Consider the following 72,089-nt stretch of genomic DNA (forward strand, 5'->3'; position numbering starts at 1 on the left):
GAATATTCCTCTATTAAAAAAATGGAATTCATAATTTAAAATCACCCAACATAGAAAACTCCAGACTGATTGTTTTGCTGGTAAGTTTTCCTAAACATTTAAGAAAAAAAATTCCATGCAATCTCTTCCAGAAAATAAAAGAGGAGAGAACACTTCCTAATTCATTTAATGAGGCCACCATTACCCTAATATCAAAACCAGACAAAGACAATAGAAGAAAACTACAGATCAAAATTTCTCATCAACATAAATTGCAAAAATCCTCAATAGAATATTATCAAATTGAATCCAGTATACAGAAAAAGGCTAATACATCAGGATTTATCCCGAGAATATATAGCTGGTTCCACATTTAAAAAGCAATCAATGTAATTCACTATACTAATAGACTGAAAAAGAAAAATAATACAATCTTATTAATAATGCAGAAAAAGAATTTGAACAAAATTCAACATTCATTTTAAAAATTCACAGCAAGCTAGGAATAGAAGGGAACTTTCTTAACCTGATAAAGGCACCTATATAATAACCCACAGCTAACATCATACTGAATGCATTCCACCTAAGATCAGGTACAAAGTGAAAATATCTTCTCTCCCCACCCCTATTCAAAATCCTACTGGAAGTCCTAGCCAATGAAATAATGTAAGAAAAAGAAATAAAAGTTATATATATTGAAAAGGAAGGGTAGAAACTGTCTCTATTTATAGACAACATTATTGCTTATATAGAATGTCCCCAGGAATCTACAAAAAAGCTACTAGACCTACTAAGTGAGTTTAGCATGATCACAAGATATAAGGTTAATAAACAAAAATCAACTGTATTTCTACATGCCAGCAATAAACAATTGGCAATAAAAATAAAAAATAGGAAAACAATACTAATAGTATCAAAAAACAGAAAAAGAAGAAAGGAAAAATAAGCATAAATCCAACAAACTATGTGCAGAATCTGTATTAGGCAAACTATAAAATACTAATGAAAGAAATCAAAGATGATGTAGGTAAATAGTGAGATATACCACATTCATGGATTGGAAGGTATTGAATCTATAGGTCTAATGCAATCCCAATTAAAATCCCACAGAGATTTTTTAAAATATCAACTATTCTAAAATATATATGATCCTAAAATATATATGAAAGGCAAAAGAACTAGAAGAGATAAAATAATTTTTTGTTGGTGAGGAATATTCACCCTGAGCTAACATCCATGCCAATCTTCCTCTATTTTTTAGTATGTGGGTCACCAGTACAGCATGGCCACTAACAGAGTGGTGCAGGTCTGCACCCAGTAACTGAACCTGGGCCGCCAAAGTGGAGCACACCAAACTTAACCACTAGCCCACTGGGGCTGGCCCTAAAATAATTTTTTAAAAGAAACAAAGTTGGAGGACTTGCACCACCCAACTTCAAGATTCATTATAAACCTACTGTAAGCAAGACAATGTGGTATTGGTGAAAGGATAGACACAGAAATCAATGGAAAAGAAGAGACAGCCCAGAAGTAGACCTACACAAACATGGTCACCTGATTATTGCCAAGGGCACAAACACACTTCAATGGAGAAAGGGCAATCTTTTCAACAAACGGTGCAAAAAAAATATATCTTGATACATGCCTCCCACCTTCTACAAAACCTAACTTAAAATGGATCATAGGGGTCGGCCCAGTGGTGCAGTGGTTAAGTGAACACATTCTGCTTCAGTGGCCCGGGGTTTGCCAGTTCAGATCCCGGGTGCAGATGTGGCACTGCTTGGCAAGCCATGCTGTGGCAGGCGTCCCACATATAAAGTGGAGGAAGATGGGCATGGATGTTCGCTCAAGGCCAGCCTTCCTCAGCAAAAAGAGGAGGATTGGCGGCAGATGTTAGTTCAGGGCTAATCATCCTCAAAAAAAAGGGATTACAGATCTAAATGTAAATGCAAAACTCTAAAACTTTTAAAAGAAACCATAGGAGAAAAATTTATGACCTTGGCTTGGCAAAGAGCTTTTAGATATGACACTAAAAGCACAGTCTAATGATAGATTGGACTTTATCAAATCTAAAACTTATGCAATGTACAACATGATGACTATTGCTAACACTGCTGTAAGATATATAGGAAAGCTATTAAGAGAGAGAACTTCTAAGAGTTCTCATCACAAGGAGAACATTTTTTTCCCTTTTTTTTCTTTTTATAGTATCTATATGAGAAGATAAATGTTAACTGAACTTATTGTGGTAATCATTTCACAACATATGTAAATCAAACCATCATGCTGTGTATACCTTAAACTTATACAGTGATATATGTCAATTATTTTTTCAATAAAACTGGAAAAAAAATAAAAACTTTTTTCTGTTAAAGGTGCTGTTAAGTAAATAAAAAGATAAGCCACAGACAAGAAGAAAATATTTGTAAATCACACACATCCCTAATAAAAGACTTGTATCCAAAATACATAAAGAACTTGCATAATTCAACAATAAGAAAACAAACAACCCAATTTTTAAAATAAGCACAGATATTCAGATGGCAAAGAAGCATATGAAAAGATGCTCAACATCATTAGACATTAGAGAAACACAGATTAGAACTACAATGGTATACCACTTCATACACATTAGAATGGACGACATCTTAAAAGCTGGCGTGTACTGACAAGGATGTAAAGCAACTGGAACATAAGGAATGACAAGGACGTGAAGCAACTGAACTCTGATACATTGCTGGTGGGAATGCCAAATGGTACAGTCACTTTGGAAAACAGCTTGGCAGTCTCTTATAAAGTTAAATACATACTAATTATACAATTCAAGAATTCCACTTCTGGGTATTTACTCAAGTGAAATAAAAATTTACATTCACATAAAATCCTTTACATGATTGTTTATAGCAGCTTTATTCACAATCACCAAAACCCACTCAGACGCCTGTCAACAGGTAAATGAATAAGCAAACTGCACTACATCCATACAGTAGAGTACTTAGCAATAAAAGGGAACAAAAGATTCGTGCAACAACATGGATGAAGTATAATACATTTTGCTAAGTGAAAGAAGCCAGACCCCAAAGGCTATACACAGTATGTTTCCATTTATATGACATTCTGGAAAAGACAAAACTATGAGGGCAGAAAACAGATAGATGGTTTCCAAGCTTTGGAAGCACGGAGAGCGGTTGACTCCAAAGGGTCAACACTAGGAATTTTGGGGGTGATGGAGCTGTTCTGCATGGTAGTACAGTGGTGGATACATGACTATTTGTCAAAACTGATAGAGCTGCACATCACAAAGAGGGAATTTTACTACAGACAAATTTTTAAAAACTACCCAGGAGTTCAGATAAACACAAGATGGAATGCAGATGGCTTCAAATGAATCTAACTGTACTATAAATGAGCGACACAATCATGATTAAGGAGGTGCAGAAGACAGGAGCTTCACTAAGTAACTTTGGAAACAGTGTTTTGACTGGATACTCTAAGGCTAGAGGCTATAAGAAAGTACACAAATACTATACCCTATGTCATAAGCTGGAAAATGATCCCCCAAAAGATATCCATGTCCTACTCCCTGGAACTTGTAAATGTTCCCTTACATGGCAAGAAAAGGGTCTTTGCAGATGTGGTTAAGTCAAGGATCTGGAGATGGGGAGATTATCTGTCTTATCCTTCCAGGTGGACCCTAAATACAATCACGTGCCCTTATGAAAGGGAGGAAGATGGAGATTTCACACACACAGAGAAGGCCAATTGAAGGTAGAGCAGAGAGAGATTTAAAGATGCTGGCTGTGATGGTTAAATTTATGTGTCAACTTGGCTAGGCTGTGGTGTCCAGTTGTTTGGTCAAACACCATTCTAGATGTTCCTGTGAAGGTGGGTTTTTAAAATTTCTTTCTCGCTCTCTTCTTTTCTTTTTCTTTTTTGCTGAGGAAGATTGGCCCTAGGCTAACATCTGTGCCAATATTCCTCTATTTTGTATGTGGGACAAGCGGTGTGTAGGTCCACACCCAGGATCTGAACCTGCGAACCCTGGGCTGCCAAAGTGGAGCACATGAACTTAATCACTACACTACCAGCTGGACCCTGTGAAGGTATTGTTTTTTAATGTCATTAACATTTAAATCAGTAGACTTTGAGTAAGGCAGATTACTCTCCACAATGTGGGTGGGCTTTATCCTATCAGTTGAAGGCCTCAGAGGCAAAGACTGAGGTTTCCTGAAGAAGGAATCTGGCTTCAAGACTGTAACATAGAAACCTTGCCTGAGTTTTCAGCCTGCCTGGTCTGCCCTGCAGATTTCAGACTCAAGATTGCAATATCACCTCTTACCTGAATTTCCAGCCTGCCAACCTGCCCTAGAGATTTCGGATTTGCAACCTCCATAATCATGACACCCAAATTCTTAAAACAAATCAATAGATAGAGATGGATGCTGCTGGTTCTGTTTCTCTGAACCCTGACTAATACAATGACCTTGAAAACTGCAGTGATGTGGACACAAACCAAGGAATGCCAGCAGGCACCAGAAACTGAAAGAGGCAAGCAACAGATTCTACCCCAGAGCCTTGGGAGAAAGCACAGTCCTGCCAACACCTTGATTTTGGCGTTTGGACTTCTGGCTCCAGAACTGTGAGAGAATAAATTCCTGTTGTTTCAATTTACAAGGTTTGTGGTAATTTGCTACAGTGGCCACAGGAAACTAATATACCCAAATTGATAACTGTGTTTCTTACAGGATCTAGGTTCACAATTCTGAAACTACTTTACATGTATCCTACAGTTGAACAATGCAGTAAATAAATTGTACATAACGAAAGCCAGGTTTCTCACTGTCAGAGAAAGAAGTCAGAAAGAAGCAAAAAGAGAATAAATACTAAAATGACCCTCATGTTGCTGGAGTTATAAGTATAAGCTCACGTTTTTTGTTTTGTTTTACATATAGACGATAGATAAGATAGACAGACACATGTATGTACAGATTAGTATACACACACACATTTCCTAGCTCTGTCTACTGAGAGAGCCTACCTCTGTCCACTGAGAAGCAGTAATAGCCCAGCAGCTATTGTGTGCTTAGACTTCCTTCGGGAATAAATCAGAGCCTTGGTTGATTTTGGAATATTCCTCTAGTATTCTTGGAATACCATTCCTAATCATTGAGAGGAAAATTAGTCTAATCACATTAAAATAGCTTTTTTCTTAAACATAATTAGATAGGCAGTATTACTTTTTCTTCTAAATGTAACAGAGGGCTTTGGGACTAGACCCCATTATTTCTGAAATCTTACTGAGTAGAAGTAGAGAGAAATTCCTGCCTTGAAGATAGCAGCATATTTGATTTATCTTTAGGGAAATACGGCTCTTTAAAAAATTATCTTTAGAAGGCTATTTGATTATACAACCTTGTTTTTGTGATCTGTATTACAAACACTGCACATGCACAATACCTATGATATTCAAACACCACCAAATAACTCTGGTTCCTTTCTCCTTTTATCTTATACCCAGATGGTATTCAATCAAATGTAATTCTTTTAGACGAGGTAGACTTTCCCAATATTGACCGTCAGCAGTATCAAACCACAAGACAATTAGTTGTTATCACCTGGAGCTTATCACGGCATACCTGGACCAGAGCAATTGCCTCCTAATTGGTTTATCTAAGTCTAATTTCTCCCACCTCTGACTGTATTGGCAGTTTAATCTTTCTTAGCCATTCCTTTTCTCTTGCAACTCTGGCATTTAAGACACAAGATCCTTACTGGGCTCAGAAATTAAATCAAAACACTTATAGATCCTCTATAAATCAGTCCTACCATATATATTAAATTCAAATGCCTACTATTACTCTCCACTCCAATTAGGCCTATTCTTGAATTTCCTCCACACATACTAAATTTATGATTGCATTTTTCTTTTGCCCATACTGTTCTCCTTACCTAGAAAGCCCTCCTTGCCTCCTTTACCAATTGTTTAATTCAATTAATTCAATAAGTGTTCAATGAAATACTACAAAACACTAGCCACTACAGTTAGGCAATAAAAAATGCAAAGCCAAAAAAGGCATCAGGATTATACTCAAGAATTTTACAATCTAAACAACTTTAAAGTCCTAATTGAAATCCTCCCTCTTCAGTGACTCTTTCCCATGCTTTCCAGTCCATGATGACTTATCTTCTTCTAATTCTTAGAGCACTCAATCTCTTCTCTACCACAAATCAAGTTATAAGCGATAGAATTTGATTAGAAACCATTTTAGTTTTTGCTGTTTCATAAGTTATAAAAAATGTAATTGGTTTATTAACAACTAAATTATAAGCTCCTTGAATATAACACTATGTCTTTTAGCTCTTCTATATGCCCTCAAAATGCCATGTACACTGTAAATATTTTTAAAATACTTTATTTTACCTTTTATTGATATACGATAAATCTAACCATACTGGTATGCTAGGCATGTCTCTATTTAAAGTAAAAATAAACTAAGTAATCACTGGATCTCTTAAGGCTAAAATCAGTTAACTTCTAATAACAAATAAACCAATTACAACATTTTTCTCCTTTCTCATATATAGTCAATGACTTTATTATAGTCATGCATCACTTCAGACAGGTACACGCCCTGAGAAATGTGTTATTAGGCAATTCTGTCACTGTGTGAACACCATAAAGTGTACCTACACAAACCTGGATGCTATAGCCTACTATACCCTTAGGTGATATGGTACTAATCTTATGGGACCACTGTCATATATGTTGTCCATCGTTGACTAAAATGTTATGTTGTGCATGACTGTATACCAAAACTACCAATTAATTCAATCACAGTGTCAATAAAACACTCGATATAAAAACAAAAACTCCAGCTTTTTAACTGAAATTTTCATCTTTTGACTAGTTGTTGAAGGTTTTTTTTAAAAAACACAGTCCAAAGTTTTCTTAAATTCTATCATTAGCTAGTTCATCCTTCTGATTTCTACAAAGTATTTGGGAAGGCTTAATTTAATACAATTGTGATATGTTGTGGACACCCTGAAGAGGACAGACTCTCACCTCAAATTTGTTTTGGACATTGAAACTGATTGACACCATATACCCCTCAAAAAGAATATTAAAAGGTTTATTACTCATATAATAATGTTTTCTGGGGAGAGCAGGATAGCCTTCCCAAGCTGGGCTGAAGATGGCTTGAGAGAGCAGAGAAAGGAGACTGGCTTTGGGTTTTTATGGTGGTGAGGAGTGGAGCCAGGGCAAGAGTTCCTATACATGGTTTGAATGTCCCACTGGTGCCAAAGAAGGGAGCATGTGGGCTTTCTTATCAGCTTGACCAGACATGGGGCAGAACGGGGGAAAAAAGAAAGTAAGGCTTAAAATCTGTCAGAAATCACAAACCAAAATACAGAGTCAGACTCTTTATTACTTGATAACTGACTACAACTAATTTAAAAAGCACAAAATACAAAGATATTGAGCAATATGTTTATATAATTTCATCAAATTTTAAATATCTTCATTTAAGCTATATAATTGATTGACAGGAAAATACTGCATACAAAATAAAAATGTGAATATTTTTGTTGAAGACAGGAAACAAAATTTCAAATGTTCTTCAAAAAAGTTTAAGCAAAAACACATATTTAACAGTTATCATCTTTAATACAACAATCCAATTTTAAGAAATTACAGTAGTCCTTCATGTTTAATTTCCTTCCATCAAAGATATTAGAATAACTAATAAAATTAGAATTTTACCATTTGTTGTATTAGAATAAAATAACACATTTTATTCACTATCAGTAACATAAATCCTTTGAGATTATTATTAAAGTAACACTCTGCATACTGCAAAAATGAAGCACAAGTGAAACACAATAATTTTAAAAGCATTTTTTAGCAGCTAAAGTACAAAGTACACCTCATTAAAGTACATAGTAATTCTGCACAGTTACTGCTAAAAGGTCTTCTCAGGGCCAGAAGGAGTTCTTGTTCTTATCAAAGCACCTAAATTACTACCAGAATTAAACTTACGTTCTGGGAAGAGGCAGGCTTGACATTTACAATAAAGATTAATAGGAAAAGCATCAAATTCTATTAAGATTAATAAAAGTTCTGATTGAATATGGCTTGCAAAATCAAAACCAAAATGAATAATGATAGCTAATGCCACACACAGAAACTAAATTAGATGATATAAGCTTAATTTCTTTCAATATTTAAATAAATATAATCAAATAATGCAACTATGGAAGGCCATTATGCTTTAATCAACAAAAGAAAGTAGCCTTCATATCTTAAGTAACATAAATTCATACCCTAGATAATTACAGAGCAGTAAAATAATTCAAGAAATTAGTAACTAGTTCAAAAAAAAGTAAATTGGGTTGTATTTTGTGAGGAAGATGAAAAACCTTTGACAGAAGAAGGTGTTGAGTTTTGATCTCGTTCAAATGAAAATGGAAAACTAAAATCATCTTTTCCAGCTCCAAATGTATGAGTTGAAGAATCTGATGGAAAAGAAAATGTAAAGCCATCTTCTCCTTCTGGTTTCCCAAATAAGTTTCCTGAGGAAGATAAATATTACAATATCATGCTATTCATGTTACATAATTTACATAACCTACTGATTTACAGTATACTACATACAATAAATAGGGGAACACTGAATCATTTATCTATTAAGAAGATATTTAACTATATTCCTCTTATGTGTAAAGTATTGTCCTTGGTACTATGGAAGGTTAAAAAATTCAAACCTAAACTGTACTTACAAGTAATTTGAACTCAAGTATAAAAAGAACCAGTATACAAGGTAGAAAGAGGGGTAAAACACCTCAACTGAAGAGAACAGCACAGAAGCAAGAAACAGGTGTGCACAGAAGGTATAAGGGCAACAGAAACCAACTGAGCTCGTCAAGAGTACTGAGAAATAATAGAGTTACTAAAAGGGAAGTAATGAAGATGAGCTTGGAAAGATTGATGACTGTCCAACTACAGAATCTAGACTTTATTTGGTAGCTAACAGGAAGCCATTAAAAGTTTTCAAGCAGAGATATGGCAGGATTTGAACTGCTTTATCAGGATTATTCAGGAGAGAATGTGTAGAAAGTCTGGAACAGGAGAGTATCCAGAAGTGGGGATAACAGAAAAGGGATGATGAAAGTTTGGCCTTACCTACAGTCGTAGCAAAGGAAATGGAGAAAGAAATGCTGGATCTGAGAGATACAGCATAAGTCAAACTTATTCAACTATTATTTACTGAGTAACTACAATATACTGTTCATGGCACTGTTCAAGGAACAGTGAAAAGAGTTCTATAGTTTTAAAAGGAATTTTTGAAATCCACTTTACATAAAGAATTACTTAGCTTATGATTCTCAGAATTTCCATTAAGAAAAAATATTATTTTTCATTCATTAAGACTCTAAATATAAAAATATATTTAACATCTTAATTATAATTTTTAATTATTATTAAACAATTAAAAATATACAGTAACCCAAAGACTTACTTGAAACAAATCTTTTAACACATCTATATTTTTTCCATAGAAAGCTAATTCAAGTAGTACATTAAGCAAAAGAATTTACTTTGTGCCATTTTGAAATTTCATATATTTTTAAACATCTCAGTTATGTCACCCTAAATAAAGCTGAGCCAACCAGCAGTAGGGTAGGTGGGTGGGTGGATGAATGGACGGATGGACAGATGGATGGACTGAATGATTACCAGAGACTTAAGTTCTTCTCGCTCTTTCTCACTTTATTTTTCCATTGATTTAAGCACACGTCCATAAGACTTAAACAAAGGAAAATAGCTATAATATAGCTTCTAGATCCAGAGAAAACTAAAATCTTGAATCTCCTTTTGAATAAATGAATTTGATGGGACTTTTTATTTCAGAAGAAAAGAAGGTTCATAACAAGTCTTCATAAAACTCCTATGCTCATTTTAAATAAAATAATAAATTACTGTGCAAGCCAGTAGTCTAGGTGCTGTGGAGAATTCCAACATGAATAAAACAGAGTCCCTTCCCGAAAAGACCCTGTAACTAGAAGAGATTTTATATATATTCATAAATGACAGATGGTAGAATGTAAAAAAGAACAAAAAAGAAGAGATTCAGAAAAGTGAGGAAGCAATCATTTTGGAATGGAAGGTTGAAGGGGGAAATAAAAGATTTATGGAAGAGAACTTGGTCTTGAAAAGATGGTTAGAAAGAGATGGAAGTTGAGAATTTCAGGAAGAAAAAAGCAGGTAAGAAAGTGTAGGCATATTTGGGATCCAATGAGTTCTTCAGTCTGGACAAGCATAGGATATTCTTATAAGAGAAAAGGTTTAAAACGTATATTGGAAGTAGGTTAGAAAAGTAGGAGCATAATTTGATACTCCATGGGGAGGTACTAAAAGAATTTGACCAGGGGAGTGAAATGGCCAACATTATGCAAAAGGAAGATTAATTGGACTGTGATCTATACGTAAGCTGAAAGGATGAAAAGACCACTTATGATGTTACTGTAATAGCCCAAGTGAATGGTAATAAGAGTTTGAAATATAATGGTTTCAACGAAAATAGAAAAGAAAAAGAAATAAATATTTCAGGGAGAACTGATAAAACTTGATGACTAGCTGAATGTGGTCACAGGCACAGAGAGAAGTTATAATTATCATTGATGTTCTGAGTCTTGGCAGCTAGAATAATGGAAATGCCATTAGGTATATCAGAAGGAGAACAAGTTCGTTTTCAGATATTCTGAGTTTTTAATGTCAAAAGATGTCTTAGATATAAAGAGATATCAATTACATCATCAGAAATAAGGTCCCAGAGTTTAGGAGAAGTCAGGGAGGAAAGATATGAATCTGGTCATTACTTGTATTATAATATTTGAATGCACTGAAGTGAATGAGTGTTAAATGAATGAGAGCATCAAAGGAGAGAATGTAAATAGATTTAACATTTTAGATGATGAATATTTAAAGAATGTCTACAATTGATAGATTTGATTTGATCTCACAGCATTAAACAACAGTTGTGACAATTCCAAAATTTTTCTACCCCACTGAATTCCAGATTCATATATATAATTTCTTACTTTACTTTTTTTTAAGAAAATTCACCCTGAGCTAACATCTGTGCCAATCTTCCTCTATTTTGTATGTGGGTCCCTGCCACAGCATGCCCGCTGATGAGTGGTGCAGGTCAACACCTGGGAACTGAACCAGAGCTGCCAAAGCAGAGCACACAGAACTTAACCACTAGGCAACAAGGCCAGCGCCTTACTTTACTCTAATTTGGATATCTAATACAGGCTTTTCAATGATAACACTTCCAAAACTAACCTCCAGCTCCTGTCAATCTCAAAATAATTTCTATAGCCTTCCATATTCCAATAAATGGCAACTCCATTCTTATAGTTATTCATGTCAAAAATCTTGGCATCACCCTTGTTTCTTTGTCTTAATCCTTACATTCAGTCCAAATCCTTAAAACGCTATCTTCAGAAAACTTAGTGATCAACATCTGGCCTCTTCTCGCCACTTCCAATTCCACCATCCTCACCGTCATCAATTCTCACCTGTATTATTTTAATAGCTTCCTGATCAATCTCCCTGATTTCATCCTTGTTTCCACGCAGTCTGTTCTCCATATAGCAGCCAAGTAATTCTTTTAAAATCTGTGAGATCACTTCAGTCCTTTGCTCAAAACTCCAATGGCTTCCCATCTCACTCAGAAAAAACCCCAAAGTCCTTAATGGTCTAAGGGCCCCCTATGGTTTGCTTCCCCTCCAACCTTTCTGATTTAATCTCCTACCAGTTTCTCCTCCCTTATTTGATCCCAATCATACCAATTTACCAACTGTTCAATGAAACATGCTGAGCACACTCCCATCTCAAGGCCTTTGCACTCTCTGCCCAGAACACTTATCCCAGTAGTTTGGACCCACACCTTCTCAGGTCTCTGCTCAAATGTTGCCTTTTACCTTCCCTGACTTCCTTATAACGCAGCAACCACCCTCCCAACCCAAGTACTCCCTATTTCCCTTACTCTGCTTTAGTTTTCTTCATAATACTTACCACCAGTGAATAAAGAGTTAACATCAAGCCTGCGCTGATCCAGGCCCACCTGGAACAATGACTTTGAGGGCTGACTTCTCATCACACTGCTTTCTTAGAAAATACAGAATTTAGGTAAATGTAGAATATGTCTGCCTAATCTACTGTGTGGGACTGCACCTGAATTAGAGGAGCTACAAGTTAGTACACAGGCCTTGGGCCTCATGATTAGAATGATATAAAACACTGGTGGAAACTGACGTTGCAGCTTTTGCGTGTCAAGGTAACCCACATGCACAATGACTTTTGTGCCTATCAGTCTTACATGTCCCACATAGGTGAGGTGGCAAAAGAAAGCTTATTATTTGGGTAGCTAGTGGGCCTCTCAATGAGACAAAGATAACATGCCGTTATCTCCTATCTTGCATCTTTCTATAAAGCTAAGTAAGCCTAATATTAGATTAAAAATTCAAACCCTATCAACTGTTGTTTAGTGCACTAATATATTATATAATCATTTGTCTATTTTCAGTCTCTCCCACTAGAACACAAACTTTATTAAGAACTTTGCATTCTTGTTCACTATTCTATAGCCAGAGCCAAAAGCAGTAACTGATATAAAATATACTATATATACACACATATATATTTATACATTGAATGAATTAATTCACCAAGGGATAAAAGAAGAAAGAAGATTCAATAAAAAATAAGCACAAGAGAGAGAGGAGGAAACCCAAAAACTCCAGAAAGAAGACGGGAATAGTCAACTATATCAAATGCTGCAAAAAGACTGAATATGCTAAGTACAAAATACCCATAACATTTGATAATTGGGAGGTCATTAGTAATATTAGAGAAAGCAAGTTTCAGTTAAACAGTGAGAAAAGAAGCTAATTGCTAAAAAAATAGTAACAATCAATGAGTAGTGCAGAAGTAACAATAATTTTTAAAGAATAAACTGAATGCCTAAGGAAATCAATTAGTGAGAAACTAAATACAAAGGGGCATGTTTTTATATGCAGGAAACTTCAAATCACTTACCAATTTCTTGTTGTGATGAGAGAGGATTTAAATTTCCTGCAGAATGTTCATTAAACTGAAAAATAATTTCCATTAAATATTACTCATGAAATCAGTAGACTCAATATATATCATTTATATTTGAATCTAAAGTTTAGTTCTAATAAGCATAATTAGAGCAGACAAAATGGCAACACTCTACATAGTACACTATTGTATTTAAAAAGAGATCTATCTTCAAAACCTATCATTTACTTATATTAAAATAAGGCTTACTGATTTGATTCTGTTAACAGGTAAGATTAATAGGCAATATATATTGTATTAAGGATGGTTCCTACTTTGGAATATTAATACAATTAAAATTCTAATAACCTTTGCTTTATTCTGAAGCTCTTTTACAAGTCAGGTCCTTGGTACTGTTTTCTTGACTATAAGAGTAATAGGAAGTACGATAGCCTCATGTCAGTTCAGACCAAGTTTTGCTACCAAAAGAGTCTGTGTTCTCTGTAAACAGGCTTTAAGAAAAATAGGATCATGACAACATAGTTTTCTGTCTTCTTTTTTGTCTCTTAATATTGCATTATGAACATTTTTCTCTCACTACTCTAAAATCTAATTCTTTTTATAGCACTATAACAGTCCTCCATATGAACATACCATGGAGTTTCAATCATTCTTTTATTTTGGATATTTACGTTGTTTCCTTTTTTTTTTGAGGAACATTAGCCCTGAGCTAACATCTGCTGCCAATCCTCCTCTTTTTGCTGAGGAAGACTGGCCCTGAGCTAACAATCTTCCTCTTTTTCATATGTGGGTTGCCGCCACATCGTGGCTGCCAATGAGTGGTGTAAGTCCATGCCTGGGAACCAAATCCAGGCTGCCAAAGTGGAGCATGCTGAACTTAATCACTAGGCCACAGGGCCAGCCCTCTCCCCATTATTTTTTTTGTTTTCAACTTCAGGTGCCCTAAATTGACATCTATTCATAAAAAAAGAATCTCACTATAGGGATGAGTTAAATTGCAGTTAAAGGCACTTAAAAAATTTATTTGGCTTCATAGTTCACATGTCTAACTTCTAAACAAACTTCTACATATTCTCAGTGTGAAAAATGCTCCAGGTTATTAGTTGGTCTTTTCATCTGCATGTGTGTACATAGCAGCATTATCATTGGTTAGTTTCAAAAGCCCTAAAGAATTTCCTTCTACTAGTGATTTCCCCTGTTCAGTGATAGAAATCATGATGAAGTGCTTATTTCTGTATTTAGCAATTGAAACTGAAAATTAAGACATGCTGTATTTGATCAGTAGAGACAACATAGTGTAGTGATTAAGACGGGGCTCTGAAGCCAGACTACTTGGGTGCGTACTAGATGTGGAATTTGGGGTATGTAACTCTGTTTCTTATGGTAAAATGGAAAAATAATTTTTACCCTAGGGTTTGTGAATATTAGATGAGTGTATGTAGAGCACTTAGAAAAGTTCTAACCACTTAACACTGTAATAAGTAGAAATGTGATGTAATATCATAGGTATTATATTGTTATTGCTTATTGAAGTTAGTCACATTTAGTCAATGTTATGTGAACTGGAATATTTTATTCCTGCATCCCACAGCTTGTGTTAAATTTTTGAAATTAGAAATTTGTTGACGGATAGTGTAGTGCCATATACATTTCATAGTGTTTCATGTCTTCAGCTTTTGTCAATTTTTGTTTAAATGTTTATTTCAAAGACAGATAATTCTTGGAAGGTGTATCCTGGGCATGAAAAAATAGACTAAGGTTACTTAATTCTTATTTACAATAGTAATATAAATGCAGAATACGTATATGTAATCTTAACAGGAAATGTACATTTGGATAAAGAAAATTACAAAAATTACTTTAAAAAATTATTGCATAGAAAGAAAGGTATATGAAGGAACTGTATAGGAAGAAAATATTGTAAATATGTATTTCTTTTCTAAATAACTTATAAATGTAATCCAATTCAAATCTAGTTGGAATCCTGACAACACTGTTTATCTTTAATTTTTCGTTTTGTTTTTGTAGTGGTGGGGTTGGGGAAGGAGACTGGCAAATAATTACTAAGTTTCTTGATCAAGAATAATCGACAAATGTTCAACAATAATATTGGTAATAAATTAAAATGGAATTCTAAAAAATACTTAACCCAGAAGAAGGCAGAAAAGAAGAAACAGTAACAAAACACAAAGGGAACAAACAGAAAACAAATAGTAAACCATTATTAAAATATGAACTTTTAAGAGTTACATCAATCATGAATGGGCTAAACACTCCATTAAAAGGCAGTAATTGTAAGAATGGATAAAAAGCCTGACTCAACTACAAGAGACACATTTTAAATATAAAGACAAAGACAGGTTGAAAGTAAATGGATAAAACATATGTCATGAAAACTGAAAGCATAAGAAGGTCACAGTGGCTATATTGGTATTGCTATAGGTAGTCTTCAAGACAAAGAATGTTGCTAGGGATAAAGAGGGACACTGCATAAGGATAAAAGGGTCAATTCATAAGGAAGATCTAACAATGACAAATGTGTATGCACCTAATAATAGCTTCAATATACAGAAACAAAAATTGACAGAATTAAAGGGAGAAATAGACAAAAACACAAGCATAGTTGGAATTTTTAATACCCCTCTCTCAGCAGCTGATAGAATTAGACAACACAATCAATAAAGATCTTTTATAAGATCTTTACCACCACCAACTGTCTTCACCTGATTGACATTTATAGTACACCATATCCAGCAACTGCAGCATATATATTCTTTTCAACTGCTGATGGTACATTCACCAAGAACGACCATGTTCTGGGTCATAAAAGGAGACTTACTAAATTTAAAAGGATTAAAATAATACAGAGTATGTTCTCTGAGCACAATAGATTTAAATTAGAGATTAATAACAAGATATTAGGAAAATCCTAAATATTTAGGCCATACAAGATCAAAGGAGAAATCATGAAGAGAAATTAGAAAAGATTTTGAAATGAATGATTATGAAAATTCAGCATATCAAAAATTATGGGATGCTGTCAAAACCAGAACAAAATGACAGCTTTAAGTAATTTAATTAGTAATTTAAATAATAGAAAAGAAGAAAGGCCTAAAATCAGTGACCTAAGGTTCCACCTTGAAAAACAAGAAAAAGAAGAACAAAGTAAACAAAGTAAGTAGAGTGAAACAATAAGAGAAATCAATGAACAGAAAACAAAGAAGAGAGAAAATTAACAAAGCCAAAGTTTGTTCTTTGAAAAAAATTGACAAGATTTATAAATTTCTCATAGACTGACAAAGAAAAAGATAAGTCAATTTACCTATATTAGGAATGAAAGATACCTATATTGGTATCATTATGGATCCTACAGACATTAATAATATGAGAATATTATGAAATAGAAACTGGCGAGGGGGGACTTCACTTTCTAATTATTAAAACATCCTGTAAACCTAGAGCAATCAAAGTAGGGTGATACTGATACACGAATTGATAGACTAACCAGTGGTATGAGCTAGCAGGTCTTGAAACAAAAGAATTTGGAATGTGATAAAAATGGGACCACAAATTAATAGGGATAAATTAGGCACTCAACACTGTACACAAGTAGATGTATTAAATTAAAAATGTTAACCATAAGATATTTCAAAGGAAATACAGGTGAATATTTACTGGTTCTTAAGAGGAGGATTCTCTGAGCATAAAAACAGTGGAAGAAGAGCCAAAAGAAAAAAAAAGAGTTTGGAGTTTGGGTTTGGTTACATACAAAATTTAAACTTCTAAATGTTAAAAAAATTTTAACAGCAAAATGATAGTAATATAAAATATTTGCGGTAATGACAAAGAATTAATATCTTTAATATATAAAGAGCTTATATGTACCAATAAGAAAAACTACTGCCTCAGTAGAGGTATGGAAAAGTCCATTTGGTGAATAGATAATTCACTGAAAAAGAAATTCAACTGACTTACAAAATCTCTGGGAAAAACAGCTTTCCTTATTAATTGTCAAAGAAATGTAAATCTGTGCATAACAGTATTTATTCAAGTATGATTGATTATTATAAAAAGAAATGGAGGGGCAGGCCTGGTTGCACAGCAGTTAAGTGAGCACATTAACTTCAGCGGCCCGGAGTTCACCAGTTTGGATCCCGGGTGCGGGCATGGCACTGCTTGGCAAGCCATGCTGTTGTAGGTATCCCACATACGAAAAAGAGGAAGATTGGCACAGATGTTAGCTCAGGGTGAATCTTCCTCAGCAAAAAAATAAATAAAAACAAAAAAGATAATGGGTATCTTTTAAAAAAATTGCCTGTTTTTCAGCATGGTACTGGTACAAAAACAGGTGCACAGATCAATGGAACAAAATTGAAAGCCCAGAAATAAAACCACACATCTATGGACAGCTTATCTTTGACAAAGGAGCTGAGGGCATACAATAGAGAAAAGAAAGTCTTTTCAACAAATGGTGCTGGGAAAACTGGAAAGCCACATGTAAAAGAATGAAAATTGACCATTCTTTTTCACCATTCACCAAAATAAACTCAAAATGGATTAAAGACCTAAAGGTGAGACCTGAAACCATAAGGCTTCTGGAAGAAAATGTAGGCAGTACACTCTTTGACATCAGTATTAAAAGGATCTTTTCGGACACCATGCCTTCTCAGAGAAGGGAAACAATAGAAAGAATAAACAAATGGGACTTCATCAGATTAAAGAGCTTTTTCAAGGCAAATGAAAACAGGATTGAAACAAAAAAACAACCCACTAACTGGGAAAAAATATTTGCAAGTCATATATCTGACAAAGGCTTAATATCCTTAATATATAAAGAACTCTCGCAACTCAATCACAAAACATCAAACAACCCAAACAAAAAATGGGCTGGAGACATGAACAGACATTTCTCCAAAGAAGATATAGGGATGGCCAATAGGCACATGAAAAGATGCTCATCATCGCTGATCATCAGGGAAATGCAAATCAAAACTACACTAAGATATCACCTTACACCCGTTAGAATGACAAAAATATCTAAAACTAATAGCAACAAATGTTGGAGAGGTTGCGGAGAAAAAGGAACCCTCATACACTGCTGGTGGGAATGCAAACTGGTGCAGCCACTATGGAAAACAGTATGGAGATTCCTCAAAAAACTAAAAATAGAGCTACCATACGATCCAGCCATCCCACTACTGGGTATTTATCCAAAGAGCCTGAAGTCAGCAATCCCAAAAGTCCTGTGCACCCCAATGTTTATTGCAGCACTGTTTACAATAGCCAAGATGTGGAAGCAACCTAAGTGCCCATCAACAGACGAATGGATAAAGAAGATGTGGTACATATATACAATGGAATACTACTCAGCTGCAAAACAGAACAAAATCATTCCATTTGCAATAACATGGATGGACCTTGAGAGAATTATGTTAAGTCAAATAAGCCAGCAAGAGAAAGATAATCTGTGTATGACTCCACTCATATGAGGAATTTAAAACTATGGACCAAGAACAGTTTAGTGGATACCAGGGGAAAGGTGGGGTGGGGGGTGGGCACAAAGGGTGAAGTGGTGCACCTACAACATGACTGACAAACATTAATGTACAAGTGAAATTTCACAAGATTGTAACCTATCAATAACTCAATAAAAAAAAAATTGCCTGTTTTTTACTCTCCCCCAAGACAGTTTGGTACAAAAGAATTAAAATTACTTGAGGTTCCAGTATACAATTTTTTAGAAATAAAACTTTAGCTTCTCATATTACCTGGTCTGATGAGATTTCTGAATCAAATATAGAAGAATCAAATAAATTCAATCCAGGTGATCTAGAAGTATAACTCATAATAAAAGAAAATCCAGGGGATTCCTTTTGTGTTTGACCTTCAGGTATTGTATTTCTATTTCTGTTATAGAGAAATAAGAAATCATCAAGATGTTAAAAATCTATTATTAAATACTACAGACTCGTAAGCACCATAAGCAATGTCATAGAGGTAAGAATTAGGAGAGTAGGGATAAGGAGGATGTAATTACTGAAGTGACAAACCTATGAAGAAAACGATGGTTTTGGGTGGAGAATAACGTTAAGTAAAGTAGAACAATCAATTATAGAATAATAATAATGAATTCCTATTGAGAATAAACTGTCAAGCTCTAGTCCAGGTATTTCCATTGGCATTGACTTACTTATTGATCATAATAACCCTATGAAATAGGTTCTATGATTATCACCTGTTTTACAGAAGAGGATTTTGAAGCACAGAAAGGTTAAATGATTTACTCAAAAGAATTTAAGTGCCAGCATTGGGATTTGAATGCAGCAATCCAGATTCAAAATGTAAGCTGTTAACCCTGACGCTATACTTTTCACAAGATCGTGAAAGCCAGTCACAAGATTTTAGTCTTGATAAGAAGCCAGCCATTACAGATTGTTGCAAAAGAGAGTGAAACTATAAGATGATGTGGGAAAAGTAATTAGACAAGACAGTACAGAACACAGTAGTCAAAAGCATGGATTCTGGAGGCAGAACTGCCTGGGTTTGAATCTCAACTCCATCACTGACGAGTTTTATCACCTGTGATTCTCTTTACTCATCTATAAAATAAGAATAATAATGTACTTGCATCTCATAAAGTTGTGAATATTTAATAAGCAATATTTATAAAATGCTTAGACATAGTGTTACATAAGCATTTGTTAAATATAACGGAAGTCTGAAGATACTTCCATAACTACCTCCATGACCATTAATAAGTCATTTAACTTTACAAATCAGTTTTCTCATCCATAAAGAGAGATTTTAGCATATGACTGCCACATCCTTTTACCGTTCTCAGATTTGATGGTGAGTTCCACTTTGCACATGCTGTGTTTGAGTCAAAAGCATGACATTCATATATATAAAACTCTTACTACTAATTTAAAATGCAGAAGTAGAAGACAGGCGAGAGATCCCTGATAAAGTAAAATCTATTTGATATATGTTTTAGAGGAATCTCAAGGTTTCAGCATTAAGGAACGGATTTAACTAAACAAAAAGGTTAAATAAATGTGGCACTATTTTCTTGGCTGCAAACTACCAACCTGTGGCTTCCAAAGTTAAATTATCATGTTAGAGATATTTATGCCTACTGAGGTTACTTAACAGATGACAATTCTTGCTTTAGACACTACAACATCAGGAAAAGTAACTGCTGAAACATTATTTGATGATGCCCACAATCTACCATAGGTGATAGTAGCTTTTTGGCTTGACATTTTAAATTTTTTCATACTTTTTTTTTATCCTTTTGAAAATCATAAATCTGTACATCATCGCACTGGATAAGCACTCAGAATCTATGTCATCTTCAGCTAAATGCTGCAGGAAAAATGGGAAAGAGGGTATATGAAACAAGATGGCAGAATATTAATAATTGTTCAAAGAGGGTGATAGGCACATGGAGGTTCATTGTACTAGTCTCTCCCTCCTCTGTATATTTGAAATTTTCCATAGTAAAAACTTTTTAAAGTTACCAGTTTTAAGCATTTTACTATTCCTATTGATTATTTATACTATATAACTCAATATGCAGATTCTTTAATTATAATTATTAATTAAAGTCTTACATTTCAAATGTGGGAGTTTTGGGGAACACTAATTTCTCCAAGGATTCAGGTGTTTTCACAGCTTCAGGAGTTCTTAAAAATAAAGGAATTTCAGGAGTTCGTGGAAAATTCTCAGCCCTTTCTTCTACTTCATCACTATTATCTTCTATTGGCTTTCCAAAATGTTCTGCATACAGAACCTGCAAATTCAAAGTAACAGAAGACTATATAAATGAGTGCTAGTGCATTAATAAACTCACATACGTAAAAATGTATGAGGTGGAAAACACCATTTTAACTAATGATGTTATCATTTCATAGACAAACTAGGCAAAATAAGAATAATTGATGAAAGGGATACCAAAACATATCTGCCAAAAAAGGGGAAAAGTAATTAATTTTTAATTATCTAATTTTTCTTTTCTTCCCAGATCCACCTCCCCTATCCATACCTGAAAAAGAAAATGATAACCAGAACATACTAAAATTGATGGAAAATGGTCAGAAATTATTTTTCTTTTAAAATTTCCACATCATGCTCTGGGTCAAGAATTGTATATGATATCTCTTGAAAGAGAAAAGTAATTTATTTCTAAGCAATGTTGCTCTCACTGGTTATGTTCTTTGCCTTTTTTTTTTTTTTGCCCTTATAAATTCATTATACTACTTTCTCTGCAAAGATTGAAAATCTGAATACTAATTTTTCTTTATATCATTTTGTAGGCTAGGAATGTGATTTCTCAAATATGTTTGTTATACCAAATCCCACTACAGAAACAATTTGGGTCCCTCTACCAAAATAATTAAAATGTGCTTTTTACCGGAATTTTTTTACAGCAGAATACGACTATGTTGTTTCTCTTGTTTTAACCCTTAGTAGCTATGGTAAATTCAACATGCATTGTCTATATCTATCATCATTAAAGCTTTCCACTATTAAAAAATATTTCAGAGATATTTTTGTGGCAAACACTGATCTTGAATTTGCTTGGCAAATCACTCAATCTTACCAAACAAAATTGTTTTCTTCAGTGATGATTTAGTTTTGGTGTCAATATATATAGTCAATTATTAAAGACAATTCTTTTTGTATATTTTCATGTAAACTTTTTGTGGCTTCATTTTTTAATCTAAAACTTCTCTAAGGGATAGAATCTGTAACACCATAGCAACCCAACTACCAAACTAATAACATCTAGAACTCAGATAAATAATCTTCATTATACTAAATCTGAAATTAAAATGAAAACATAATATTTTAAATTGGAATATTTTGCTTAGAAATTAGAAAGCAAACATTGACTTACTTGTGAAGCACATTTTGATTCTCTTAATTGTCTTACTGTCCCTTTATCTCCACACTCAGCATCTGTTTGTTATGTGAAAACAAAAAATTGTTTTTCTTTTTGCAATTTCATTGTAAATAAAACATATCAGGTGAACCACATGAAACTGCTAATATTTAAAATTTTTTGACCTAACAAAATGGCAATTTCATATAGGTCAATCCAATACATAACAATAAGAGAATAAAACCTATATGAAAAGTTTAACAAACAAAATTGTAAAGAGAACACCCATGTAACCACCACTCAGGTAAAGAAACAGAACACTATGAGTACTCCAAAAGCCTCATATTCCCCATATCCATGTCCTCAGAGGTAACCACTATCCTGACTTCTGTGATAAGCATTTCCTTGATTGCTTTATATAGTTTTATCACCTACGCAATACAGTTTATTTTTCCTGTTTTAAAATGTTATATGATGAAATAATAATATATATGTGCAGGATCTTGCTTTTTTTGTTTAGTAGATGCTTGTGGGATTTATCTGTATTATTGCATATAGACAGTTTGCTTACTCTTACTGATGTAAGGCAGTTGACTGCACAAACACATATCTATCCACTCTACTACAAATGAGCATTCCGGGTGTTTTTGCTTTGAGGGTATTACAAACAATGACGTTATGAACATTTTTTTACATATATACTTGTCTGTACATATTTGTATTTCTCTAGATATATAGATAGGAGTGAAATTATGAGGTATAGGGTATGTGTATCTTTCATTTTACCAGATGTTAAACTATTTTCCAAGGTTTAGTTTCCAAACTATTTACCAATTTTTGTTGTGGGAACTAGCCATCCTGAGCTACCCTAGGAAATCATTCAATTTCCCCAGACAAAATTACTAGCTCCAATTGTAATTTAGGTATAATCTCATCTGTCATTTATAAACGAAAGTTCCTACCAACAGTTATGAGAGTTTCTATAGTCCTCCATTCTCATCAACACTTAGTAGTGTCAGACTTTCTGAATTTTGCTAATCTGGTGGATGTGTAATGATATCTCATTATGATTTTATTTTTCAGTTTCCTGATCACGCTGAGCACCTTTTCATATGTTTACTTGCTACAAAAGTTTCTGTATTTGAAGTGCCTATTCATGTATTTTGTGCATATTTCTAATTGGGTTGTCTGTCTTCTTCTTGGTTTGTAGAAATTTTCTATAAATTTTAGGAAACTAGTCCTTTAACAGTTTTATGTACTGAAAATACATCCTTTTGCCTTCCATTATTTTTATAGTGTCTCTTGATGAATAGAAATTCTTAATTTTAATACAGCCAATTTTATCAATCTTTCTTTGATGATTGGGTTTTTTAAATTCTTATTTAAGAAATCCTTTCCTATCTTGAATAATGTTTTCCTATGTGATCATCTGAAAGCTTTATAGTTTTGACTCTTGCATTTAAGTCACAGCTATTATTTTCACTGCACATTAACTTCTTCAAAAGATAGTCTTGGAGATTGTTGAAAAGAGTGTTTTTTTTCTTCTAAGATAATTATATGCTTTCTCGGATATGAAGCCTCACCATATATGCTCAATGGCAGCTAGGACTATGCCAGATATATGTATTTCCCCACATAGCTGTATCAGGGGTGTACTGTTCCTAGAAATCAGCCATTTCTCCCTTGCTTAACACTCTGTCAGCTTGGCATCTATAGAGGATTATAAACAGGTGGAACAGATCACTTGTGCAAATAAAATTCTTTCTTCCAGAAGAAATCAGGAAGAAAATCCATCTGTGTGGAATAAGCACATTGTCTTGGCTGAATCCTATACTGAGAGTGGCAGAAACAGACTCACAGTATATTATATGACCATTCTGAATATGCATATTTTTACAGAATTTTTATACTGCAAGAATGAGCCATTTTTAGAACTTCAAAATAAAAGTCAGTAATCCACATGCTACAGACAAGAAGTGAAGACTTTTATGTAGCCTAATGAGTGAAATAATTGTTATTCATTACTGGGTTACCAAAATATGTACATAACGTGTGTATATTATATATTTTATATATACATATACATACATGTACACATATACATACATATATACATAGAGAGAGAATGAATATTTTCAAGGGTGTGTCAAAGTTCCAACAAACTCATACACATATATATCCTGTGATCTTTCTATGATTTTATTCAACAAAAATAATCAAAGATAGTAAGAGAATCATGTAAAAGAATATAGTAGCATTATTTATAATAGCAAAGAACCCTGAAAACAACAAATATTCAATGTGAGAGAATGGCTAAATAAATTATAACAAATTCATACAATGGCATATTATACAGTCATTACAAATAAAATCTATTAAATGGCATGGAAAAATACCCTCAACGGTGTATCAAGTGGGAAGAAAAGGATACAAAATGATATACATAGTATGCTTAAAATTTTGGGGAAAAAATAAAAGAACAAAACATACTTATGCATAGAAAAAAAAGACAAGAATATACACCAGTACATATGATGTCGGTTACATCTGGGTGGTGGTATTTTTGTTTCTTTTCTATTTTTCTCTGTTTTCCAAATTTTCTACAATGAAATGTACTTGTTTTATGTTTAGGGGAAAATGTATTTAAAAACTAGGCATGCACTGTCAGTTTACTAGAGATGCAAACAATCCAAATAACTTATTTGAATAGCATAAAAGCCTGATACCATTTGTTACTCTCACTTCTTAGGAAAATTATAAACAGCAAATACCTGTATCTCCTTTTTCAAACCATTGATTGCAATTTGATTGTTTCTGTGGGGTTAACAATCTAAAATATAATGAAAAATTTTTTAATATAATATTCTGAATTAAATTATTTCAGAAATTAAAGCATTTTCTTATTTTTTAAGTTACCTGAACTGCATAAAATTTTGTGAACTTTTAATAGCTGCAACATGTGAACATTTTGAATGGTTATTCACAGTAGAGTCATTAAATACCTGAACAAAAGAAATTAAGCATTAGAATTGGCTACACAAAACAATAAAAAGTTTTTGCTTGCCAAGGCTACTCAGGGCTCTCCAAGAGCATCGTCATCCTCGTCATCATCATCATCAATATCAACAACAAATACAAACATGAACTGAAACTACTACACACAAAACACTAAGTCAAATACTGGGAAACAAAAAACATTTAAGACTCTCAAGGAATTTGATTTTTTGACAAGTATAATAACTACGCTTGGTAGTATTTCTACAATTAAGATAAACCTTTTAAAATGTTATCCCATATTCATGACTAATCAAATGAATCTCACCATTTTCTCAACTGATTACCTGATTTCTGTATCTATCCTGTATAACCTTTCAAACTAACAAAGGAAAGCAAAACACTGGGTTAAAAGATTAAAGCCTGAAATTTTCTTTTTTATATTTGTATGAAAAAGCTAATATTTCATTTTTAACTTTAATTAAATTTCTAAAAATATTAATATCTAAACCACTGCTTTACTAATGTTTGCATTGTTTCAAGTCTTTCATTCTTCCTGAGTGACTCATTTTGAAGAGTTCCTGATTTTTCTTATTTGACCCAAAATGAAAATATCTTTAATAGGAAAGTTTATCCTATTTATTTCTGTTATAACAGCCATTGGCCTTAATTCTGTCATCTTATTGTGCTTTTAGATCATAAGAAAAAGACCTTGTTCCTTAAAGAACAAGTGTTGTCACTGTTTTGATGTATGTTTTAAACAACATACATTTGAATATGCCTCCTGGTACAAGTATTTGTACAAGTATTTCAAGTATCTGTTTAGAGTAGATGTCAAGAAGAGAAATTGCTGAGTATGTGCACTTTATTTTTAATAAGTACTTGTGAACCAGTCTTCCAAAGCAGTTGTACTAAATAACACTCCACTATCATTGACCTCATTAGATATCATCAAACGTTTTAATGTCTGCAAATCTGATAGGTGAAACCAGGTATCTCATTGGTTTACTCTGCATTCCCCTGCACTCCTGAGGTCAGGTATCTTGTTATGTTAATGACCCCTTGTCTTTCCCTTCCTGCAAACTGCCTTATCTTTTGCCCATTTTTATTGCTCTTTTATTAATATGCAAGAATTATTATATCTTTCTTTATTATACATTCTGAATACCAATCCCCTGCTCATTCTGTCATTGTCTTTTAACTTTGTTAGTGTCTTTTATCACATAGAAATTTTTTATTTTTATGTAGTCCATTGATCAATTTGTCTTTTCTTGCACCACACTGATATAATTATTGCATTTTGGTAATGTTTAAAAATTTGAGGGATGATGAAAATGTCCTGGAATTAGAAGCTGGTGATGGTTACACCACCTAAAAACCACTGAATTGTACACTTTAAAATGGTGAATTTTATGATATGTGAATTATATCTTAATAACAAAAGTAAGAAAATAAACACTTTGACATCTAATAGTATGAATCTCCCTAATATTCTTTTAAAAAACCTTTTATTTTAAATCTCTATTTAAAATCACTTATTAATCTGTTAATGTAGTGAATCATATTGACAGATTTTTCCAAAGCTAAAGCATCACTGCATTCCTTGGGAAAACCAAGGTTAGTCATAATACGTTATTCTTTTAATGTTACGGTGCCAAGTTTGGTTTGCAAATGACTTATTTAGGATTTTTACATCCATGTTCATTCTTGAGACTAACATATAATTTTTCTTTTCTTTCACTATTCTTGTCCTTGCTATCTAATGGATTAGGCATATACACTTTTCTGGCTAGTGTTCAATTTTTTTCTATTCCCTGGAATTGTTTATATAAAAAGATTATTTAGGGGCCGGCCCGGTGGCGCAGCAGTGAAGTTCGCACGTTCTCGGCGGCCGGGGGTTCACCGGTTCAGATCCCGGGTGCGGACATGGCACAGCTTGGCATGCCATGCAGTGGTAGGCGTCCCACACCCAAAGCAGAGGGAGATGGGCGCGGATGTTAGCTCAGGGCCAGGCTTCCTCAGCAAAAAAGCGGAGGACTGACAGTAGTTAGCTCAGGGCTAATCTTCCTCAAAAAAAAAAAGAAAGAAAAAAAGATTATTTAATTCAGTGGTTCTGAACTTGGGGCAATTTTATCTCTTGGGGGACATTTGAAAATGTCTGGGGATAGTTTTGATTGTCATAACTTGGGGGTGAGGAGCTACTGTCCTCTACTGGGTCACAAGATGACCCCACAACAAAGAATTATCTGGTCCAAAATGTCAATAGTGTCACAGTTGAGAAACTCTGATCTAATCCTTAAAAGTTTGGTAGAATTCACTTGAAAAACTGAGTCTGGTGTGTTCTGAAGAGTGTGTGTGTGGCAGAGGAAGAAGGGAAGGAAGTAAGTGAGGAAAGAGGGAAATAGGTGATTACATTTCAGTTTCTTCTAAGTTATTGATCTATTCACGTTTTTCTTTGTCAGTCTATTCAGCAACTTATATTGTCCTAGAAAACTGTCTATCTCACCTAAATTTTCAAATTTATTGGTATAAAGTCTTACATAGTATTCTCTTAGGACTTTGAAAAGATTTCTTCCATATGTGTAGCAAAATGAACTTTTTCCTCTTTTTATTCTTTTCTTTTGGGGGGTGCTTCTCTTTTTTTCTTTATACTTGCTGAAATTTTATTGATATTTAGAAGTTACTATCTTTTGGCTATATTGATTAACCCAACTTTTTATTTCATTAATTTATGCTTTTCTCTCTCTTAATTTCTACTTTGTCTGCATTTATTATTTTGTTCTTTTCATATTTTGAGTTGAGCTTTTCATAAAGTTCAGCTAACTTTAATTTTATTAGAAAATACTATTAGAATATTCACAATATTCTAACCAAATGAATATATATTAAATATATTTATAATATAATATTGATAATATATAGATATGTAGATATAATGTATATAACATATATAATTAGAAAATTATATTTGTCTTCAAATATAAATTTCTCTCTGAGGACCAATTTGGCTACAATCCACAGGTTTTGATTTATAGCATTCTTTTAAATATTTTTTAAATTCTATTTTGATTTCTTCTATAACCCAAAAGTAATTTGAAAGTATGTGAATTTCTTTTTCCTCAGCCATAGTTTTTTGAGGAGAGGCTATCTTATTGTTTAATTTCTATTTTTTTACATTGTGGTAAGTGAAGATAGCAACTTTTTAGAATTGGTTGAGATACTTTTTTTATTCTAGTAAATGATCAATTTTGGGGAATACAGCAAATAAAAATTTAACTGAATTCTGTGTATGTTTGGCAAAAAGTTTACTAATTGTGTTATTCAGATTCTCTACATCCTTACTTATTTTTCATCTACTTGATTTGTTTCTCGGGCAGAAACTGCCAGTTTTCTATCCCATCCAAAATCTACTTTCCCTTTGTTTTCTGACTTTTAAAACAAAAAAACTATATTTCCCTCTATTTCTCAACCTCTCCACAGTTAGAGGCAGCCATGTAACTAAGTTCCAGCTGATGAATCATTATCATAAATTGTTTAAGGAGTTTCCAGGAAAGATCCTCTAAAATGAGGCTGACTCAGCTAGCCTTCCTCCTTTTCTTTTTTCATGCAGGGAAGGCAGATATGATGGAAAAGTTGCAATGGTTAACCTCCAACCATTAGGTGACCTTGAGGTGAAAGTTTAGCATTAAGATAGCAGGAAAAGAAAGCATAGATGGCATCTGAGAAATAATGACACTGTGGAGATGGTGCTGTCAACCCTGATAAGTGAACCTGAGTCACATACTTTAGAGTTTCATGGCAAGTAAGAGAAAAATAAGTGTTTATCTTGTTTAAGATGCTATTATTTCATTGCTTCAGTTTTGTATTGTTTCACTTGTAGCCAAACTCAATCCCCAAACTGAGGGTCAGTACTTTTCTTGAGAGAGCTATCCTGTTTTAACTGTGGATTCAATCGATTCTTTGGAATTCTATCAATTTTTGCTTTATATATTTTGAAACTGTATAATTTGGTGCATCATGGTTCTTATGACTTCTTGGTGAATTATTCTTTTAAAATTATTTTTTTCTTAAAGATTGGCACCCAAGCTAACCTCTGTTGCCAATCTTTTTCTTTTTTTTTTTTCTTCTTCTCCCCAAAACCCCCCCAGTACATAGTTGTATATCCTAGTTGTGAGTGCCTCTGGTTGTGCTATGTGGGACGCCGCCTCAGCATGGCCTGATGAGCGGTGCATGCCCGCGCCCAGGATCCGAATTGGTGAAACCCTGGGCTGCCAAAGCGGAGTGCACGAACTTAACCACTCGGCCACGGGGCCAGCTCTTGAAATTATTCTTTTGAAAAACATAAAATATTTTCCCTATTAATATTATCCTATTAATGTTATCCCTATTAACATTTTTTATATTGAACTCTGTTTTATATGGTATTGTTCTATCTGTTTTGTTTTTGTTTGCATTTGTCTGATACATATTTCCCATCCTTTTATTTTCAGCCTTCATTTGTCCAGTTGTTTCAGCTGTTCTAATAGTATATATCTATATGTTGTTTATATATCCCACAGAAGCATCTCTGTCACATTTTTATGATTACTGACTGATTTGTTCACAATTATTTCTGGTATCTTATTTGTTTTCTATTTATAATGCTTTCTTACTGTTTTATTCCCTGCCCCATCCAATTCCTGCTTTTTCTTGGACTAAGTTTTCTTTGTTTCATCTTTTTTTTCCTACCGTTTTAAAACTTAACATTAAATTCTCTTCCGTTGATTATCCTTAAATGTTCAACATACATGCATAAATTTACATTTTTCCAACAATTTAGAGAGTTAATCAGTATTCATATCTTCTCCCTACCTCCACCCCCAAGTGAAAAAGTACTTGAGTAAACTTTTGTTTCCCTCATTTATCTTCCCACCTTCATCCCACGTTGATACCATCTGGAATTTTAGTATCAGATTTTAAAATTTTTATAATTAATACATATTTAGAATTAATAAGTTTCACTAGTTACTTTGGTCTCCACTACCCCATAGCTGTATTAATTGTGAATTAATAGGAAGCAATTATATTTTTCATTGAGAAATTTTCCCTCTGGACTATTTTCAGGAAGAATGGGGGAAGACAGAGATCTGCCACAGCAGAAGCTAGCTTTCAGGGTGGTATGCTCATTGTTCTTCATGAGCATCATGAACCCCCAGAGTTCCATCTCTCTCTCTAACCCAAGCTCCTATACTCACTGCTTCCACCTGGAGACAGTCATCCAGTTGCTGATGCCTGGCCAAAGGTAGAGTAGACATGAGATGAATAGGTGTTAACTAAACTAACTCCCACTGAAGTAATCCAAACAATTACTCTATTCACAGTCCCTGCAATGAGTATTCTTCTATGCACGTCCTGGACCACAATTTCCCTCTTCAATCCAATCTTGTTTTCCTCCTTTAGAAATGTCTCACAGTTTTTGGTCTACTGGGTACAGGGATTGGTATGTTAAAATATCTTTTCTATCATTTTTAGAAGTAAATGAGAAAGCTACGGTATGCTCAGGCTGCCATACTGAAACTCTTTTAAGTTTTTTTAGGTCCTGTGGTTGTACTGACGGCTGATTTAACATATCTCTCTCTCCCTCTCTCTCTCTCTCTCTCTCTCTCTCTCTCTCTCACACACACACACACACACAAACCCATGTCCTAAATGCGGTACATTCAATACCTCATTTAATGCAAGAAAGTATTTAATTTATACTATTAAAAGAGAAATACCTACCTGTGTATCATTTTCTTTTTGTCTGAAGTCAATATTGGCAAGCTTTGACTGCTTCACAGAACTTTCTTCCTTTTTATCTAGGTTATTAAATTATATAACTTCAAATCAATTCCAGAGACAGAATCAAATGTCATGACCCAATATTTAACTTAACCTTGTAATTTAAAAAATCAAGTCATATGAGTATTTAATTTAAAACACAGAATTATGAAATTGTTACATAACTCTTAATTCCTTACTATACAGTAGTTATTACAATAACTATGATGTAAAATGAAAACCAGCTGACAAAAATACATCTTTATAATGGGAAACCAAAGAAGACAGAGTGGTGCTATTAACGACTAGGGGGAAAAACCAGCCAATGTAGTTACTCTAATACAATGTCGTTAATCTAATCTGCAGATTCACTGAATGAGACATGATTCAAATATCTCAGTGACTAAATCACAAATATCATTAACACAAGTCTCCTACCCACTTTAATCACACTGACAATAAAACTTCTCAAATGAAAAATATATTATTATTCATCCTCCTCTGACAACTGTGTAACCAGACCACAACACTTTTTAATACCATGTGAGTAATTTCTCTCTTAAAGAGAAAGAACTTAAATATAGAAGGCATATCTTGTTTGCTCTCACAAAGAATCACTTTCCCCAATCTATAGTTCTTCAGTATAGTTTGTTCTTGTCTACACCAAATAATAATTAAAATTGCTTCTTTCTATTTCTTCTTCTATGTGTTTGCAAAGAAAACCAAGTTTTTGAATAATAAACAGATACTGTACCTATAACTTTTGGTTCTGAAGAGTGCATTTTTATTGGTCTGACCAATTTCTGAGATTCATATGGAAGAAATAATTGACTTTTTTGAGGGGCTTTATTCAATGTAAGTATATGTTGTTCATCTTTTTCAAAAATTCTAAAGAGAAGAGTGAATTACATTAAATATTAGCTAAGTAAAAAATGTATTTTAAAGCTAGAAGAAATATTTAGTTAATATATAGTTAAAACTCCTCCTTTTGCCGATAATGAAACTGAGTTTGAAAGAATTTAACAGATCTTCCCAATATTATTAAATTACTTAACTAGTGTCACAGCTAAGACACACTTTTCCTGATTAAGCCCAGTGCTCTTCTCAGTATACTGCACTCTCATTTTTAAAATATAATCATTTTAAAAGATGTTCTAAATATGTCAAAAACATTTTAAACCAAAACTTTATCCATAAATAGCATACCTTAGATTTCGGAGTACTTCCAACTTTAAAAAGATTTATTCAACTAGCATGAACATAGAAATCATTAAAGCAATACTACAATCATAAATGGGTCTTTTAAGTTTTTTACTGGAAGAATAATTTCATTAAATTCTTTCTAAATTAAAGGAATAATTTTAATTATTCATAGTTAAATAATTTAAATAATGATATTATTTGATAATAACTATCAAAATACATACTAAGTAAAAATGACTAGTTATATAAATTCCTCTCAATATACAGAATTTTTGTAATGTTAAAAAGTTGTCAACAAAGTGAAATTCTGTACATTTACCTATTTTTCTAATCAATTTCATTGCAAAATTAAAGACATCTTATCATGGATGTGAGAAGTGGGAGTGGGGGAATCAAGAAAATAACAGATCCAAGGAAGTGGGATCAGGGAAATTAACTTGGGAGAGTATGTTGAAAAATGAGGATAAGAGCAATGGAGCCTAAGGAGAGGAATTTAAGAAGAATGAAAAAGGGTATAGGCAGAAGGAAAAAAAGTAGAAAGTTTATCAGAAACAACAGCGATACATCTATTTTTCTGTCACACAGTAACAGTCAAAATCAACCTTTTTAAAAAAAAATGTCTCCACCACTGATGTCTATTTCATCATCATTAGGATGAAAGACAAAGAAACATATGATGCCACAGATTCAGGAGCATTTTGTCTCATTCACTCTCTGAGGCAAAGGAAGAACTGGTCAAGCTGGTGACAGGGTGATCAAAAGGTAAACACATGGCTGTTCTTACCATTGTTCTCTTATTTTACTCCTATTGGTGACCCATCATGGAAAACTGAATGAGATGTACAACCGACAGGTTACAGAACAGCAAGTGTGCTGCTGCTACCCTATTTCTCTCTATACATTACGCTTGGCCTCATTAAATAACAAGCAGATTTGAATATTAGTCCATAATACTTAAAGGTATAAATTAATCTTTTTCTTAAGAAATAAATAGAAAGTAGCCTGCACAAAAAATGTATATTGATGCTGTGTAAATATTAGTGGCTTGGGTTAGAATAGAGAATCAAAGTTTTAGATGCAGAATACCTGTTCACATAAAATCCCATTTTAAAGTTTACCTATACCTTTCTTTCAATTCCTTTTTCTTTTCTATATTTTTATTTTTTTCTTCCAAAGTTTCTGAGAGATTCTTAGTTTCATAAAGTCTTGCAATCTGCTAAAAAGAAAAATGACAAAGCAAAACAAAGTAATTATCTGCAAAGCATTAAGGAATATATGCTTTATCTTAACTAATGAATATGATTTTTTCTATATAATCACTAGGTTTATATTTCTGGTAGTATTAGCTAGCTTTCAGCGAAAGTTGCTAAAATTAACAATAAATTAACAATTAACAGAGTCAAAATTAACAATAAGTCATACTCCTTTAACTTTTCCTTACAACACCACTAGCAAACCTAGATTTCAATGAATTTCCATCCTCTTTTTTAAACACAATAGAAGCCAAGTAGCATTGATTTCCTACATAGAGACCTAGTTACCATATATTTTAAAGGAAGTATAATTTCTTCTCATTACTAAAATGCTATTACTGTTGTTTGGAACCTCACACCAATGATGATGAATATATCATCTTTAACACAATTTTCAAAAAATTTAGAAAATTAGCTATTGTTTTTTCCTCAAAATTCGGAAGTGACTTTGATGGGTTCTCATACCTGTCAATGAAAGCTACATTTCAATAGATGAACTAAAAATATATTCAAGAAAATATCATGTAGTATCAATCTTAAAGGCTATATTAGTTCTAGCCTAGTTGTATAAAGATTAAAGTCATAACGTTTCAAGATTAAGTTCTTGAAACCATTTACAGTCTTGTTCTCTTTCATGACAACACTGTTGTAGCTTTTTAAATGCCTTTAAATTCCTATTATTAAGCAACATGCTGTTCTTTCCTCATCTTCTTTCCTTGGCCCCCAAATAAAGTTAAACTATTCCCCAAAACTCAAGAGTTGAGTATACCCAATAGCTAAGACACATTTTGGCTCCAAAGGTAATCTGACACAAATAAATTATCATAAGCTTTCCTCCATATCCAGGCTGTTTAGAATAGCCCTTCTCAGACAGTCAACTAACATATCATTACACTTACACATTAATACAAATACTAGAAACATGTAACAATATATATACCTGGTTTAAATAATTAATTTCTATTTCCATTTCATCTACTTCTTTCTTCAATTCAGATGAACTTTTGGAAAAATTGTTGGCAAGTTTAAGAATATCTTGTGTTTTATATCTCAAATTAACACTTTTATGTTAAGGAACTTTGTTCCACAAGTAAATTTTACATTTATAGTATATATACTTTATCAGAAATAATATTATGAAACATTATTTATATGTTTTCCACATAAGCAATAAGCAATAATAACAACAGTATCTGAAAACAGAAGTAAAGCTAATATAAACATATGGCAAACTGACAAAGACAATCTGTTGTTTATGTATGTTATATATTGAGCTTAAAAATAACATTTCATCTGAAATATTTGTTTGGATTTTTTCTTTCAGTTAAATATTTTCATAGGGTAGTTTTTTGCTATTATTAGTCATTTGGTATGACTAATAATACATAATCAATTCAGGTCCAAATTTAACTCCTTGTGTTTCCATCATTTATTTGTTCCAAAATCAACATAAAAAGTCCACCCAATTTCCCTTTTCTTGCTGTGTAAGATTATTCAGGGCACCCTGCAGAACTCAGAAGACAGCTAGATCTTCCATCTGGACTTTCTGCTTAAAGTGGATTTATACTGAACTTCAAGTAGAGAATTTCTCAGCTGTTAACAGACATCCTGCATGGTTATTAGCTACTACAATTTCCCAGGTTACTCTACAATCCATTTAGGAGAACTTGAAAATGAATAGGTTACTGAACTATTTCTAGTGATACTGGTAGTGATCTTCTAGTGGAAAATCTCCAGACAAAACCTATCAGACCTTTCCTATTCTGCCTCACAAAGTGATTTATATGCTAGGACATAAAATTTCAGATGAACATTATTTATAATGCTATGTTGTTATCAAAAGTATCAATTTAAATTTTTATACATAGACATTTAAATTCTAATCTTCGATTCTATCTCCCTCACTTCCTCTTGTTTGTCATACAATCCTACATCTCATCCCATCCTACATCCAACTCCCTAAACCCCTGCTGTACCTTCAGCATCTACCAGCCTCTACCCCTTTTCACTGAGAAGTTAAAATACAGGTGGGCAGCAAATGAACAACTAAGAACAGAATAAGCTAAAACCCAAACATCGAGAGAGCAAGCAGCAAAGGAGCTAAAAGGATGATTTAGGATGAAGCAGAATGAAGCAAGGTAGAATGCAGGGATAAAGAAGATTTAGTGCAATCTGTGGAGTTATAATCTGATAGGAGAGCATATGAAGGATTGTGGCGGTTGCAAGAGGATTAAAGTTCCAAGTTCATCATGAGGGAAGATCTTCTTGACAAAGAGACAAGACTAAGACCAATTAAGAATTGCTTAAGCATCTAATACAATGCCACTGTATTAGAATTACTTGTTTACATGTCTGTCTCCTCTACTAAACTGTGAGCTCCTTGCAAGAAAGCTCTGTATCTTCTCAAGTATTGCCTGGCACGAAGTAGGTACCCAATGAATTTCTATAGATGAATGAATAATTGTGACTCACCTCACCACCTTCCATCCTAACAAGTAATGATCAATTGATTTAATTGGTACTCTTTCTTTGGTAAGACAGAGCAAGATGACTTTTTCATTGGTTTGGTTGCTAAGACATGCCACTTAAAGGCAGATCCATATACCACTTTACCTCATTAAAATTGCTTTGTTTCTGATCACATGCACATATATGAAAACTAATTCCAGATGATCTTTAAAGTAACCTCTAAAAGTTTTGAATTAAAAAACAAATCCATGTGATTCTCACCAGGGAAACACAATAACACAATACAGAAATAATACTTATCTAATAAAAATTTTAAGTAGAAATACTATTGTGGATACATATGTAATGTCCATTTAGTACGTGATGGAAAGGGAGCAGGAACTGAAAAAAAAAATTATATTTTAGACTGATTTATTATATTCTTTTCATTACAAAAATGCCATAATTAAAATAATATATAACAAAAATGTTAATACCTAGAAATTCCATAAAAATAGTTTCATTCATTTTTAGTTGTTCAGTACATGCCAACACTCTGTTTTGAATTTCTTCATGTTCTCTTTTCTTCTCATAATATTCATGTGAAAAGGGTGTTTCTGAGTATTTTAGTTGGTATTGCTTCAAAACATCTTTATACTGACATATATAACCATGGTACATTTTTCTGTTAAAATTAAAATAAATGATGAACTATAAGAAGAGTATATTTAAAACTTTCTAAACAGCACTTGTTAAAGTTTACTAAATTAAGCATAAAAGACAAGTCAAATATCTACTTATCCCTGCTTCCCTCAATACTGTCTGCCCTTCAGATTTTCCTTAACTCCATCACACTTTTCAACTCTCTACTGTTTTTATTCACTATCTCAGTTATTCACTCTTTAATCCTCTTCATTTAACTTCCACTCCCACCACTCTAGTGAAACTATCTTTCCTAAGGTCACCTATGATCTAATTTGTCCAATTCAGTGATCTCTTGTTAGTTCTCATCCTAACTGACACTGCAGAACCTGGTTCTTTTCATCACTTCTTGAATTTCTATCTTCCCTGAGTTCTGAGTCTCTACTCTCCCCAGATCAGCAACCTCTGTAACTATGCTTCTTAAATCTCCTTCAATTTTCTACGCTAAAATTATCACATGAAGTCATGTTCTGTGTGTTAGAACTCTGAGTTCACAATCATTCTTGTACACCCCGTAAGTATTTTATGAAGAAAACTTCAGCACTGTTTGGAGGAACTCCTCCAGTTCAACTCACGTAGAGGTGAGTGGTCGTCTACTTAGGCACAAGTCTTGAGTGGGATGGTTAATTTTTTCTTTTGCAAAAAGATATTAATTCTTCCTTCTCATTTGACCTTTGCTTGATCTACGATAGGGGTCAGTTACGATAACCTAAGGGCCAGATCTAACCTGCCACCTGTTTCTGTATGGCCCATGAGCTAAGAATGGTTTTTACAGTTTTAAATGATTGAAAAAACCAAAAGAAGAAGATTTCACGACACATTAAAATTACATGAAATTCAAACTGTAATGTCCATAAATAAAGTTTTAATGGAACAGTCATTCACTTATGTATTGTCTAAAGTTGCTCTTGCAACACAATAGCAGAGTTGAATAGTTACAACAGAGACTGTATAGTCCACAGAGCCTAAAATATTTAGTATCTGACCTGTTATAAAAGTTTGCCAATTCTGGTCTACAACACTAAAAATGTTCAAGCCAGGTTCACCATAGAAAACATTTTCTTGGATCCTCTTTTTACCCAATTCTTATCAAATACTTAGTTTCAAGAAATAATATTCATAGAAATTTTTCTAATAATATACAGCCCTTATGTTCCTCAAAATTTTATAAATTTTCTAAATCAAGCCATACTATATAGAGGAATTTCCTAAAAGATACTGTAATGATTATCTCATTAGCAGACGAGAAAAGAAAAAGAAGTATTAATAAACTGCCTGAAGAGGGAGAAGAAAAGTAAGAATAACAACCTTATATTGGTCAGCAGGTCTGAATCTTAAGAATGTTTTAATTTTTTTGTTGTTGTTGTTAAGATTGGCACCTGGGCTAACAACTGTTGCCAATCTTTTTTTTTTTTCCTGCTTTATCTCCCCAAACCACCCCCGTACACAGTTGTATATCTTAGTTGCAGGTCCTTCTAGTTGTGGGATGTGGGACGCCGCCTCAACGTGGCCTGACGAGTGGTGCCGTGTCCACACCCAGGATCCAAACCCTGGGCCGCCACACGAACTTAACCACTCGGCCACAGAGCCGGCCCCAGAATGTTTTAATTTCTTAATATTACTAAACTCTGTCCCCTTTAGCAAGATAAGGCAGTTGAGCCCAAAACAAGCTCCTATTCCTCTAATGTATATTTGCTAATTAAGCCCCCACCTCTTGAAGAAATGGTCCTGGGAGGAGGGATATAAATATAAGAAAACTAAGTCTGGGTCACCAGTTCCAGATGAGATTAGCATACCACATCTATCCTGTTCCTATTGTATATTCACGCCCTCTCTTCTAAGATACTCTGTACACGAACTTTGGCAGATCCCAGCATAGCCAAGTCATGAACCACTATTATCTCATCTGTGGCCAGCAATACTAGTCTTTGCAAATGCCTGCGACAGGAAGGGGAGATTAGCAAAAACAAGTAGCTGGTACTTCTACCTCCTTCATTACTTATAATAGCAACAAATGGACACTTTTCCTTTTATAAATGCCTGGTATTCATCATCAAGTCAATCAACTGATACATGGCTAATTTAAAAAAGAAAGATATAGCTGTTTTCACCTTAATACCTCTGGCTAAGTCATCCACAAAAACATTATCAGAGAGGTAGTATTTGGACTGGTTTGCTTGAGTCCTTCATAGAAGCATTTTTTAAACAATATTTTATAGCCATGGCTTGCATTGAGAGACGTTATAAGAAGCAGTAATATATATTGTGTTTATTTGGGGGAGGCCACTGCAGATATTCACTACCACATTGCCTAAGTTCCCCTTTGTGAGGAACTCATGGGAGAAATTTCTTTCAAGTCTCAGTACCAGGAAAAACCTCTGCTTATCTTAAGCAATTGAACTGTTTTTTACACGAATACTCTGAATCTCAAACCTATCACATTTCCACAATGCCTTGTCTACTACGAGGAATTTTAAAGCCTAATTTGTGCCTATGTCCAACAAATGTGCAAGACCATACAGTATGAATTTCTATCCTAAGCAAAGGCTTCATCTTCCTATATTATCCTTACTTCCCTGTAGCTTTGATTTTTATATCTAGTTTTCTGCTAACACTACGGTATTATTTATACAAATCATCTCGAATCCTTTTTTTGGATTGGAACAGGGTCTATAATGACAAAGTAACAGTCTCCTTCACTAATTCCACCCTCTGCCTATTCCTTGGATGATTATATACTCTAGCTTCTACTTCTTTTTGCTCTATACATTTCCCTTGGAAGTTCATCTATTTCTATGATTTCAAATGCCAATGAAGCCCAAATCTATACCTTCAGTCCCTACCTTCTCTTAAGACCCATCTTTGAATATAAAGAGAATTGCATTCTAAGTTTTGTGTGTGTGTTTTTAATTAAAATATAAAAATAGAAGTGATGTCAGCAAAATGGCAGAATAAAACATTGCTTGTGCATATCAGTCCATCAACAATAATAATGTGGCCTCCATCCAGGGACAAAAGGTTGTGGGAGCTTTGGGATCCAGGTAGGAGACTGTGAAACCCTGGTACAGTCCCAGACTGAGGAGAGCCATTTTGAGAAGGCAAGCTCGCATCCTGGTGGCTAACTCACTGACTACGGTCCTGGCTAGAGACCTAGAAACAGCTCTGTATCCCAGAGAACTCAGCTACAGTCCCATTTGGCTTTGGTCTGTCACTAGCACCATACATCAAGGGACCTGGGAGGAGTCATACCCACCCATGTGTCAGGTAATAAGCATACAGACCCTAGTCCTGGCTGCAGACCCTGAAGTGGCCCACGAACTGACTCCAGCCCCTTGTGGCCACAGTCTGGGAGCCCCTAGAGGTGAGCCTGCAAACTCATCAGACTGTAGATTCTGAAAGGGTCCTGTAACTGGGCTCCAGCCCAACCCAGCCACAGTTACTGGAGTCTTGCTGGCATAGGGACCCAGCAGGAGACACTCCTGCCTCTGCCCCTGAAAATCCTAAAAAGGCCTATACTTGGTTCCAGCCCCTAACAGTTATGGTTTGTCAGCAGTACTGAGGGTTCAGGGTTCCAGCAGGAGATACTACCATCTGCACCCCCACAGATCCTGCAGGATCCTATCCTTGGCTCTAGGCCCCTCACTGCTGAGGGCCCCCAGCAGACCCTCTGGTCCAAGGACCTTGAAGGAGATACTCCTATATCTACCCCTGGAGATCTCAAAAAGGCCCTATTTTTGGCTCCAGCCCCTCCAGCTGCTGTTAGGGATCAGCCCAGCCTGCCCAGGGACCTGGTGGGAGATATTCTTATCTGTGCCTCCAGAGCCAGGACTGCAGGCCTCAATCTTGATTGTGGAACTTGAAACAGCCCTCAGGCTCAATTCAAGCCCCTCTCAGCCACAGTCCAGGGCCAGTGCTGACCACCCATGGACCCATCCAGTGACCAGGCAGAAGCCCCTCCAGGGACCCGATGGGAGCCACACCTGTCCACACACTTGGTAAGAGGCCTGTTAACTGAGGACTCAACTATGGAACCCTTGTCTGCTTGTCCCAGTGCTATCCTACTAACCAAGGTACTAGACACAGTCTCATCTACCCAGGGACCAGACAGGATTCATACCTGCCTGAGCCGCTGGTTACAAGCACACGAACTGTGGATCCCACTGCAGACCCAGCAACAGCCTCAAAACCAGCTTCAACCTAGCATGACGGCAATTCGAGAGGTAATTCCACCAGCCCAGGAAACCAACAGGAGAAGGTCTTTACCTGCCAAAATCAGTCTTTAAAGACTGGAAGAGGTGTTTGTTCATTCAAGTGCACAGACATCAATGCAAGTCTACACAGATCATGAAGAATCAGGCAAACAGGACAGCATCAAAGAAAAGTAATAGTTTCAGTAACTGACCACAAAGAAATGGAGCTCTACAATTTGCCTTAGAAAGAATTCAAAATAATCATCTTAAAGAAACTCAATAAAAGGAAGACAACTCAGACAACTAAAGAAAATCAGGAAAACAATGCATGAACAAGATGAGAAGTTTAATTAAAAAAAAAAAGAAACCATAGAAAAGAACCAAACAGAAATCCTGGAGCTGAAGAATACAATGATAGAACTGAAAAATTCAATAAAAAGCATCAACAACAGACTTGATTATGCAAAAGACAGATGCAGTAAACTCAAATACAGTTCATTTGAAATTAGCCAGTTGGAGGAACAAAAAGAAAAAGAATGAAAAAGAGTGAAGAAAATCTCCATGAATTCTGGAACATTGCTACATGAGTGAACATTCACATCATGGAAGTCCCAGAAGGAGAAGAGTGAGAGAAAGAGGCAGAAAACTTATTTAAAGAATAATAGCTGAAAACTTCCCAAATCTTGGGAAAGAGATGGGCATCCAGGTACAGAAAGCTCTAATGACTCCACGCAAGATCAACCCAAAGATTACTCCAAGACACATTATAATCCAAATGTTAAAAGTCGAAGATGAAGAGAAAATTTTGAGCACCAAGAGAAAAATGACTCATCACAATAAGGGAACACCCATAACATTATCAGATTTCCCTGCAGAAACCTTGCAGGCCAGGAGAGAACAGGATCATACATTCAAAGTGCTTAAAGAAAAAACTGCCAACCAAGAATACTATACCCAGCAAAACTGTCCTTGAGAGATAAGGACATTCCCAGACAAAAGCTAAGGGAGCTCATCACCACTAGATCTGCCTCAAAAGAAATATTAAAGGGAGTTTTTCAATTTGAAAGGAAAGAATGCTAAGTAACAACACAAAAACATATAAAAGTAAACAATTCAATGGTAAAGGTGAATATATAGTCAAATCCAGAATACCATAATACTGTAATGATACTGTGTTATTCACTTTTATCTTTAATATAAAAGTTTAAAAACAATAATATAAAAAATGATAGATGTAAACCACTTTTATCTCTAGTATTAAAGTATAAAAACAATAATATAAAGAATAACTATAGCAACAATAATTTTTTAATGGATGCACAATATAAAAAGATGCAAAGTATGACATCAACAGCATACAAGGTAGGGTGAGGAGAAATAAAAGTGTAGAGTTTTTATATGCAATTGAAGGTAAGCTGTTATCAGCTTAAAACAGTCTGTTACATCTGTACAATATTATATGTAAGCCTCATGGTAACTATGAAAAAAAAACCTATAGTAGATCCACAAAAGATGAAGAGAAAGGAATCAAAGCATAGCACTACAAAAAATAAGTCTCAAAGGAAGACAGCAACAGAGAAAGAAAGGAACTAAAAAAGAAAATGAGAAAACAACTAAAATGGCAATAATAAGTCCTTAGCTATCAATGATTACTTTAAATGTAAACAGACTAAATTCAAAAGACATAGAGTGGCTGAATGGATTAAAAAAACAAAATCCAACAATATGCTGCTTACAAGAAATTCACTTTAGCTTTAAGGATACACATTGGCTGAATATGATGGGATGGAAAAAGAAGTTCCATGCAAATGGTAACAAAAAGAGAGCAGAAGTGGTTATACTTATATCAGATAAAAGAGCCTTTCAGTCAAAATCAGTCACAAGAGACCAAGAAGGTCACTATATAATGATAAAGAGGTCAAATCACTGAGAGGATATAACAATTGCAAATATATATGTACCAAACACTGGAGAACCTAAATATTTTAAGCAAATATTAACAGAATTGAAGGGAGAAATAGAAGACAATACAATAATGGTAGAGGACTTCAATACCCTACTTTCAACATGGGAAAGATCATCCAGACAGAAATTAATAAGGAAATAATTAACTGGAATAACACTATAAACCAATGGACTTAAGAGACATATACAGGACATTCCATCTAACAACGGCAGTATACACATTCTTCTAAAGTACACATGGAATATTCTCCAGGATAGATCATATATTGGGCAACAGATCAAGGCTTAACTAATTTATGAAGATTGAAATTATAGTAAGATCTGTTCTGGCCACAATGATATAAAACTAGAAATTTATAGCAGGAGGAAAATGGAAAATCTCACAAATACATAGGAATTAAACAACACATTACTGAATAACATTGCATCAAAGGAGAAATCAAAACATATCTTGAGACAAATGAAAATGAAAACACAATATACCAAAACTTATGGGATGCAGCAAAAGAAGTTCTGAGAGGGAGATTTATAGCAATAAATGCCTACATTAAAAAAAAAAGAAAGATCTCAAATAAACAACTTAATTTTACACCTCAAGGAATTAGAAAAAGAACAATGTAAGCTGAAAATTAGCAGAAGGAAAGAAATAACAAAGATTACAGTAGAAATAAATATAGAGACAAGAAAGACAATAGAAACAACAATTAATGAAATAAAGAGTTGGGTTTTTTTAAAGATAAATAAAATTTGTAAACCGTTAGCTCAACTAACCAAGGAAAAAAAAGAGGATTCAAAAAAATTATAAATGAAAGAGGAAATATTACAACTGATACCACAGAAATACAAAGGATCATAAGAGGTTAGTTACTATGAACAATCATGACTGCAAATTAGATAACCTAGAAGAAATGGATAAATTTCTAGAAATATACAACCTACTAAGACTGAATCATGAAGAAATAGAAAATCTGAAAAGATCAATTACTAGTAAGAAGATTGCAGCAGTAATTAAAAAACTCTTAACAAAGAAAAGCCCAGGACCAGATGGTTTCACTAATAAATTGTACCAAACATTTAAAGAAGAATTAATACGGATTCTTCCCAAATTCTCCCAAAAAACTGAAGAGGAAGGAACACTTTTCAACTCATTTTACGAGGCCAGCATTACCCTGACATCAAAGTCAGATAAGGACACTAGAGAAAAGAAAAGTCAGAAAAGGACGCTAAGAAAAGAAAACTACAGACCAATATCCCTGATGAATATAGATGCAAAAATTCTCAACAAAATACTAGCAAACAGAATTCAACAGCACATTAAAAGGCTCATACACCATAACCAAGTTGGATTTATCCTTGGAGTGCAAGGATGGTTCAACATACACAAATCAATAAACACGATATACCACACTAACAGAATGAAGGATAAAAATGATATGATCCTCTCAATAGATGTAGAAAAAGCATTTGGCAAAATTCGACACCCTTTCATGATAAAAATTCTCAACAAATTGGGTATAGAAAGAACATACCTCAATGTAATAAAGGCCATATATGACAAGCCCACAACTAACATCCTACTCAATGATGAAAAGCTGAAAACTTTTCCTCTACAATCAGGAAAGACAAGGGTTCCACTCTCACTACTCCTATGCAACATAGTACTAAAAGTCTTAGTTAGAGCAATTAGGCAGGAAAAAGGAATAAAAGGCATCCAAATTAAAAAAAGAAGTAAAATGGTGTCTGTTTGCAAACGACATAATCTTATATATAGAAAACTCTAGGATTTCACCAAAAAACTATTAGAACTAATCAACAAATTCACTAAAGTTTTAGGATACAAAACCAACATACAAAAATCAGGTGCATTTCTATACACTAACAATGAACCATCTGAAAAAGAAATAAAGAAAACAATCCCATTTACAATAGCAGCAAAAACAATAAAATATTTAGGAATGAATTTAAGGAACTCATACAATCCAATAGCAAAAAGATAATAATCTAAGTTTAAATGGACAGAGGACCTGAATAGACCTTTTCCCAAAGAAGACATACAGATGGTCAAAAATCAAGTGAAAAGATGCTCAACATCACTAATCATCAGAGATATGCAAGTCAAAATCACAATGAGTTATCACCTCACACCTGCTAGAACGGCTGTTATCAAAAAGACAAAAGATAAGTGTTGGCAAGGATGTGGAGAAAAGAGAACCGTTGTGCACTGGTGGTAGGAATGTAAATTTGTACAGCCACTACAGAAAACAGTATGGAAATATCTCAAAAAATTAAAAATAGAATGACCATATGATCCATCAATCTCATTTCTGGGCATATATTCGAAGGAAATCACATCACAATCTCAAAGAGATATTTGCTCCCCCATGTTCATTGAAGCATTATTAACAATAGCCAAGACATGGAAACAATCTAAGTGCCCAACAACAAATGAATGGATAATGAAAATGTGGTGTAAATATAAACAATGGAATATGAGTCACAAAAAAAGAATGAAATCCTACCATTTGTGACAACATGGATGGATCTTGAGAGTATTATGCTAAGTGAATAAGTCAGACAGAGAAAGATAAATACCATATGATCTCACTTACATGTAAAATCTAAAAAAAACCAATTTCATGGAAATAGAGAGTAGAACAGTGGTTGCCAGGGGCTGGGGAGTGGAGGAAAGAGGAGATGTTGATCAAAGGCCACAAACTTCCAGTTATAAAGTGAATAAGTTCTGGGGATCTAATATACAGCATGGTGAATATAATATCGTATCATATACTTGAAAGTTGCTAAGAGGCTAAACCTTAAATGTTCTCACTACAAAAAAAATAGAAGTTATGTGAGGTGATAGATGTGTTACTTAACCCTTATTGTGGTAATAATTTCACAATATATACACGTATCAAATCATCCTGTTGTACACCAAACTTAAACACTGTTATTTGCCAATTATATCTCAATAAAGCTGGGGGGAAAGTAGTAAAAAATAAATAAATAAAAATACAATAAAAAATAAAAGTAGATACTGCTCTTGTCCAATTATGTTAAAAATAAAAACATTTCAATTTTTTAAATTAAGTGAAATTATAATGTTATATTATGTGTTCAAAGTCCTTCCCCTTCTTTCATTATATTCACTTGTTTATTTTATATTCGTTTATATATTTATTCATTATATTATGTTTATTCCCCAAGACCAGGTGATTTTACACATAATAAAACAAACCAAAGATAGGTATTTCTCCATCAGGATATAATACCTCACTAAATTTGCACTCTGAAAAACAGAAGTTTAATATAAAACAACCTTCAAAAGTCAATAATCAAAATTTTTCATAAGGTAATTCTACAGCTAATTGTTCCCCTAGAAGTTTGTCTATAACAATTAAGTCATGAAGACTATTAATTTAAGTACTCTGCTATAATAATTGCTACTAATAAACAGTTTCTATCTAAGGACATATCTAAACACATCCAGGGTTCGCTGGAGCTGTATAACAAATAAGTAGGCCTCCAACAGCACCCAAAGAGTCCAAAACACTTGGATTTACTTTAAAAAGCAAAAGCAAAAAACAAAAACACTCCCTCAGTGTACAAAATTTCTACATTTTTCAATTAACATTTTTATAAAGCATATCCTATTAATACTAACTTATAGAATTGATAAGTTTAAATTAATATATGTACTGTACTTGTCTTTTTCAACAGTTTCTTGATAAATAGTAAATTGGTCCTGCATATAGTCTTCATGTTTATGAAAAACATCACATGTTGGCTTCCAGCTACAGAAAAAAAAATATTGTAATTAGCATCTCAGAATGATAAACAAATTCTAAGAGATAAAAATGAATGTAACCATTTAAAGATAAACACATCTTTCTCTTCCTGGAGTAAACAAGCTTACATCAAGAAAAATATTCCCATCTCCCATCACTACCACTACCACCATTCACGCAATCATACATATGCTCAAATATCAATATCCATGAATTCTTGCATAAAACCTGCTTTGGAATCATGATTAGGAAAGAAATAAATGTGGCATGGCTGGACTGTGCATTGCTATGGCATTTCTAGACTATACTCTGCAACACTCCAACATCAGGCTTTCTTTCTCATCTTACTTCTAAGATCTTGGCTAAGAAATTCTTTTGGAGTAAGCATTCAAAGAGTTAGGATAAAGGTAAAGAGAGGCTTTTTTCTCCTTTGAAACTTAGAAAGTTAGGTTGTTATACCGTCCTGAACTAAAAGAAAGAAACTAGGCCAAAATGAATTATAAAATCAGATAGTAAAAATAAAACGAAGATTCATCTTATACATTTTTCATTTTATGACTCTAAGAATGTTACCAATGTAAGAAATCTAAAGTTAGCATACACCATGGCAGCTTCCATTCTAAATATTGTTCAAATATTTCCTCTAGCCCTTTCTAATCTTTTTAACTTTTTCAGATTCAAAAAGTATGCATGCCCATTTTGGAAGCACAGAAAAGTATACGTAAGAAAATAACTATCATCCATATTCTCAACACTAAACAATAATTACTATTGTTTTAATAAATTATTTCCAGATTTTACTATAAGTATATACTTTAACATCTTTGAGATCATATTCACATATAACAATATAGCCTCCTTTATCACTTGCTTTTAAATTATACACGTTTTCCTTGTCACTAAGAATTCATTGTAAAGGTTTTAATAAATACATTATGTTCCATAATTTATCTAACCATACTCATATTCTTGGCCTCTTTTTTGTTTTGCTGATTTTTGCTGAGGAAGATTCGCTTGAGCTAACATCTGTTGCCAGTCTTCCTTTTTGTATGTGAGCCCTTGCCACAGCATGGTTACTGACAGATGAGTGGCATAGGCCCACGCCTGGGAACCAGGCCTGGGCCGCCAAAGTGGAGTGCACCAAACTCAACCACTAGGCCACTGGGGCTGGCCCTATTCTTGGCCATTTTTGTTTAAACTAAGTTTCTCTATTGTAAACAGAACTTAAATATTTGTCTAATCTAATCGTTGCCTTAGAAAATATTCCCCAAAAATGGAATTGTAAGGTCAAAGGTTATACATACATATATTCCGAGTATTAAAAAATTCCATAAGTAATACATGTTCACTGAAAAGATATTCACTGTAAGCATTTTGATATACATATTTCTAGACTTTTTCTAATTATATATAAATATACAATTACTAAATTGGGCTCATACTATGAATGTTGTTTTATTGCTTTGTTCAATTTGTAATATATTGTTAACATCTTTCCATGTCAATAAATATAGACATATCATAATTTTATTGGCTGCCTACTGTTTATTCATACTGATACACCAAAATTCATTTAACCAATCACCTAATGTTGAACATTAGAGATGCTGCCAGTGTTTTCCTATCAGAAAAAAAAGGCTGAAATAAATACCTTATTGTACATTACATCTTTGAGAGAATGCCTAATTATTTCCTTAGGAAAAATTATCAGAAATGAAACCATTTAATCAAAAGTCATGCTTATTTTTTATAACTTTTTAAAAACTATACTGACATGTCATCCAAAAAGTCTACACCACTGTATATTCCTACAGCGTATGAGAGAGGTAATTTTCTTACTCCCTGGACAACACTGAGTATTATCTTAATTTAAATTTTTGCAAAACTTAAAGGCAAAAAAACAGCATTTTATTATTGCTTTAATTTGGGTGTCTGATTTTAAGATTGAGCATTGGTTTACATGTTTATTAGACATACATCTCTTCATTTTGGTATCTACCTGTTTACTGTCTTTGCTCATTTTTCTAATGGGGCTTTTGCTTTTTCTTATTAATTTCCACCAGTACTTTATATTTTTAAAAGTTAGCCCTTATTTGACATTTTTCCTACCTTATCATTTTGCCTTTTATATCATTTCGGGATGTTTTTCTGTTTAGTTTGTATATAGCCGTGTTTATCCAGTTTCCTATGTGGTTTCTACCTTTGGTGACATACTTAGGCCTTCTCCTCTCAAAAATTATATAGTCACCTATATTTTCCTCTAGTACTTTCATAAATCCATATTTCTCATTTAAATCTCTTAATCAGCATGCTGAAATCATGAACTAGAGTTATTCGTGGTATTAAAATGAACAGATCCTACTAACCGTCCTCAGAACCCAGCAGAGATTAAGCTTGTATAAAGTACAGTGCATTTGGACAAAGCAGGTTCTAAGTGGAAACCATCAGTACTTTTCCAGGACCCAATGCAGCTAATTGAGAGAAACCACTAGTAAAACCTACTACAATAAAATCTAAATGAAAATAAAAGGAAAAGTTCAACAATATATAGTTTTTTGTTGATCAGATTCCCAAAACATGCAAACATTGATAACTCCATTGTCGGCAAGGGTGTGAGGGAATAGGAACACACACTGTTGGTGGGACTATAAATTGGTATGCTCTTCTTGGAGAGCAGTTTGGCATTATCCATCAAATGTTTAAACGTGCATACTCTTTGATCTAGCAATTTCACTTCTAGGAGTTCATTCTGTAGCAACAGGTCTATAAATGTGGAAGGATTACCTGTACATGTTGCTTATAACAGGGAAAAACTGGAAACAACCTAAATGTCTGTTAATAAGAGCAAAGTTAAATAACTTACGATACATCAACAGAATAAAATACTATGGAGCTGTTAAAAGAGAATGAAATCTATACATAATCATTATACATGCAGTATCATTTACATTGTATATTGTTAAATTAAAAAAACAATTTGAAGAATAAGTATGGTATGATCCCACTTTGGTAAAAAGGAAAGATAGCTATGTAAATAGATGTGTATATAAGTATATGTAATAATGGTGTTGAATATTCATTGAAAAAGTTCTGAAACGGTACAACCATTAAGAGTGATCACCTCTAAGGAAGAAGACAGGGTGGGGATGGGGATTGCAGTCAGGGAAAAGCTTTTTACTCCATATATTTGTATAGTTTTTAAACTTTTATACTAGGTATGTGCTACTTTTATAAAATTTTTAAACCAGTATAAAAAAGGTAATGGGGAAAAGCCAAAAAGGCTTACTAAAATTTAGAGTAAAAAAATATTTTGAAACAAGTATGATTCTAAAGTATAGTACTAAATACAAAGACAATGGTCCACATAAAATTAAGTATAGAAAACTGCCACGTTTTATTTTTCTAAGTATCTGTAATATACAATAAAGTTACATTAACAAGTCTTTGTTTCAAAATGTGTTTGTTTTATAACAGATTTAACCAGCAGAATCCAGAAGCTGAAGCCATGTTGAAAGAATTCGTAACATATTGAAAACTTTTATTTTGAAAAGCTACTAATTTTAGGTTAGATTCCCCAAACAAAAATAAGATCTTGAAAATACGAAGACAGAAATTATTTCAAATTTATCTATTTAGTAGGAATTTTATATACTGAGTCCAGATTATTCAAAATTATGTATTTAGACTAATTGGATCTGAATTAGATCATACAGTACTCACTTCTATCTTTCTTTTGAACCTCTCAGGATCCCTTTCCACAGTGGCACGTAACACGGCAACTGAAGATCTGATTCATCATTTTTCTAATACAAAATTCTACTTTAAAGCAACAGTGTCTTCAACTATAAACTCAGAAACCTTGAATAAAAGAATCTAGTGACAATTACCGAAAGCTCATTTCTTTCAAATACTTACTTACTACAGTTGTCTTTGATCTCCTTACTATGTTTACAGTAATGACCAATCTCTTCATCTGTTGTATTTATAGTTTCATGTATCTTACAAATAGTTGCTTTGTTTTCCTTAATATCTTCAACACATTCTGGAAAGAAGAAATATTTATTTTCTTCAGGTAGAAATCATAATTTGTAACTATGTAATATGTAATATACTTTGCCATTTCACTCATAATATTATTTTTCAGAATTATTATTCCTGAAAATGTGGCTTCCATCAATCCCGGCTCCTGACCTCTGGGGATTTCTAAAAAGATTTAAAATTTTTATTCAAATGTTTGAAATAATCTGCGTAATTTGAGAAAAATAACATTCTCAATTGCACTTAAGAGGTCATTTCTGCTTAAAGCAAAATTCTTCAACATAAAATAATTAAACGCTGAACACAAAAATTGATTATTGAAAAACTACAGATAGGGTAAATAGCTCATTATTAGTCACTGGATAGAACTGGCACAGAAGTTATAACACCAACGATAAGTTGCCCTAAACAAGGCAACTGCATATTATCTTATAGGCCATAAATAATTTAAAAACTAAAATATCTTTATCATGCAAAACTACTTACTATTAATTCGCTGAATCATATCTTCTTTAGTACTTATATCTTGCTCATACTGGAAAACTAAAATAATTCTTTTGTGACTTCATTGTTAAAATGTCAAGTGATAATACAAATAGTTATCTATTTCTTTATTTTCTTTTCATACCTACCAAATTCTAGCAAAAGTCTGTCCAAACTGACAAATAGGTTGTCATCCATCTTGGATACTATGTTTAAAAAAAAAAATTATAAGGAAGGATTTTCTGAAGTTGTACGCACAGCAGCTACTATTCACCACCCACCCTGTGAACCCGGTGCCGCTGCAAACGCACGTGGGCGGGGCCAGGAGGGGGGAGGGGAGAGGGGGAGGGGGACCAGGGGTACGGGGAGGGGGAGGGGGAGCGGCAGGGGGAGGGGGGAGCGGCAGGGGGAGGGGGGAGGGAAGGCGGGAGGGGGAGGGGCACCGGGAGGGGGAGGGGAGCCGGGAGGGGGAGGCCCTCCGGCGCGGGCCAGCGGTCCCCACTTAAACTCGTCGCGGCCCGGCTGAGACTGGGGGCGGGGACGTGGTGTTGCAATGTTACCGCGTAGTCCGGGCTCCACAGACGCCCAGATTTCCCAAGAGGATCTGCCCTTCAAAATGAAGACCACTCGGAATGGTCCTTTCTCGGCGTAGCAAGATTGTAAAGAAAGTCCTACCCCCACAGCGAGGTAAACCCTACAGGGACAGCGCAGCTGTACACTTAGGAGTTCACCGCCAAACATCCAGACAGCGGAGTTTTCACAGGACCGCCCGGTCGCGGAGCGCTCGCCGCCGCGGGTTCGAGGCGGGGCCTTCCCGCGCACTCTGAAGCGGGCAGCTCGCTCGCGGACGACACTCCACAGCTACTCGCGTCCCCTCGCCCGAGCCCGCCCCCAACACCCCAGCCGCGCGACGGCGGCGCCCACAGCTTCGGGGGACCGCGTGGCCGACGACGAGGCCACGCGCCGGGAAGCGCCCAGAACGCGCGACCTGCGGCCGTCCTCCAGGGACACGGCCGGCTGGCCCCCAGCCCCTCACAGCCCCTGCCCAGGGAGCAACCGCCACACGCAGCTCCCTGTCCCACCTCACCGCCCCTCTGGGACTCGGACGGCCACGCCCTGCCCTCCCAGGCTCCCTCCACTCGGTGTCCCGACCTCAGGGGACGCGACGACAGGTCCCGACCCTGACCGGCCCGACGCCCCCTCGGCCACGCGACGCCCGCGGCGGGAGCGGCAGATCGCGCGGAGAGCGAGATCTAACTCCCCGCGAGACCAGCCGTGCGGGGACCGCCCCTTCCCGCCGGGAAGCCGGCACCGCTCCTCGCGACCCCGAGCGGGCCCTGGAGGCAGAGCACGGCCCCGACGGGAGGAGCGAGCCTCGCCCGTGCTCTCCCGTTGTGTCGAAGACAAGTGTTTTTTGACTATTCATTCCTCTTGTAACGTAAGAGTTTAAAAAGTATTTTGGAGAACAGCAATAAAATTAATATTAACTTGAACGTCGTAGTAAAAAGCACTCGCGTCAATCACCAAAATTCAATTTTGCCTTCAGCATTTTTCAAAACTTGTTCTAGTTCTCCTACTTTTCCTACCTGCCTTCCTGATTTTGGCTTCTACTTCTTTCCCTCTCACCATCAGTACCCAAGTATGGATTCGTATCAAAGCTTTTTCTTTAACTCTACCCTTCTCTATACTCTTTTCTTCGGATATTACATCCATAATGACTTCAGTTATGACTTCTGCATTTAAAACTCCCAAATCCATATTTACAGTCCTATCCTATTATCTGAGAGTTATCCAAATATTTATATTTACATGCTTTTCATCAACCTGGGTTCAATCTGATCCAAATGCAAAATTATCTCTTCCTCTTCCTCTAACATACCTGTCTCAGTGACAAATAATTCTCCCAAAATAAATACACGAAAAGTTGGTATCTTATATGACTCATTACTCCCTTCATCTCTTATAACTAATTATTCACAAAGTCTTGTTGATTTTTTTCTTTGATACATCCCTTGTATACATCCAATCAACTCTATAAACAGTCTTTTAGTCAGATACAAATTCAACTTCTGGTTCTGTCATTTGTTAAGTCAAAACTTTGAGCAAATTTCTAACCTAAGCTTCAATCTCCTCAAACGTAAAGTGAGAATCAACATCATCTTGGCTTCTAAGATACAGTATTTACCTGATTTTTCTCCTCTCTCTAATAATTTATATCTCCTCTTTCAAGTTCATCTTCTTCTACTTAGTTATTAAATGTTATAAATTTCTTAGGCTGAATCCTAGCCTTTTTCTCATTTTGTCTTCCAACTTTAAGTAATCTCATTCCTGTCCACAGCTTCCAATACAATCAGTATACAGATAACTCATAAATGTATATCTCTAGCCCAGACTTCTCATATCAATCCAAGTCCTTAGTGGGAAACAGCAGAAGTTGATTCTGGCTGATTTAAGAAAAAAGTCAGATTTGTTAAAAGGATACTGCTATTACAAAATCCCCAGGCTCAGAGGCAACAGAGCAAGGAGCAATGCCCAAACTTATATCATAGAACTGGTGGTCAAAGCACCATACCCACAACCAAGAGCTGCAGCTCACACTACTACCACCAGCATGAAATGCTTCGGTTACCACCACTACCACAACTGCTCTACAGATTTGATCTTATGTTAACTGCCACTACTGCCAGAGGGGATTCTTCCTAGACACTTCCTTGTGTCACTTGTTCCCTACTCAAATTTTTGGATGGGCACATTTGATTGGAGAAGTGTGGTCATATGTTCCATCTATTCTTCCTCTCAGACTGCTAAGGTAGGAAATTCTCCAAACACAGGAAGTGGATTTAAGTGCTGGGAAGTCAAAAATAATAGCAACTTTCCATGATACATATCCTCTGAGTTCCAGACCCACCTATCTAATTGCCTCCATGATAAGCCAAATACAACTCATGCTTTTCCCCCACTAATGCTGGGCCTTTTTCATTATCTCTTTTTTCATTAATGGGACCAGAATCCATTTGTACATACCAGAAACCTAGGCATCATCCTTGACAATCTTCCTCTCCTGTCATCTCCCATATCTAATCCATCACACGCCTTACCAATTTTACCTCTTAAATATCTATCAAATCCACCTTTTTCTTTCCATCTCCATTGCCACCATCTTAGTCCAAGTTACCATCATTCTCTCACCTAAATTGTTGTAATAGCTTCCAAACTGGTTTTGCTGCATATCTATTCTGGCCCTCTTGTCCCTTCTCCATCCATCCTTCAATAGAGTGATTCTTAAATGCAAATTTAATATTCTCTCTCCCTCCCTCTCTCTCTCTCTCTCTCTCTCTCTCTCTCTCTCACACACACACACACACACAGTACAACACTCTAATGGCTTCCTATTGTTCTGAGAATAAAGGACAAAATTCTTACTCTGCTTCTTCATATTATACCAACTCTATCCTCCCTGCAATCCAGCCTTACAGACCTTCTTTCCATTCTTAACATGCCGTTTCCATCACAGAGATGTTGTTTGCTGGCTCCTCAGCCTGGAATGCTCTTATCCTTCTTCCTTTAATAACCTCCTGCTCCTTCTTCAAACCCAACCTCAAGTATCACAGCGTCAGCAATGCCCACTATAAAGTTCTTGTACTGATCCTTCATAGCCTTTAACAGGGTTATAATTCTACATTACTTGTGTAATTATTGTATAAATATGTCATCCACTATACTGTAGGTTCTATGAGAACAGACCTAACCCCCTCTATGTCCCTGCTCCCAACACACACAAACACTTTGGCAGCCACAATGAATAGGTTACAGCAGTAGTTTGCCACAATGACTATACTCTCAATTCAATTCACAAGCAATTCCAAGGTAATAAATGCCATGTCATTCTAAGAACAGTCCTTATAGGAAAAACAGTCATAGGAAAGGAAGTGAAGAAATGTGAATCTGCTAACACGAGTGTATTTACATAAATGGCAATCAGGTCAGTGGGAAAAACAGCAGGCTTAAAATATGCCAGGATTTTCAAATGCACATTATTAAATTTACATTTTAATGTTAAAACAAAAACTCCTTCTTTGTTTCCTCATTTGATCCCCCATGTTAGAAGTAGTGTTGCTAACTTTCCTGACCAAATTAAATTTGCACCTTCATCATTTCCTTGAATTACCAAGTCACTAAAATATAGGTAGTTGTCTGACAGCTCTGCTACTCTTCTTGAGAATAATCCTAATGCTAGCAGGTTTCCTTCTAAGTGTGTGCAAACAATATTTGGAAAATGGGGGAAAAAAGCAGACATTTTTGTTCTTGCGGACACCATTTAATGTTAATATGACCCCCCCATTGGATTACTGTTCATGTACCTTTGATTCTGTTTTTGGTGCGAGCCTGTTTCCCTCCAATATGTCTACATATTTTTACAATCCTAGTAAGTTAGATTTTAAATTTTAATTTACTCCCCATTATTTTATCCTTTATGTCATAAAATTCTTTAATTTTCTTCCTTTTTTGCTCATCTCTGTATCCCCAGCTCCTTGGAAAGTGCCTGACACATGATAAAAACTCAACAGATTCTTTAATTAATGAATAAATGAATGAATGAGAAATGCTTAAAATTGGTTATATCATTTCATTTCCAGATTCCTGTAACAGACTGGGGACAACCTTTTCCCTTTGGTCTAACCTATATTCCTCCTATTCCATCCATAACAATACTGATTTTTCTTACATCTGTTTCATCATGGTTCTCATCTAATTCAAAAGAATTAATGATTATGTTTTCCTCTGTTTCAAATAGAAATGCCTCTACACTCTTTTAAGACCTTCTATAATTTGACCTCGACTTTATTTCCCAACAAAATCTCTCCATTTTACAGGCCAGTTCCCTCACTGATCCACAAAGACGCTATGCTTATTTAAGGCTCCATGGCTTAGTGTTCAACATTCCTCTCAATTGGAAAATTTCTTCTTCTTGACTCAGAAAAGATCTATTCATTCTTCAGAGTTTAAGTCCTAACTTACCCAGGAAACCTAGCCTGACTATTATAAATATCCCTTTTCTCTGAAGTCTATGGCACTGTGTGTACTACTTAATTACATAGTACACTAAACACTGGGATTATAAAGATGAAGAAAGTCCTTGTTCTCAAAAACCTCACCAACTGGGGGCTGGCCCCGTGGCCGAGTGGTTAAGTTAGCATGCTCTGCTGCAGGTGGCCCAGTGTTTCATTGGTTCGAATCCTGGGTGCGGACATGGCACTGCTCATCAAACCACGCTGAGGCAGCATCCCACATGCCACAACTAGAAGGACGCACAACGAAGAATATACAACTATGTACCAGGGGGCTTTGGGGAGAAAAAAGGAAAAAATAAAATCTTTAAAAAAAAAACCTCACCAACTGACAGTGGAGATGGTTATGAATACTATAATAGAGATATACATATACGATTGGGATAATAGTTTGGGGATATTAAATCAATGACCTCAGTGACCTTAGATCAAAGTCAGTCAGCAACTCTGTATCAGTCAGGATCCCAGTAGGAAACAAAATCACCCCAGATGATTCAAGTTATAAGACTTTAGTGAAGAGACTACTTATGGCGGTATGGGCAGAGGACAAAGTATGTAGTACTTTACTCCTGAAGGTAAATGTCTAGAAGCCCAGATTCTAGCAATAGGTGCCTACACAACACTCCAAAGGTCATATGGGGGCCAATCCATACTATAAAACCATCCATTCCATAGCAGAGACCAGAAAGGATCCAAAGAATGTGAAATGTATCCAAAATCCTAACTACCCTACCATGAAGACACATTTGCCCCATTCTCCAAATGTAAAAATGCCGTTTTAGCTAGGCAAAGAAAGGCAGAGAAAATCTAAAAGACTTGGCATCTATCTGAAAAAGACTGAGTTATCTAAAAGAAACTTTTAAAATGGCAGTAACTAAGTTATCTCTCAGAAGTTTAAAGTTGCCCCCTGCATATTCCATGGTTCCTGCTATGCAGCAGGGTAGAAGCTTACAAGAATAATAAGACCAGTTATAGAGAAATAAGGGCTCGGGACGTTCAAGAGTCCCTTCTCAGACAACAGAACTCCTCTTTCCTAATAGGAACCAACAACACCACATATCTAGCTCCCACAGGGCTCTGATCTCAGGGATGGACGTGTGAACCATGCCAGGATTGGCCTGGCCAATCACTGCACTCCATCTCTGAGGCCAGTCTTTTCTTAAACGATAGGCATAGAATGGTAGAAGAAAAATGTTTCCCTGAGCCACTGAACTCCAAAAACCTTCTAAGACTGGGACAGCTGTTAACTATCTCATCATATGGAAAAACCTGCCCTATAATGAAGGTAACACAGATGAAAGCAGAAGCAGGATATAGAGGAGTCGGCTACCCCGGACTTTCACTTTTGTAAGTCAATAGATTCCCTTTTTATTCAAGATAGTCTAAGTTAGGTTTATATTGTCTGCACCTATGGAATCCTTTTAAATGTAGAAAAGGAGAGATGATGAAATTTTGTGTCACTATACATGCCATTTGAAAATTTACTTGCATCAAATTTCCAAGCATCAAAGTCAATTAAATTTTCTTTGTTTAGTTCTGTCAATTGATTATAATCATGTCATGTTTTAGTTTGTTTTATATTTGATCCATGATTTCTTGTGCAGGTTTTGTTTTCTCTGTAGTTTCTAATTGCACTTCCCCCCACTACAGAAGAATCATAAGTTTCTTCACCATAAGTTAAATCCCCTCAGGCTCCTTACTAATTGCTGACTGCACTAGCGTAATTTCTAAGCCCAGAGTGAGCACAAACACTCCACTTTGAGAGACCTATACCTTCCCAGGCTAATCACTCAATTTCACTAAAGACTATTTCTTAGGCTTCAGCCGGGTGCTTTCACAGGAGTAGGGGGGAAAGAAGAAGCCAATTATCATGGCCCTGCTCTAGACAATTCTTCAAGCTCTAACCTCATTTTCTGCTCCTCTTCCCCCTCCAATTATCCATATCTACCAACTCAGGGAGACTCAACGGAAAAACTTCCTCATTCATTTTAAACAATAGTAAATGTTAATTATTGTACCATGCTGTAATACAATGATGCCTTCAAAATCAACGGTGTTGTATAGGACTTAAAACCTTTACAATCATAATCTCAAACCATGATGCTTTTTCAGTTCTCATGTCTGCTTTTCCTACATGAGAAAACTATAAAATTTTATTGAAGGACATAAAAGAACATTTGAATAAATGAGAGCCGTTCCAGGTACCTGAATGGGAACATTCAACATTGTAAAGATATAATTTATCCCAAATTAATCTATTTACGTAATGCAATTTGTTGGAGGAGGTCATCAAGAGGACATGACCACATGTTGACCCGTGAGCTGGACACAGGCAATCAGAGATTCCTCCCCCCGTCCCCTGTCCTTAGAATGTACATTCTGCCATTCCCAGAGTGGGAGCCATTTTCAAGGACATAGCCTTGAGAGAGCAAGGTGTTGTTGAGACCACGTGGACTGAATACATGACTGAACCTAGTTAATGCCTCTACATAAATTTTAAGATCTGGTAGGTGGGTGCAGAGATCTACTCATCTTGTGGCTTCCCAAAACAAGCTTCATAAGTAAGTTTCCTTGCTTATTAAACCTGCCACCTATCAATCTGGAGTGGTCTGCCTCTTTCTACAGTCTCGACTTGCCCTCTGTGAATGGGGGCCAGTTTGAAAACCAACAGTCTGCAAGGCAGCCAGGAGATCAAAGAAATGGCCTTAGAAAAGAGACATCCACAGGGGAAATCCCGAGCTGGCCACCGACTGCCATGTGAGTAAGGGGATGCCCCCAAAGCACTGGCTGCTTTAATGTGTTTGAGAAATTCTGCATAGCGCACTGCAGCAAAGAAGGGAAACGAATGGCTGCCACAGTGGTCTGGCCTCTACTGTGGGCAATTTGGTTAGACCCTGATGCCCAACTAGAGGCTGAAGCTCCAGTTAGAAAGTCGGAAGAAGAGCTGAAGTCAGAGAAGGACATGCAGAAGTCCACTATGCTGCTAGATTTGGGCAGACAAAATGGAAGAACAGAATAATAAGTTGGAAACGTTAGCATGCCATTTTGCAAAGCTAGGAGGTCACAAGTGACAATGGATAAAAGTCTGGGTGCTTGTGGCAAAGCCTGATTAGGAGGCTAAGAAATAGAATCCCTGGAAAAGTGAGGAGAGCAAAAGAGAGTGGTAATTGACAATGAAACGGATGGAATGCCCCATGCTGTCCAATCCCTAATACAAAGGAAAATTTAAATAGCAATTACCCTAGACTTCTCATAATAAAGAAATATACCCCAAAATTCCTAGGAGAAAACTTTCATTGTTTCTCCATCCCTTGAAGTTGTAACTCTTATCATGTCTGAAATGTAAACACCCCAAGAGATAACTAAAACACTGCCCATGATTGCCTGCGACTGAAGGAAAAAAGAGAAAAGAAGATTCTTCAAGTATGGGCTGCTGTAGAAGCTCCCTTGCCCAAAATCTAGTCCACAGCCTCCATAAGATTACTGGTAAAGGGCAAAAACAAATCTTAAAAGTCTTCCCCACAAATACTAGCAAAAAGCTGTAGCCATGTGAATGGGTAATCTTAACTTGTTCTGTCTGCCAGAGACACATTTGGATTCAACTGTTTTATAAACTACAGTCATGCATCACTTAACAATGGGGATACATTCTGAGAAATGTGTTGTCAGGCGATTTTGTTGTTGTGTGAACATCATAGAGGCTACTTATACAAACCTGGATGGTATAGCCTACTACACACCTAGGCTATATGTTGTAGCCTATTGTTCCTAGGCTACAAACCTGTAAAGCATCTTACTGCACTGAATACTGTAGGCAATTGTAATAAATGGTATTTGTATATCTAAACATACAAAATAGTACAGTAGAAATATGGTATAAAAGATAAAAATGGTACACCTGTATAAGGTACTTACCGTGAATGGAACTTGCAGGACAGGAAGTTGCTCTGGGTGACTCAGTGAGTGAGTGGTGAGTGAATGTGAAGGACCAGGACATTATTATACCCTGCTGTAGACTTTATAAATACTGTACACTTAGGATACACTAAATTTATAAAAAAATATTTTTCTTTCCTCAGTAATAATTAACCCTAGCTTACCGTTACATTTTTACTTATAAATTTTTAAATTTTTTTTAACTATTGACTCTTGTAATAACACTTAGCTTAAAACACAAACACATTGTACAGCTTTACAAAAATATTTTCCTTCGGGGCCGGCTCCGTGGTTGAGTGGTTAAGTTCGCGCACTCCGCTGCGGCGGCCCAGGGTTCGGATCCTGGGCGTGGACATGGCACTGCTCATCAGGCCATGTTGAGGCGGCGTCCCATAGCCCACAACTAGAAGGACCTGCAAGCAACTAGGATATACAACTGTGTACAGGCGGGGTTTGGGGAGATTAAAGCAGGGAAAAAAAAAAAAAGATTGGCAACAGTTGTTAGCCCAGGTGCCAATCTTTAAAAAAAAAAAAATTTCTTTCTTTTTATCCTTATTCTACAAACTGTTTTCTATTTTTAAAATTGCTTATTTTTTTACTTTTGAAACTTTTTTTAAAAACTAAGACACAAACACACATATTAGCCTAGGCCTACGCAGGGTCAGGATCATCATCATCATTGGCTTCTACCTCCACGTCTTGTCCCACTGGAAGGTCTTCAGGGGCAATAACATGCATGGAGCTGTCATCTCCTATGATAACCATTCCTTATTCTGGAATACCTCCTGAAGGACCTACCTGAGACTTTTCTTGAAGAGGTGTCAGTCTTTCCAGATATATGTCCATGTGGTTTGCTTGGTTTCTTTGTGTGTGTGGTTTTTTTTTCCATCATAGATTTGCTTGTAAGCAGATAATGCACCATGAATATTCCTCTTTACTAGCGAAAACCTTCTGGTGCTAGAGTCCATGTTTTCAAACTTTTTAAGGACCTTGAGGAGGTCTTCAAAAGCTTCTGATAAACCTTTTGCTGTGAATTTTCTTGGAGGTTCTTTTTCTTCTACTGCAGTTTCATTTTCTTTTGCTGCTTCTTCAGCGATGCGTTCCTGTTCCAGTTCCAACAACCCCTCATTAGTCAGTTCCTCAGGAACCACTCCTAGCAGCTCCTCGATGTCATCTTCATCCACACTCAAGTTAAAGCTGTGATCTTATAGGGCCGCTGTCATATACGTGGTCCATCATTGACTGAAGCATTATGCAGCACACGACTGCAGTGAGTTTTATATTGTTATGCCTGATTCATAGCTAAAGTTTTGGAATTAAAGCTATGAGGTCTCTGTGTATGTCTGTATGTTTATATGTCTATAAAATATATGTTATGCGTATGTGATGTTTTTCTACCTCTAGAGGGTATTGCCAAAGTTAACTTGTAAAAGAGCTCTATTTAATTGCTTTAAAGAAAAATAGGCTTTCTGACCAATAGTGTACTTATGTGAAACTGAAACAACTTTTTTTCATCTGATAAAAGGACAGATTTTTCTTGGACTATTGGTCTGTTCTTGATGGGATTGTTTTTCTTTACCTTTTAAATAATTTACCTAGAAAACAAAGATTCTACCTTTTATCAAAATAATTTCCTATGCTTCATGTTGTCTTTATCAGGCCTTTGATTACTCAAGAAAACTAAGTTTTCTTTATTAAAAAGCTAAGTTTTTTTTAAAACTATGTAACTTTCTGTTTTTACCTTTGAAGCCTTCAGCTGTCACTATGTTTAAGTGGATAACTAAGTATTGCTTCACAGTAACCTATGATCCTATTTAATCAAGAGTTTTAAACCTTTTGATATTTTTGACAAACTTCCAAAAAATCAAATTCTAAATGAAGTCTTGTTGACCTTGAAGTAACTTCGGATTTTCAAGAGGGCCCCTGGGATATCTCAAAAGATGTGTTCTCTCACCTTATAAAAGAGAGATATTAAACTAACTAGGCTTACTGATATGTTAAATTACATGAGAATCATTGTCAAATAAGAAGAGATGTTAAACTTTCTTTAGGTTATTTGTATTATTTTGTATAAATATATTTTATTCATAGAAGTGTTCCTGCAAAAGTGCTTCATATTCAAAGAGATCTATGGAAAAAGACTCTGACAAGTACAGGTTTCTGATAGCTAAGATCAATTTGCCTTCATGTGGGAGGGCTATTAAAAGACCTCTCAAATGTTTCCCCAAGGCTACCTGCACAGCCCCCCAATATGTTACAGGCTGGTAGCCTGAGACCTGTCCCTGTTCTCCTTCCTTCACATCAGTAAAATGGGCCCATGACATTGATGATATGTTAACATGTGAAGATTCACCTCTGCTGCAGGAGCCTCTGCAGACTTTGCTGGAACATCTGTGCGGGAGAGGATGGGTGGTGAACCCACAGAAAATTCAAGGCCCAGGCACTGCCATAAAGTTTGGGGGAATTATTTGGTCGGATAAGGTACACATTGTCCCAAAAGCTGTGATTGAAGAGGTGCAAGCCCACCTAGCCCCTAAGAATGTGAAAGAGGTGCAAGGTTTTGCAGGGATTTTGGGAGTTTGGAGGATTTTTATTCCCCACCTGGCACAGTGCTTCTGTCTCTTATATCATTTGGTGAAGAAAGGGCATATGTGGGACTGGGGACCAGAGCCACAAGCCACCTTGAAAGGGCAAAAATACTACTGAAGCAGATTAAAGCTCTGAGCATCTCCCAAGCAGGGCTGCCATTTGAGCTAGATGTGTCTATGACTCCAGAAGGTATGGGATGGGCTGGGTACTGTGGCAGAGACAACAGAATGAGAGAGTATCCCTAGGATTGTGGTCCCAGCTCTGAGGGACTACAATAGCTTTCATTGTGGAAGGGGGCAGAAACCCAATATACCCCCCTATGGAGCAACAGTTCCTGGCAGCGTACCCAGTGCTCCTTCAGGTAGAACCTATCATGAAGGAACAGCATATCATGGTAAGAACTTCCTTTGCTATTAAGGGGTGGATGGAGAATATGTTCCATTGACTCACCTCTGCCATGGCTCAAACTCCCACTTTGACTAAGCGGCATGGCTGTTTGCAGCAGAGGAGCACCCTGTCTGCCAGCCCACTGTATCTAGAAATGCAGGTGATACTAAGTCTTGTAGAGTATGTAGATCTTCCAAATACCCCTTCCCCTAATCCTCTGGTGGCCTCTGGAGTCCATAAAGAGGGAATGGGGGAAACACCTGCTGATGCCTGGTATACAGATGTCTAGAAACAGGGACAAATCACAGCAGCCAGTGGGTTGAACTCAGAGCAGTTTGGCTGGTCTCACTCATGAGTCCTGGCTATTAACTCTTTGCAGTGACAGTTGCACATTCTAAAGGGATTAACCCAATGGCTTGGACAATGAGGAGCTGAGGGGCAGATGAGCATGAATAAGCCATTATGGGGTCAGGATATGTGGAAAGACATTCAGGTTCACCTGCAAGAGCCCAAGGCAGTCCTCACTGTCTTCGAGCCCCAGCTCATAAGATGCTGACACCCTCTGGCAATCAGGAAGCTGATGCCCTAGCTTGGGTACAAGCCCTGGCAACTGACTCTTTAGTAGATACAGCAGATTGGGCGCATGGAAAGAGTGGTACTGTAGCACTCAGGTGGGATGGCATATTACCAAGGACGCTGGATTGCCCTTGAAATACAGTGATTTGGTTAATGTAGTAATAACATTCCTATGTGTTCTAAACAACACACAAGGCGATTGTCAAAGGAGTATGGGGGCCATCCACTGGAGTTCCCAGCTGGTGAGTGATTGGCAAGTTGACTATATTGGCCCCCTCCCTCTGAGTAAGGGTTCTAAATATGCCTTGGTTTGTGTGGACACTGAGTCAGGCCTAACCCAAGCTTTCTCCTGTCACCACACAAACCTGGCTGTCACCAATAGGGGATTAGAGAAGCAGAGTACCATGTACAAATACCCTTGTCAAATAGACAGTGACCGAGGGTCACATTTCAAAGTTCAGGATATGCAAGACTGGGCAAAAGAACATGACACTGAATGGAGGTTCAATCTTCCCCTATAACCTGCAAGCAGCAGGATTGGTAGAAAGGAAAAATAGAATATTTAATTAGTAGATTAAATTACTAACAGGTAAAACCACCTTAGCCAGGTGGACTAAGTTACTGTCCCAGGCTTTAATACCTTTGAATGATCAACCAGTAGGGTCTGTTGCCCCATATGCCATACTGGAGACCCCTGCCAAGACACCCAATACCGTTAAGATAGAGAAGTTTCGAGAAACAGCCATTGCCCAGACTCTCACCATACATCAATGTGCTATGTTGCTGAGAACACCAAAGCTCCACCATGCCTGGGAAAGGCGACATCTACTGGAATTTGCAATGGGATGTGCCACTGGGATGGCCAAACAACCACCAAACTAGCCACTTCCATGCTAGTGAAACCCCTTACTGACCACTCAGGGCACACTGCAGAAGAGACGGTTGTGTAAGATTGTAAGAGCTGGTCACAGGAGTGGAGTGTTGAAGGAGTCATGGAGAGGACCTGATGATTGGTTGACCTGCAAGCTGGACCTGGGCAATCGGAGGCTCCTCACCTCATCCCCTGTCCTTGAAATGTACACTCTGCCTGCCATACCCACAGTAGGAGCCACTTTCAAGGATGTAACCTTGAGAGATTAAGGTGTTGTTGAGACCACCTAGACTGAATACGTGACTGAACTTAGTTAAGGCCTCTCTATAAAGTTTAACATTTGGTAGGCAGGTGCACAGATCTGCTCATCTTGCAGCTGCCCAAGACAAGCCTCATAAGTAAGTTCCCTTGCTTATTAAACCTGCCACCTACCAATCTAGAGTGGTCTGCCTCTTTCTTCAGTTTCTCTCTGCCCTCATGTATGGGGTCAGTTTGCAAACCAACACAATTCCATGAAAACTCCCAGTGGACTCTTTGGGGTGGTGAAAAAGACACTTGACAAAAGCGACCTTAAAGTTTATTTGGAAGAAAATATTCACAGAACAGCCAAAGAATTTTCCTTAAAAATACTGAAGAATAACTTTCCTATCATATATTAAAATGTATTTGAACTACAGTAGTGAAACCATAGGAATAAACAGACATATCAATGAAAGACAATAGAAGGTCCAGAAGAATATCTAAGTGCACATAGAATTTTAGTATGTGATAAAGGTGGCATTTCAAATGCATGAGAAAAGAATGTACCAATCAATGAATAACAGCAGGAGAATTAAAAAGTGATTCAAAGGGGAAAAAATCTGTTAAATTCCAAATTTACATGAGACGCCAAAATAAATCCAGATTGATTAAAAAGTTTTAAAATGTTTCTAATCTAGGGAGACCAGGAGAAGAAAATGCGGTTATTTCTATAACTTGAAAGGGAGACTGTACTAAGTGTGATACCCAAAACAGGACCACATTCCATAGATTTGACTATGTAAAAATTATAAACTGTTAGCCAAACAACACCATAAAGTTAAAAGGCAAGTGAAAAACTAGGAAGAAATATTCACAGGACAAAATGAATCCTTAACATTTGAAGAGATATTGCAAATGAATAAAAAGAACAAAGATCCCAATCAAAGGATGTAATTGGGAAATTCTCAAAAGAAGAGACATAAATGACCAATAAATACGTGAAAATACATAATTTTATTAATAATCAAAGAAATGTCTATTTTTAAAAATGAGAAACCACTTTGTACCTATCAAGCCGGCAAATATTTATTTATTTATTTTTTGAGGAAGATTAGCCCTGAGCTAACTACTGCCAATCCTCCTCTTTTTGCTGTGGAAGACTGGCCCTGGGCTAACATCCGTGCCCATCTTCCTCTACTTTATACATGGGACGCTTACCACAGCATGGCTTTTGCCAAGCGGTGCCATGTCCGCACCAGGGATCTGGGCTGGAGAACCCTAGGCCGCCGAGAAGCAGAACGTGTGCATTTAACTGCTGTGCCACCAGGCCGGCCCCAGAAGCTGGCAAATATTTAAAAGAAGAATAATGGCCAGGGTGTAGATGGAAATGGCACACTCATACAGTTTGGGTAGAGGTAAAAATTGGTAAAAATCCTTTTGGATGATAATTTGGAAATACGTTATCAATTTTTTAAATGTGTTAACCCTTTAACCCATTCATTTAACTTCCAGGAAATTGAAGGAAAAAATTGTACTGTGCATAAAGATATTCATTGCCTCATTGTTTATAATGGTTAAAAACTGGAATCAACTTAAACAAACATCAATAGGGATTGATTAAATAAGTTATGATATGTATGCTATGGAATACAATGCAGCCACTCAAAATGATAACGTGTACTTATTATCAGGAAAAATGTTTACAAAACATTATGGGAAAAAGGAGTTTATAAAACAGTATGGATAATATGATGGCATTTCTGTCAAAAGGAGAAAAAACGTGCACTTGTGTGTGTAGAAAAACAGGTCTATATGGATATGTACCTACGCTAACAGCAATTATCTCTGGAATAAAGGTATTACAAAAAACTTTCACTTTTGACTCCATATAACCTTCGTATATGGATATTTATTGCAATGAGCATGTATTGTTTTTATAAGGAGCAAAACACAAAAGATATTTCCAGTAAGGAAAAATCCCAGCACTACAGATGAGGAAAATACATGAGAAAAGAATCTAAATATCAATAAATGAACCAGAGCAGAGGGAAAAGTGAAGAGGTATGTATGTGTCTGTCTGTGTGTGTGTAATAAGAATAGACAGTCTAGAACTGTGTGACGTATTGTTAAATAAGTATTGTTGAAATAGAAGGAACACACTACAAGAAAAACTCTAGGTACTACACCATTTCGGAAAACTTTGGTATTGGGGTGACAGAGGAGGAGGAAAGTGGGTAAATGAAAACACTCTAAAGTCCTGTTTAGTTGGGGAAAGTAATGTCATGGTAGGAAAAACAATGCATCTTGATGGGGGAAATATTAAGTGTCTTGTTTATAAACAATTGTAGAGTCATATGTAACACTTAAGAGAGCAGGGAAAGGAAAGATAACCATTAGAAAATACTCAGAACTTCCAAATTATTATTTCAACTCACTGAAATGAAGAACAATACAAATAAACTGCAAATTTCTTCTGTGAATTGTACTTCAACATAATAGCATAATATGTCTTCACTCTGTACTACAGTAAACACACGCAGAAGAGATGAAATCTTCTCTTTTATCTTACCCCATGACATAAATCTACTATTTTAGCTGTTCATTTCAGTTAACATCCCAAGGGAAACTTTAAAAGCAAAGCTGAATATGAAAATGAAGAAATTAATGAAAATTTGCCTTTGTTTGAGATCTTGCCAATCTTTACATTAAATAATGTTGAGATGAAAAGTCTATAATTTATAAAAATAAAGCCAAAAGAATTATTTTCCTACTTGTGGACTGACCACTTACAATATTTTATTCTTCCGATTTACTCCCAAGAAACATTTGAGACTATACCTTGGTCATATAAAAGAGTGAAACAAAACCCCACCAAAGTAATAGTCACTTCCTAACCCCTAGAATCTGTGAATATCACCTTATCTGGCAAAAAAAAAAAAATATATGATTAAGTTAAGGATGTTGAGAGGGAGCTTATTCTGGATTATACAGGTAGGCCCTAAGTGCAATCACACGCATTTATAAAATATAAGCAGAGGGAGTTTTCACAGAGACAGTGAGAGAGAAGAAGAGAAAAGAAGGGAGGGGAGGGGAGAGAAGGGAAGGGAAGGAATGAAAAGGTTATGTGAAGAAGGAGGCAGAGATCGGAGAGATGTGGCCTGAGAAGCTGAGAGATGCTGGCAGCCACCAGAAGCTGAAAGAGGCAGGGAACTGATCATCATCACCCCCCACCCCCTGCCCCAGCCTCTGGAAGGAGCACTGCACCGTGATTCAGACTGGTGGCTTCCAAAACTGCGAGACAATGGATTTCTGTTGTTTTAAGCTGCCCAATTTGTGGTAATTTGTTACAGCAGCCACAGGAAACTAATACAGTAAGCATTTGGGGAATTTCATGTAAACTACCTATTGACTTCTTTAGACTAACTTATGGTAAGAACAGTGGTCCACAGAACAGGCAGGCCTATTTCCAAAGAACCTATTTCTTGGACAGTTTCAAGAAACTTAAGCAGAACACCAAAGGATTATGAGACCAAGGACCAGATGGAAAGTGAGCGATCACTGCTACAGAGTGTTGAACTAATAGATTAAGTGGATGGTTTTCCACAACAGGGGAACTAATACTCATTGAGAATTTACTGAGCCAGGCACTATGCAAGGAATAGTCATTCATAATCTCATTTAAGCCCTATATTACTCTGTATGATAAATATTCTACTATTTATCAGATAAGGAAACTGGGGCCTAAAACCATGCAGTTAGCATAATTATCGAGAGTCCTCGTTGTTTCCACTATTTTATCTCTTTCTATAAAGTTTAGTTTGAGAAGCATCATTGTTCTAAAACATCATGATAGTGACACTATACTCATCTTCACTGAGAACCACTCTCATCCCCCACCTACTTTCAGGAGTGAGCAGTTTGTCTTTGTCTACCCCACAATTTTAACAAAGTTTAGTTTAGTGAGGAGGTATTTGGCAATGGAAAATGGGGAGCAGAAGGAAGAAGTCATGGAGTCACAACAAATAGAAAAGAACAGAGAGGAAATAAATACAAATTATTACAATACAGAGAACTACAGTCTTTGGGAAATATGAACTTTCAGAGTCTACAAAAAGAATTGATTAAGACAAGAAGGTAGACAAGCAGAAAAGAGATGAGAGAAGTAGAAAGAAAAATTAACTAAATGAAGGGTAAAAATTAAATATTAAAATTCAAAAAAATTAATTCAGCTCCAAATTTTAGTTGCTATTATGAGAAATTCTTTTACATTAATTTCACAAAAACCTAGGGATAATAGAGAAAGTAATAATAGACAAAATACAAAACAGAAAAAAGGGAGGATTAAAATTCCATAGTTTGAAGGATCTGAGAGAAAAAATTTGCTGTTAAAGGAAACATGCACACATTTCTCTGTCCCTTAATTTTGTCTAAATCTACTCCCACTGTCTGCCTATGTAATTCCCTGCCAGAGCTTGGCAGCTGGTCCCTACTGGGGCTTAAGCAGACTCCTCTGTGTGTTTCCATTTAAAAATCTTTATTTCAATAGGTGGGCCTAGAGCATCTGCACTTCCAAAATTACCACACAACTGATCCAAAATGATTGAAACAAAATTGGTTTCAAAAATTGCCCTTAGGCTGAAAAGAAGATGAAGGCTAGCATTTCAGACCTAAAGAAACATTTATCACAATTCTGTGGTCTGTAATAGACTTACTTCTGTGGTGGTAATAGAAATGTTGACAGCTTGTTAATTATAGAAATGCTAGTGAGCATCACTGTTATTCTTTTGAAAGACTTGACAAAAGAGTTCAGAGGGTTTTTTCTTTTTTACTTAAACCAAGCCTCACAGCAGCCCAAATCCAATCTTCTCCTCTCCAACTGGCCGGATTCAGTTCTATTTTCTGCTAGTATACTGTGTGGTAACTCAGAAAAATGTCTTCAATAAATCAGACTCCAACATTCCCATCCCCTAAAAAAGATAACTGAAGTCCCAGAGCCACATTTGAGATTCAAGGACTTTTTAGGGCTTGCAAGTGTGCACCATTTGACAAGACCCAGAATAGTTTAAGCCTCTCTGAGATCCATGAACTTGAGTGCACCAAACTCTGAAAGTCACAGCAACAGGAAACAGCACAGGACCTCACACAAGGCAACCACCAATAAGTACTCAGGTGTGATCAGATCCTCTGGCCTCAAACTGAACTGGAATTATACCATCTCCCTTGGGTAGGGAAAGCAAGGTATATAATGAGTAGAGGTTTGAATCTGTGTTTTAAACCTATCTCTACAACTAACTAGTAGTTGTGTAATATGAGTAATCATTTAACTTCTTTGGTCTTCATATTTTATTCATTTGTAAAATGGAGATGGACTGAACAATAACTTTCAAACAATGTTTTCTATCCCACCAATTATTCAAAGAACATAGATTCCAATATGACAGAAACAAAACTCCACTTTTCCCAGAGATATTTCCAAATTCATAAGTATTCAGTCACCATAAGTATCATTTACAGTAAAATTTAAGAAGCAGCGTTTCTTAACAGTGGTGTTATTGATGTTTTGTTGTGGGGGGCTGTCCTTTTCACTGTAAGATGTTTAGCAGCATCTCTGGCCTCCATCCATTAGATGACAGTTGTGACAACCAAAAACGTCTTCAGATATTGCCAAATGTCCCCTGGAAGGGGGAAATAAAATTGCCCTCCATTGAGATTTGCTGCTTTGAAGGGTAAGATGCCATGTAAATGTATTTTTTATAATGCAATTTTTAAAAATTATTTTCTGATAACCAACTGGATCGATGCAGAGAATTTAAGGTATTTATTGGAGACTAATGCTTCTATTTGATTTTACAGTACTTGTAAGGGGATTATTATTTACTACAAATACAATACGTGTAATTAATACATATATATGACATACACACAATTTAATGTAAATAATGTTTGGCTCATTCCAGAGGACATAAACAAACTTACATTCTTTTACTTCACTGAATTTTAAAATTTCTATGTGTCTTTGAGAAAGACACTTTGATCTTGGATTTGAAAATGGTCAAAAATAACCTGCTGGAAAAAAACAAAGTTCCAGAAGAGAACTAGGAATTGATCATTCTTTCAGTCATTCAATTAATGTTTCATTACTCATAATAATGTGTTTATAAGTGACACTCTGGTTACATTTTTAAGCATTAATCCTTCACACGAGAACCACTGACACACAGCCCTAGGCAAGCTATGCTGTGGTGTGCTTAGCCCTGCGCAGATTCAAGCTCACCCCACAGAAGCAGAAGGGAAAGAGAAAAGTGAATTTAGGACCACAGTTTAAATGGGAGTATGATTTGTAATATACTCTTGGCCTTAAATACAAATTCTCATCCAAATACCTAGGAGCAACCACAAACCAGAGGTCAAAACAGAGTTGCATAGTCAGGCTAACATTTTTTAAGAACATTACTGCTAATTAATCAATACTTTCAAATGGTACATTTTCCCACATTTAAACTTATAAAAATTTCCTCAAGGACATAAGCAATTTTGCATCATTTAAAAAATAACTATTGAACAATTTTTCAAATAGCAACAAAAATATCCTAATCTCTTAAAACTAGATCAATATTTTAATTGTAATATGTTTTGCCAGTTAATTTTACAGTGCCGGGAAATCTACAAAACATTTCTCAAATGATGTTTGTTCTCAGGAATATACAACAAAGAGGCATCTCTCTTCTTTGTTGCAAGGTGCATACTGGCAGAGGAGGAATGCATGAAACAGAGCAAGCTACCTGGGGAACTTATTAGGATATTTAGTACTTTAAAACTAGGGTATTGAATTAATTCCATAATCTAAAGATCTGGACCACCAAATACATAAACAAACATATAGCTATATTTTATGCATATGGTGTCATCTGAAAATCAGAACACTAGATTCATGAATAAATATTTGAGAGTGTGAAATTTTAATACTGTAATTTCAAAGACAGTAAAATGTCTTTAAACTTTCTAATTTTTTTACATTATTCTCATGCATGGCAACACAGGGCTTTGAGGCCCGCGGAAGGGAAACCAAGATCTCTCCCCCAAAAGTCGAAAGGGACATACACAAAAGGCTGGGACCTCATTGTCTCCTCGTCTGTGACTCTCACATCAGCACAAAGGTCTTTATCAAGGAATTCAGACGTGTGCAATCACTACATTCTTAAAAATCCCTGACTATGTGAAATTGTGTAGGAAAGAAAGCAAAGACACATCATTTATAGTACAGGCGTTTGATTTAGGAATAAAGTCAAAGAAAAGGTAAGACATGACGAGAGGACAAGACAAAACAAGACAAGAGATTGGAACCTAAAGGTAAGAATGTGTGGACACGAAGCAGCGCTCTCCACTGGCAACTCATTCCGCAGGGTGTAAGCGGGGCTCCACGCGTCCCTCTACCCTAGCGAGGAAAATCACAAGGGGCAAAAGGAGGGCGAGACCGATACGAAGTCCCAGACCGAACTCTGAAGGTTTCTGGTCTGACCCTCACTACCCGCTGGGAGCACTTTGCCCTGCTGCCGCCGCACTGAAGAACTAGACAGAATCTGTCCG

The 72,089-nt window shown here is 35.6% G+C and overlaps 1 protein-coding gene across 6 annotated transcripts; it reads right to left on the reverse strand.

The window, feature by feature from the left end:
• Positions 1-7,388: 7,388 nt before the first annotated feature.
• On the reverse strand, positions 7,389-52,225 carry C24H14orf39 (chromosome 24 C14orf39 homolog). Of its 6 annotated transcripts, none has more exons than XM_070249186.1 (18): positions 51,987-52,225; positions 50,984-51,040; positions 50,838-50,894; positions 50,229-50,355; positions 46,230-46,319; positions 36,169-36,356; positions 36,031-36,073; positions 34,164-34,284; positions 33,095-33,183; positions 31,522-31,655; positions 30,729-30,805; positions 24,891-24,976; positions 24,746-24,804; positions 21,990-22,051; positions 20,704-20,882; positions 18,859-18,997; positions 13,085-13,139; positions 7,389-8,550 (listed from the first exon to the last, which is right to left on the reverse strand). In XM_070249186.1, exons 2-18 carry the CDS (start codon positions 51,030-51,032, stop codon positions 8,351-8,353), a joined length of 1,755 nt encoding a protein of 584 aa, XP_070105287.1. In that variant the 5' UTR covers positions 51,033-51,040; positions 51,987-52,225; the 3' UTR covers positions 7,389-8,350. The 6 variants fall into 6 exon arrangements, with proteins under 6 accessions (XP_070105287.1, XP_070105286.1, XP_070105289.1 ...); XM_070249185.1 differs by having other exon boundaries at positions 33,095-33,186; positions 51,987-52,097; XM_070249188.1 differs by having other exon boundaries at positions 50,838-50,905; positions 51,987-52,063.
• Positions 52,226-72,089: the final 19,864 nt, after the last annotated feature.

The sequence above is a fragment of the Equus caballus genome, chromosome 24 (genome assembly GCF_041296265.1).
Source record: "Equus caballus isolate H_3958 breed thoroughbred chromosome 24, TB-T2T, whole genome shotgun sequence".
NCBI lineage: Eukaryota > Metazoa > Chordata > Mammalia > Perissodactyla > Equidae > Equus > Equus caballus.

Coding starts and splice junctions, on each gene's coding strand:
- C24H14orf39 (XM_023627841.2), bottom strand. CDS start 51,575: ATGTTTGGCGGTGAACTCCTAAGTGTACAGCTGCGCTGTCCCTGTAGG. Junction 50,895..50,983: donor CAGACTTTTGCTAGAATTTG/GTAGGTATGAAA, acceptor GAATTATTTTAG/TTTTCCAGTATGAGCAAGAT. Junction 8,551..13,084: donor CTCATCACAACAAGAAATTG/GTAAGTGATTTG, acceptor TATCTTCCTCAG/GAAACTTATTTGGGAAACCA.